We start from the raw sequence: 72,089 nt of genomic DNA on the forward strand, positions 1-72,089 counted from the left end.
CCTTTGCACAAACTATTTTTCTTTCGATATACGATCTTTTTTCAAATATGAACACAAATGACTAAGATTGGATGTAGGATGGAACCCATCTCATTTCAAATGATGGGATGGGATCCGTGTTCCCTAAATATTTAAATTTGTGAATTTTCTTTTAAATATGTGATTTTTTTTTACAAATATATGATTTTTTTAAATATGTAAATTTGTGGATAATGATGAAGAAATGTGTTTCGCTCAAGTACATTAGTATAATTAAAGATATGTATGAAGGAGTAGTAACCAATGTCCGCACTTGTGGAGGGGTGACAACCAATTTTCCTATAACGGTTGGGTTACATCAAGGATTTGCTTTAAGCCCTTTCCTATTTGTTATAGTGATGGATGAGCTTACGAGATCAATTCAAGAAAATGTGTCGTGGTCCATGTTCTTTGTTGATGATATTGTTTTGATTGATGAGTCTAGAGCTGGGGTTAATGCTAAGTTAGAATTATGGAGACAGACATTAGAAGCAAAAGGTTTTAAGTTGAGTAAGTCAGAATATATAGAATGTCGGCTTAGTAAGCAACAAAGTAGTGATGGGAGTGTAGTGAAGCTTGGTGAGCATGAGGTACCGGTGGATGATTGTTTCAAATATTTGTGATCTATCATTCAAAAGTATGGAGAAATTGATGTAGATGTAAATCACAGGATAAAGGTTGGGTGGATGAAATAGAAAAAATGCAACTGGAGTGTTGTGTGATCGTAAAATGCCATTGCGGTTGAAGGAAAAGTTTTATAGGACGACTATTAGGCCCGCTTTACTATATGGTACGGAATGTTGGGCTGCCAAGAGACATCATATTCAAAAAATGAGTGTAGCTGAGATGCGTATGCTGAGATGGATGTGTGAAAATACAATAAAAGATAAGATTCAGAACGAGGAAATACGTAAGAAGGTAGGCGTTGCACCCATTGAAAATAAGATGAGAGAGAATCGTTTACGGTGGTTTAGACATATTCGGCGAAGGCCTAATGATGCTTCAGTTAGAAGGATAGAGAAATGGGAAAATATATTAGTTAAAAGAGGTCGGGGTAGGCCTACGTAGACTTCGATGGAGATGATAGGAAAGGATATGAATGCTTTGAACCTCACTGAGGACATGGCATTGGATAGAAATGATTGGAGGAGAATGATTTTCTTTTTTGGTCCATATCGCCGACCGCAATTGTTTTGGGATGAAGGCATAGTTGTTGTTGTATGTAATTTTTTTTTAAATATATGATTTTTTTTAAATCTTTAGGCGATCGTAAAGCGTCGCTAATTTTTTTTTACCGTTAGCGGCACTTTTGCAAATACCATATAGAAGACCCTTTGCCTGACATATCCTGACATTTGTAAATACAGTACGATATTTAAAGACATGAGTTACAAAAGTACCCAAAATGTGTGAACTCAGTTTACTAAAATTTCTTAAAGGCACAAGCAGGAGACCATTTTCAAATGTGTGAGGACATTCACATGTGAAGGTTAGAGCATATACAAATATGAGAGTATTTAGTTAAAAAAGGTGTGCACATTTTGGTGACCTTCGCAACTCATGGTTTTAAATGTCACCAAAATGTATGTCTCCTTTTAATAAAATCACAAAAGGGACACATGCATGAGGACATGTCAAAAGCCTTTTTGAAAGGGAGTAAGACGATGGGATTTAAACCCACACCACTTCTAAAGAAGACCAATGACTTACCGGTTAAGGTAAGATCTCTCTTTGTGATTATAATATGAACAAAGTGGATATATATACACATATATATAATCTAATTTCTTTATATAATTGTATGAGTCAAGCTTAATTAGGTATTTTTTGTTGAACTACCTATTCAAGCTTGACTTGTTTAAGTGCACCGAGCCTGAACCCTTGTTCAAGCTCAGTTCATTTATTTTTTCGATCGAGTTCAAACTTTCAAGCTAAGCTTTAACAAGTTGAGCCCGAGATAGTTCAACTCGCTATGCATTCCTATTGAGCAAGGTGGGTTTTCCTTAGTTATTAAAAAAAAGTGCATTAATGGGATGAGATATGGTTCAAATTTAAGAAAAATAATCGTATTGTATGGCCAATTTGATACATTTTTCAAAATATCTTATAATTTTTTATATTCTTTCTATGTCTAAAATCGAAAATATTTGAATTTGAAAAGGTTTTTTTACCCTTCATACATGCAAACTTTCTATATATGCGAACTTCCTCCCGAATATGTGATTTCTTCCTAAATATATATAGAGTTATTCCTATACATGTGATTTTCTCCTAAATATATGAAGAGTTTCTCTTATATATGCTATTTTTTTCCTAAACATGCAATTTTGTCTTAAATACATTTTATTTTTTAAGCTAAACAATATATTCACATCTATTTTAATGCGATCTTAGTCATATATTTATGAAGTTTTATGGTTTGAGTTTAACAGGATGTTCACACTTATTTTTGTTTGGACTTTCTCATTTTTTGTGCATATTTGGGGCACAATTTCTCATTGTCATGTATATTTTTTTATGAACTTTCTTATCCTCGCATATATTTTATGTGGACTTCCTCATTCTCATGTATATTTTATGCGGACTTCTTCATCCTCACATATATTTTATGCAGACTTCATCATTCTTACCTATATTGAACAGTCTATCTTTCAAAAAATGTTTCTCCACAATCGCTCATCAACTCAAGGTGATCTTGGTGGTGTTGGAAAGCTAACGTCCCGATCTATCTTTTTTCTTTGACTATTTTCTAGATTTCTGATGCAGGTAACCAAAAAATATTATAGACTAGATAGAAAAGGCATAGCCATGTCTACTCATCTTTTGTTTTAGAAATGTTGTCGAGGTTGTATCTCAGTGCCCGCTCGTTCTTTTCCAGTGAATCAAGTTTCGTTGAAAAAGTATTTCTGTCTAGATTCTTTTTTATTTTTTTCAGAATTCTTCATTTTATTGGTCGAAACATCCTCTGGAGATATATTGTTTGATTGTTCCAATATATAGAGTATGTTTCTATTCCGATTTTGGAACTTAGAAATGGAAACCCTGGAAGGGTTTTCGATTCTAACAAAAAACATGAAGTTATATTCTTGTGTCTCAGATTTATAAGGACTGTAAGAACACAAGTTTTTAACGTCGGATCAAAGACATATATATGAGAAGAAAAAATGTTTTGCAAAAAAGTCAAATTTGATCAATAAGATAAAATAGTTCATTAGATTTGGGTTTATTAAGTTTTTTTGTTGGAAAATTTTCAAATATGCACTAAACTTTTTGGTCTAATTCAAAAAGTTTGAGAGTTTGCAATTTTCCATTAAAGTTTTCTTTATTATTCAATCAAAATTCTCCGATAATAAATTGGGTTGTCCTTTGCGTGTGCTTGAATTAGACCAAAAAGTTTGGGGTATTTTAGAAATTTCTTTTTTTTTTTTTCTTCATTTATATCCGAGTCCGATTTGGTGAGATCCAAATACGCCTGAATGGTATTGCCCACATTAAACCCGAATCCGAACCATTTGTATTCACATGTAAAAGTGGAAGCTCAGGCTTGTTGCCGAAGGAAGAAGAAAGCAACGCAGAGGGAAGGGGATCGGCCCTTTTGAGTCGCGAATCCGTCGTTCTCTTCCAAAATCATCAATCATGGTTCTCGAGGTGAGCGAAAAGATTCGATTTTTGGTTTGATCGACCATCTTCTTCTCGGATTCTCTTTTCATTTTCGTGTTTTCTTCTCTCTTCTTCTTCATCTTGTAATCGTGGATGATTAGATCTTGGAATTTTGATGGCCAGGCTACAATGATCTGCATAGACAATTCGGAATGGATGAGGAACGGTGATTATTCGCCTACTCGATTCCAGGCGCAAGCCGAAGCGGTTAATCTGATATGCGGGGCGAAGACACAGGTATCGATTTGACCTCTTCTCATCTTTCATTCATGTCTTATTCTTCCTATGTCTTTATCTTTGGATTTGGGTCCTTTTCCGGGGGTAGGTGGGTTCTTTCTTGTTATGGTTGGTTGCATCTGGGGAATTAGGGTTTTGAGTTGTGTGCTTTACGTAACGGGGTTGGGGTTTTATCGTTCTCGGTGGGTTGCTTCTAGGGTTTTGTTTGATCAGGTCGGGTTTTTATGCAGTCTAATCCGGAGAACACGGTTGGAGTGTTAACGATGGCTGGGAAAGGCGTCCGAGTTCTTGTCACGCCTACCAGTGATTTTGGGAAGATTTTGGCTTGTATGCATGGTAAGCTTGCATCCAGTACTATTTTATGTTTGTTGCTGCAGTTTTTAATCCAAACATTACGTTTTTCTTCTTTTCTACTTCTGCTTCCTCGCCCATTCTTTCGACTACGTCACAAGTTCGAAACCCACGGGTGGCGTCCCTTGCTGCAAGATTGAAGCTGGGTGTACTCCCCGGTGAGCGGGGGGACCTCAAGGGTTTTACCAACCGGAGGCCAGCCAATGTGCGGTCTGTGATGGGGGATTTCTCCCTTGGATTATCCAAAAAAGATAAAAATAAAACGAAAAGAGCTGGCAACTGGTGAAAAGAACAAGAAAGCGATTGCGGTAGCTATCTTCCTCTCCCAGTTTCTAGCAACTTCATAAGATTAAGTATGCAAACCTCCAAAAGGAATGTTGGATTGAACATCTGAGAAAATCCGTTCCTTCATATCTGACTAATAGACACCAACATGATATCATAATCTATGATGTAGGAATCTATTTGATGCTGGGTGGGCCAGGCAGCTGAAATTATTGTAACTAAATTCTTTTCTTGTTTTAAGCCAGGGAGAAATATATTCTATTCTAGGTGATTAGGAAACACGATGCAGAAAGAAATATGTCTTAGTTCTCTTCACTAATTTCAGATCTTCTAATCTAGTGTTTTTTACCCTCCTTTCCACACTAGTTGCCAGAAATTAGGTAGCGACCAAGGAAGTATGTTGGTGCAAGGACTGGTTCTTATGTAATGGTGTCAGTTGCTTCTAAGCCCTTCTGCATGGAATGCACTTTCTAAGTCAGTGCTCTATTGCATGTATGCAGTTTTCTAACGGGTATGGTTGTTGGTAGCCTGGTCCGGCTGATTCACATAGTCCCTCCTTTAACCAAAGATATTGATTTGCATACACCTTCATCTTCTATTTGCCTACACCAGAGGAAGAAAACTGAAAATTTCACTTGTACACTAGGATACAAATAGTAGTTTATGAGGAAATTTGGTTTCAGTTGTTGCTCATGTATTCTGCAGGAGCTCTGGTTTAGATGTGGTATTTGATTTATGATGTGTCCCAAAATTAGGTATGTCAGGACCTATGTCAAATAGACATGGCGAACCATTATTCATACTCGTGTCGACACGGCCTGGCACGGGTACCGGTCATGGCATGGGTACGTGCTGTGTCAGGTCGGGTCCAACCCTGATCCGACACAACACGACCCAAAAAAGAAATTGTCGTTTGCCCTGGGGTCAAACTCTACCCCCTCAGAGAGAGAGAGAGAGAGAGAGAGAGAGAGAGAGAGAGAGAGAGAGAGAGAGAGAGAGAGAGAGAGAGAGAGAGAGAGAGAGAGAGAGAGAGGCGTACATGCGCCTCTTCCTCCTTCTTCTGTTGAAGATGCCAGAGAGAGGGAGGGAGAGGCATTGGCCCCTTCCCTTCTTACACTACCTTTTTGCTTTTATATAAAACAATATTTCAAACTACCCCTTCTCTTTTAAAATATTTTCCTACACCCCCAATCTTTCCAATATATATATATATATATATATATATATATATATATATATATATATATAGCCGTATCCCCATACTCGCAAATTTTGAAATTACCCCCGCACCCATAGGTCCCATACCCATGTGACATAGGTCAGCACAGATATTTCTTCAACCTGCTATTTGCAACTTAAAATAGACAATTTTATTATTGTTAGGCCCCATTTTGTGAATGATTTCCTTTAAGGTCTTAACTCTAAATTTATTAATTTAACACTTTATGTGTACTTTTGTACTCTCAAACGGCCTTCCCAGAATGTGTGAGATGATCTAAGTTACTGATTGAATTAGTGCTCTACACATCATACCGTATCATGCAATACAGTACGATACATATCGTTACTATGAGGAATATCACTACGATACGCACTCGTGTGCATATAGGGGTGGCAATCGGGTCGGTGGGTCAGCATACCTCAACACGAGCCCGACCCATTTATTAAACGGGTCGGCTGTGGCAAACACGAACCCGACCCATTTATTAAACGGGTAACCCGACACGACACGGTTAACCCGTTTAATAAACGGGTTGGCGGGTCGGGTTTGGGTAAACGGGTTGGCGGGTCGGGTTCGGGTAAACTGGTTGGTGGGTCGGGTTTGGGTAAACGGGTTGACCCACCCGCCTAACCCGTTTATTAAACGGGTCAGCCGGGTTGGCGGGTTGGCATACCCCTAACACGAACCCGACCCGTTTAATAAACGGGTTAGGTGGGTCAATCCGTTTACGACACGAACCCGTTTAAGCCAAACCCGAACCCGGCTAAGAAGCGGGTTGGCGGGTCGTGTCAGATTTTGCCACCCCTATGTGCGTATCATATGAATCGTGCGATACAGGTCCGTATCATACCGTATCGTACGATACAAGGTCTATACACTTAAAAATGCCTGAATCATGATTTTTCAGTTTTGGGTTTTAAGGAACTCTTGAGGGCTGACTCCCTCATTTGTGTATAAATCATTAGAGAGGTATCTACTCACCCTAGGACTTGTGAGAGTGATTTGGGGGCTGATCCGTGTGCAAGGGAGAGGGTTTTTGCGCTTTGCTAAAGTAAAAGTGCATTTTCACCATTTTTCCATTCAAGGAAGTGGGTTAAGATAAAAAATCTTTATTATGAGTAAAATTACAAAGCTACCCTCTAAAAAATTTCTGCTTCGGGGGTAGGCGCTGTCTCCCACCAACTTATCTGCAGAAATTAAAGATTTATATTAAGGTAGAAGAGATAGTTGATATTTGGTGATGTCTTATGCAGCTCATAGAAACATAAATGCTTCATATGTGATTTTATTGTTGTATTTTGTATAATTCATCATTGTTTCATGTGTTACGTTTTTTTTTTAGAATTTTTGCTAGTTTTTCTGATTTTCATGTTTTTGAATTTTTTTATTAAAAATTATGATTTTTTACGATACAATACTATATTATTTGGGGCCCGATTGATACAGGTAACGATACAATACTTACAACCTTGGATTGAATGCTTTGCATTGACTCTTCTGGACATTCACTTTCATGAACATTCATGAGGCCTGTCCTTTTATACTTTCACTGCCTCTTTTCACGTTGATTTGGCTGAATATATTGGTTCAGAAAAGCAGCCAATACTTTGCTTTTCACTCATTTAGACACTTTAGCTTGTAACTTTTCCCAACAATGATGATAATTTCATCTTTGCAGGCCTAGAGGTTGGTGGAGAAATGAATATTACTTCTGGAATTCAGGTGGCTCAATTAGCACTTAAACATCGCCAGAACAAAAAGCAGCAGCAGCGGATCATAGTATTTGCTGGAAGGTGTGTGTCATTATCATCCTCATCTACACAACTTGGAAATTCTTGCCTGCTTATTTCATTTTCTAAATCTGCTGAATGTAGTCCAATTAAGAATGACAAGAAAGTCTTGGAGGCTATTGGAAAAAAGTTGAAAAAGAACAGTGTCGCTCTTGATATAGTCGATTTTGGTGACGAGGAAGATGGAAAGCCTGAAAAGCTGGAGGCCCTTCTTGCTGCAGTAAATAATAATGACAGCAGCCACATTGTTCACGTTCCTTCTGGTCCCAATGCTCTTTCTGATGTTCTCATTAGGTGATTTTGTTTGGATTTTATTCTTCATAAACTCCTTGAATTGTCCATAAATTCTACTTTCATGTTCAGTTAGTAGTTGAAATGACGTGTAGTACTTTGTTACAGCACTCCCATATTCACAGGGGATGGTGAGGGAGGAAGTGGATTTGCAGCAGCAGCTGCTGCCGCTGCCGCAGGAGGGGTATCTGGCTTTGATTTTGATGTGGATCCTAACCTAGATCCTGAATTGGCACTTGCTCTTCGTGTGTCAATGGAAGAGGAGAGGGCAAGACAAGAAGCTGCTGCTAAAAGAGCTGCAGAGGAAGCTGCTAGACAAGAAAAGGGTTCAGAGCAGGCATCAAGCTCTCAAGATGCAACCATGGCTGAAGCTGTCAGTAGTTCTGGCCCAGTTGCTGACAGCAAGGGGACTGAACTCACGGTTGGTCTCTGATGGATTTTGTATCTTTTTGCCTTGTTCACTTGTTCAAAAAACTGAGAATCATCCTGGTACATCATTATTTTGCTGACAGCCTAAATAAAAAGTTCAAAAAAGAAAAATTTAAGTGATGTTTTAGCTCAAATTTGTTGAGTCAGGCTCAGGCCAGAATTTGACCTGTAATTACACCACTATCCTGTCTGACTACCCTGCTTAGCTGGTCTAATTGGAAGGCCATGGGCCTGGATTTATGCTTGAACAAGGCTGGCCCCTATCAGCTTTGGCCTGTTTGGGTAACCAAAACTCTCAATAATGCCAAAACTTGTTGGATTCAGGCTGGGTCTTGTTGGCTGGCTAGTGGCTGCAGCTAGACAAGAGTTGAGACCAGTCAATCCACTCAGTGGATGCAGGTTTGACTGAGGCAGGGCTGCATAATGGTGCATTGTTTACCCCTTATGCTCTTCTGGTAACTCTGTTTTTCATTCATGTAAATGAAAGGTCTCTTAACTGACCATGTGATGAATATACTACTGGCTACCCCTTGTGCTAAGAGATGAATATACTAAATTTATCACATTCTTTACTGCACCTTTTGTAACTTGATACCTCTATTGACCCCCATACCCATGTTGTACGTGTTGTAGCCACAGTACTTGAGGTTTTATCTATTTTATGATCTAGTCAATGTGTAAATTCAATGTTTAACTGCATGCTGCTTTTTGATAATTAATTGTTAGTTAATTATACATTCTTGACATTTTTAGACTTCTAGCTTGTAGGTTGTCTACAACTTCATATATAGAGCATTTTCTGAAATGTAGTATAGTTGTTCATTTTTCTATCTCTAAGTGTCTGGGTGTGCTCGAGCATGCATGCATGTATACCCATTCATGCCCATTGCCCCTACATGTACCTATGTGACTTTAATGAAATAAGCGGAAGAAGCCAAGAATGCTAAAGCATTCACTATGTCCCACACGGACAAGTGCAACACGCACAAGAGAGGAAATCCACTAATGGATATACAAAGGGCCTTATAAAAAGGCAACACACATGAAAAATAATATCACTATTATTGAAGAGGAGCTCTCAAGAGCAATGCCACATACATGGGGGGTTCCCCCTATTTATAAGAAAAGGAGACCAAAGGGGCTCCCAATAGAGTCGTTGGGAGCCCCCAACGACTCCATTGTGGGGCCCCTTTTCGGTATCCAAAAAATACATATTAAAAAATAAAAATAAAAATAAAAAACAGTAAAATAAGAGAAACAAAATAAGTACCCCTATGGGGTACTTTGTGAAATGACCATAATACCCCTATCGGGTATTATGGTATTATTACATGTGTTTTAACACCCCCCCCCTCAAACTTTACGGGGGAATGACCGAAAGTTTGCCAAGAAGGAACAAGAAGCGAGGAGCAGGCAGGGCTTTGGTAAAGAAATCTGCAAGTTGATATTCTGAAGTGACATATGGCAGTGTAACTGTCCCACGAAGATATTCATCACGTACATAATGACAGTCCATCTCAATATGTTTAGTCCTTTCATGAAAGGTGTGGTTGCTGGCAATATAGATGGCACTTTTGTTGTCGCAACAAAGCTTCGAAGCACCGGTAATTTCGACTCCCATATCTTGAAGAAGACTTCGAAGCCACACAAGCTCCATTGTAGTGGTTGCCATAGCCTTGTATTCTGGTTCAGTAGAAGACAACGAGACTTTTTGTTGTTTCTTGCACCTCCAAGCAATTAGCAAATCTCCTAGAAAAACACAAAAGCCAGTAGTTGAGATTCGATCATTTGGGTTTCCTCCCCAGTCAGCATCAGTATAAGCCAGTAAGTCTAAGGAAGAGATTGAGGATAGGAATAGCCCTTTAGTCAAAGTATTTTTGATGTATCGAATGATCCGGAGCACAGCACTCATATGCACAGATATAGGAGCATGCTGAAATTGACTTGCAGAGTGCACAACATGAGCAATATCCAGCCTGGTGATAGTCAGATAGGTGAGGGAGCCTATGAGTTGCCTGTAGGGCGTAGGATCATCCAACAGAACTCCATCCTCCAGTCGTAGTTTAGCATTGATAACCTCGGGAGTCTCCACCTTTTTGTCATCTGAAATCCTAGATTTGGAACATATGTCTGCAGCAAGCTTCATCTGTGACAGTATATACCCTCGAGGAGAGTATGCGACTTCTATACCAAGAAAGTACCTGAGAAAACCCAGATCAGACATATCAAAATTATGTTTTAACATATTTTTAACATTAAGAATACCACTTTCATCATTGCCAGTGATGATCATATCATCAACATAAAGCAGAAGGATGATGATACTATTACCTGCACGTTTAACAAAGAGAGCAGTGTCAGTATAACATGAACGAAATCCCAATTTTAACATGATAGCACTAAATCTATCATACCAAGCCTTAGGGGCTTGTTTAAGACCATATAAAGCTTTTAATAACCGAAGAGTTTGACCTTGGTTAAGATTAATTCCCGGCGGAGGGTCCATATATACTTCTTCATTCAACTGACCATTAAGAAAGACATTTTTAACATCTAATTGAAATATAGGCCATTTCTTAGATGATGCTACTGCTATTAGAGTTCTAACACTTGTCATGCGAGCCACGGGGGCAAAAGTCTCCTCATAATCGATGCCATATTCTTGTGAATATCCCTTAGCAACTAATCTAGCTTTATAACGTTCTAGGGAACCATCACTTTTTGTTTTGACTTTGTAGACCCATCGACATCCTATAGCTTTTTTATTTGGAGGAAGATGAACTATTTCCCAAGTTTTAGCCTTATTTAAAGCATCTAGTTCAACTTTCATTGCTTCAACCCAATGATGAATATTTTTTGCTTGATTATAGTGGGAAGGTTCATAGTAAGAATGCAAGGCAATTAGACAAGCTCTATATTTAGGTGAGAGAGTTTCATATGAGACAAACCTATTTGGTGGAATGGATTCTCTAGAAGAACGCCTAAGAGAGGTTTCTTCTAGGGGTTCATTAAGCCGCAAGAATTTTTCTAAAGCACTAATAGGTTGTGCTTCCTCACGCCGAGTGTATACTTGGAGATTGTCACCATTAGTTGGTGATACATCATTATCATGAGTATTTTCTAAAGATTCCGGATGACTCAAAAGATCATCATTTGAGTCTTCTAAAAGATCATTGATAAACATATAATCAATTTCATTTGGTTTTTCCAAAATTTCAAATCCATTTTCATCTTCTAAAAACGTCACATCTTTGGAAACAAATAATTTATTGTTCTTATAGTCAAAGCATCTATAGCCCTTTTGATTTTCACCATATCCTAAAAATACGCATTCTATTGCTTTAGGTGACAATTTATCTCTTTTATGCAAAAGAACAAAGCATTTACACCCGAAAATACGAAGACGATTGTAGTCGGGTGTCATATTGAAAAGTTTTTCATAAGGAGAGATATTATTCAATTTTGAAGATGACATCCTATTGATTAAATAGGTGGAGGTCAACACGGCTTCGGCCCAAAAATTTTTAGGAATATTTTTAGAAATGAGTAAGGATCTAGTGGTTTCTAAAATATGTCTATGTTTTCTCTCTGCTAGACCGTTTTGTTGAGGAGTCCTTGGGCAAGATTTTTGATGACAAATGCCATGTTGTTTTAGATATGATTGAAAATCATTTGATAAGTACTCTCCACCCGAATCGGATCTAAGAATGGATATTTGACTTTGAAATTGATTTTGAACTTTTGCATGAAATTCTTTGAAGAAGTTAAAAACTTCCGATTTAGCATTAAGAAAATAAATCCATACGTATCTAGTATAATCATCAATAAACGTAACATAATACGAATAACCACCTTTGGATAAAACCGGAGATAGCCCCTATATATCGGAATGCACCAATTCAAAAGGTCTTGTTGTCACAAAAGTTCTAATAGGAAAAGGAGTAGACTTCATTTTTCCAAAAATGCAATCTTTGCAATTGATATCTTTTTCTTTACAAAACTTGTTTCCAAAAGGAAAAAGATACATTTTAGAGTAACTTGGATGTCCAAGTCTTTTATGCCAAGTTTCAATATTTTTGTCTTGGACATAAGTACAAAATGAGGTATTTGGAAGTGTTAAGTTATCCATAAAATAAAGGTCTCCCTTCCTATGGCCTTGCCCAATCCGCTTCCCGGACCGGAGATCCTGCACAAAGCACCCTTGGGATGAGAAAGATATTTCACATCCATGGTCGGCTATTTGAGAAACGGAAAAGAGGTTAAGATTTAATTTAGGAACTATTCTAACTTTTGGAACAAGAAAATTTTGAATATTTTTAGAATCAAGAGTTCCAATACCATTTATTTTGAGAAAAGTTCCATCGGCCGTAGAGACATAAGATAATTTTGAATTGGCGTGCACATTGGTTAATGCATTTTCATGAGGAGTCATGTGAAAAGAGGCTCCGGAATCTAAAATCCAAGAGTACGTACCAAGAGGTGATGATGAGGCAATGGCGGCACCGGAGGTGGAAGAAGTGACCTTTAGAATTTGTTGAAGAGCCAAGGAGATTTGTCCAAGAGTATCTTTGAGATCCCCGTTCTTGCCGTCATCTTCTTTGGTGGTGGATTCTTCAACGGAAGCCACCTTTGGCTTGAATGCCCCATTTAGCTTTGGGCAAACAGGTTTAATATGTCCCGGCTCATAACAATGGTGACATATAATCATTTTTCTTCCACCACTCCCTTGCTTACCAAAATGAGGTGGTTTGTATGTTTTAACATGATTGCCGGGTTTAGATACGGCAAGAACTTCCTCTACGCTTTTACCCATGCTATGCCTAGTCTCTTCTTGAGTAATCTCGGCAATAGCCTCTTCCAAGGGAGGAAACGTGGATCTATGGAGAAGTGAGGATCTCACTTGTTCAAATTCGGGACGAAGCCCAAATAAAAATTGAAACAATCTATCTTGTTCCATTTGTTTTTGTCTTAGAACCACATCCTCCATAGATACCCATTTAGGCTCTAAAAGAGCCAATTCATCCCACAAAGGATTTAGAGCACTATAGTAATCTTGTATGCTCATGTCACCTTGTTTTGTGATTCTTACTTTTTCTTGCAAGAAATAAACTCTTGCAAGATCCTTTTGGGTAAACATACCCTTCATAAAAAACCAAGCTTCATTTGCCCGGCGGAATTTTGCAATATTTGCACATACCTTGAGTTCGACATTATTCATAAACCATGCTAGGATTTTTGCATGGTTGCTCTCCCAATCTTCCATTTGATGATTATAATCTTCAATGGCCTTGAGACGAGCATCGCCTTCAAGTGCTTTCTCTTGATCTCCTTCCATCTTTGTGAGCTTAAGTTGGGGTTCCAGAACGGTTCCCATTACATAACCCCAAAGCTTCTTGCCTTTGAGATTATTCTCCATTGCGGATGCCCACATCATGTAATTTTTTCCATTGAGTTTGAATGATAGATCGATCTTGACTTCCATTGCTACACAATGAAGATGTGAGAGAGAAAGGAAGTAGAGAGAGACAAGATTTTACCTTTAGAAGATCGTATGACTTTGATACCATGTAATGAAATAAGCGGAAGAAGCCAATAATGCTAAAGCATTCACTATGTCACACACGGACAAGTGCAACAAGCACAAGAGAGGAAATCCACTAAGGGATATACAAAGGGCCTTATAAAAAGGCAACACACATGAAAAATAATATCACTATTATTGAAGAGGAGCTCTCAAGAGCAATGCCACATACATGGGGGGGGGGTTCCCCCTATTTATAAGAAAAGGAGACCAAAGGGGCTCCCAATAGAGTCGTTGGGAGCCCCCAACGGTCACATATGTGACCGTTGGGGGCCCCAACGACTCCATTGTGGGGCCCCTTTTCGGTATCCAAAAATACATATTAAAAAATAAAAAACAGTAAAATAAGAGAAACAAAATAAGTACCCCTATGGGGTACTTTGTGAAATGACCATAATACCCATATCGGGTATTATGGTATTATTACATGTGTTTTAACAGTGACATAGACCTTACCCTTCATCTTTTCACAATTGAGAAAAACGAACCCAATTGACTGTTTTCAGGTACTTGTATGAGAAAATAAAAAAATGGTCAGTATCAGACCTTATTGACTGTCTCCAAGTAAAATTTATTTTGTTATTTTATATAATATATCTTGTTGATATAACTGTTCTTTCTGTTTCAGATTTCGGTTGAGTATACAAATTTACACGTGTGCCATTTTCCCAACCTTTTCATGTTTGATTTTGGTTTACTTGGAAACTATTTTTTAACTGTTCTGTTTTAATACTGCTTTATGGGTGATGTGATAATCCATATTCTTCATAACCTAGTTATAGTTTGCTGATCTAGCAGGATGATGAGACTGCCTTGCTAGAACAAGCCCTTGCAATGTCAATGGATGATCCACGTTCAAGTCAGTCTGCTTCTGCTTCAGTAGGTGATACGATAATGTCAGATACAACTCCAGAAGACCCAGACATATCTCTTGGTGAGCTTGATTTTTTTATGTATACAAAACCGTGCATATGCACAGTCTATACCTAGTATATGAGATGTGATGCATGCATTGGTTGTTAAATGCTTTACTTCTGTGATTTTTTGTCTCCTGTAGCTTTTTATTATGGAAAAAAAAACTGTAGTATTTTCAATTGCGTCTAAGCAAAAAAAATACTTTGTGTTGCCTGTTTGATTGGGAATTTTATTCATGGCAGTTCAAGTAAACAGATGAATTTTGTATTTTTTTCCCAATTCTTAGGGCGTCAAACACTGAGCAAAAAAGTAGTTGTGGGAAATTTATTTTGGGAGAAAAAGGTGGAAGGTCCCCCTCCGGACTTTTTCTCACCACTTTTTTAGGATATTTACTCCTCAAAAAGGGAAAGAGTGGATAAAAAAAAGTAATGTGTTGATGTGGTGCATGGGACCCACCCAAAAATAGGGTAAAAAGGTCAGGGTGACTTTTTTACCCTGGCATACCGAGAGGCTCGGAAGGATGGCCTCATACAAATGTCACTACCATGAGAATGGGTTTCCGTTGAAATTAATGAACAGATCACTGTTCTTGTACTAAAAGAATTGGTAGAGGATGTTACCAGGACTGAGTGTCATGAGATTGAGGTTCTATCGAAAGAACTGAACATACAACTGCTCTTATACCAAAAAGAAGTGGGAACATATGCTTTCCCAGATACAGAATGATCTTCTTAATTAGAATTGTGTACAAGATAGCAGCTATGATTCATGTAGGCAGATTGAAAGGGTTTACATCTTTGTGTTATCTCACATTTAAAACAACTTTTATTCCATGGAGGTATATTCATGAATGTGGATTATAACCAATGAGGCAATTCATTCCATCAATTCCAGTAAGGGGCTTTTATTCTAAAAGAGGATTTCAAAAAAGCGTTTGATTCAATAGGCTAGGAGTTTCTAGATTTATGTTTGAAACTCATAGACTTTGGTAGAAGGTGGAAGGGACGGATTGAGGAGGTTGTTGTCTTATTGTCCTCTTTCCGTTTCTGTTAATAGGCAGATATGAAGGTTCTTTAGACTGTATGGGGGCCTTAGGTTGGGGATAGTTGTTGCCTTTGCTCTTTAATATTGTTAGAAGAACAAGTATACTCTTGCAGAAGATGGCAGATGTGGTATTCATTGAAGGGCTGATGTTACCTGGAACACCTGTTCTAGGCTCCTAGCACACATTATTTTCTATTCCCATACTTATCATTTGACATACTTTGAGGTCCACAATATGGAGATCGTATCTAAGTCTGAGGATTTTTGAAAGGTTCTCACGTATTAGGTTAATGAGAGAAAGTGACAATCTCTAGTCAATGTTTTAAAACTCGCCGAGTCAACTCGGTGACTCGGCTCGGCTCGTCCCTCCAGCAAGCCAACCCGGCAAGCTTAACTCGGGCTGCGAAGACTCGGCTGCTGACTCGGCCTGACTCAGGCGAGTTCTGGGATGTTTGAAATTTGATTTTTTGGGTATTTCAGAATAAAAAAAATTTGTAATATTTGGGTAGTTAAGGAAGTTGATTGGTGTCTCGAGGAGGATTCAGAATCAATGTGGAATAAGATAGCGGGTGGTATGAGAAAAGTAGCTAAGGAGGTATTGGGTGAGTCTAAAGGCGGTGCACCACTAGGTAAGGATACATCATGGTGGAACGAGGATGTCAAATTAGCTATTAAGGTTAAAAGAGAGTGTTATAGAAATCTAAGTAAGAGTCGTGATAATGAGAATTTGGAGAAGTATATGATAGCAAAGAAGGAAGCTAAAAAAGTTGTTCGAAACGCGAGGGCTAAGGTATATAAGGAGGTTTATGACAAGTTGGATACCAAAGAAGGCGAGAAGGATATTTATAGGCTTGCAAAGATGAGAGATAGGAAATCGAAGGATTTGGGTATGGTTAGATGTATCAAAGATGAAACACAAAGGGTTTTAGTCAAAGATGAGGAGATTAAGGAGAGATGGAAAGATTATTTTGATAAGCTATTTAATGATAGTCATGCTCAAGATCTTGGAGACTTCTCCATTCCTTTTCATGAGATAAATCGTGACTTCATGCGCAAGATTCAAAAGAAAGAAATTGCAGAGGCTTTGAAGAAAATGAAATCAAGAAGGGCAGTTGGCTCAGATGGTATACCTATCGAGGCTTGGAAATGCTTGGGAGAGAAAGGTTTAGAATGGTTGACAAATCTTTTTAACTTGATTTGGCGAACAAATAAGATGCCTAATGAGTGGAGGAAGAGTACTTTGGTGCCTTTATATAAGAATAAGGGTGATATACAAGATTGCACAAACTATCGTGGTATAAAACTCATGAGTCATACTATGAAACTTTGGGAGAGGGTGATTGAGTCTAGGTTGAGGAAGGTTGTCATGATATCGGAGAATCAATTTGGTTTTATGCCTGGAAGATCAACTATGGAAGCTATACATCTTCTTAGACAACTTATTGAAAGATATAGAGAGAGGAACAAAGATTTGCATATGGTTTTTATTGATTTAGAGAAGGCATACGATAGAGTACCTAGGGACGTTCTCTGGTGGACAATGATGAAGAAAGGTGTTTCTCTCAAGTACATTAGTATAATTAAAGATATGTATGAAGGAGTAGTAACCAATGTCCGCACTTGTGGAGGGGTGACAACCAATTTCCCGATAACGGTTGGGTTACATCAAGGATCTGCTTTAAGCCCTTTCCTATTTGCAATAGTGATGGATGAGCTTACGAGATCAATTCAAGAAAATGTACCGTGGTGTATGTTGTTTGCTGATGATATTGTTTTGATTGATGAGTCTAGAGCTGGGGTTAATGCTAAGTTAGAATTATGGAGACAGACATTGGAAGCTAGAGGTTTTAAGTTGAGTAAGAGTAAGACTGAATATATGGAATGTCAGTTTAGTAAGCAACGAAGTAGTGATGGGAGTGTAGTGAAGCTTGGTGAGCAAGATATACCGGTGAATGATTATTTCAAATATTTGGGATCCATCATTCAAAAGTATGGAGAAATTGATGGAGATGTAAATCATAGGATAAAGGTTGGGTGGATGAAATGGAAAAGTGCTACTGGAGTGCTGTGCGATCGTAGAATGCCATTGCGGTTGAAGGGAAAGTTTTATAGGATGACTATTAGACCCGCTTTACTATATGGTACAGAATGTTGGGCTGCCAAGAGACATCATATTCAAAAAATGAGTGTAGCTGAGATGCGGATGCTTAGATGGATGTGTGGAAATACAATAAAAGATAAGATTCGGAACGAAGAGATACGTAAGAAGGTAGGTGTTGCACCCATTGAAAATAAGATGCGAGAGAATCGTTTACGGTGGTTTGGACATATTCGGCGAAGGCCTAATGATGCTCCAGTTAGAAGGTTGGAGAAATGGGAAAATATATTAGTTAAAAGAGGTCGGGGTAGGCCTAGGAAGACTTGGATGGAGATGATAGGAAAGGATATGAATGCTTTGAACCTCACCGAGGACATGGCGTTGGATAGAAATGATTGGAGGAAAAGGATTCATGTGGAAGACCCAAAATGAATTTCTTTTTTGGTTCATATCGCTGACCCCAATTGTTTTGGGATGAAGGCGTAGTTGTTGTTGTTGTTGTATTGAGAAAATTACTGGCTTTCTAATACTCGCCCCAGAACCTATAATTCCTAGAATAGATAGACCTTTTAAGATAAATATGTCTCATTTTATTATCCATCAATCAATATTTCTTTGATTCTCCTAATTATGTATTTTGACCTTGCTATGATGACAACACAAATATGTTAACAGTTAATTCTTAACAACTCAAATGTAACGTGTTTAGACTTGCAAAGATTTCTAGAAATAAAAAAGAGTCAATAGAGAACATTTAAAGAAGCACAAAAGAAAGCATGTAGTTTTCTCCTCATTATGACAATGGCAAAAATATGTTCAAGAGTTACTTAACAAATCAAACAAGTAACCTGCTTACTCTTAAAAAGATTTCATTAAAAATCTATTGACACTACAGAATGACTAGTAATGGACTTTTTCAACTGCAATAGCTTACTTCAAAATTTCAAATGGCTAGCAAACCAAAATATCTCAAGGCCCCTCTTTTAACTGGCTCAATACAAACATCAGGGGTAAAAAAAAGGTGTTGCACTTAGTTGGAGGCCCTAGTGTACGAAGACAAATACTTCATGTCTTCAAAAATATGAATGTCCTCCACTTCTGCATTATTATAGACTAAATAAATTGTACCAAGTTAACAACGATCGCCATATATTTTGATTCTCAGCTGACAGATCACAAATTTCCTTAATGGTAAATAAAACAACCAACTGCATGCACGTACACACACAAAACTGCTTACTATTACCAATAAAACTTCATGCACACGCACACGCACACGCACACGCACACGCACACGCACACGCACACGCACACGCACACGCACACGCACACGCACACGCACACGCACACGCACACGCACACGCACACGCACACGCACACGCACACGCACACGCACACGCACACGCACACGTAATGGCTCATTATTACCAGTAAAACTTCAAATGAATCCCGTATCAAAGTATTTTCATAAGTTGCAATTTTATCTTCTTTGAACATCTCATTGAAGCCATGATAAGCAACTTTGAATATTTGTAGCGATCCTTCTACAAAGACATCATAACTAATAAATATTTGTTAGAAAAAAAAAATATATATATATATATATATGGTTTGAGACAAATTATATATTGTTTTTCTTTTAAAATCAAAAGTTAACAAAACCTGGTCCGAGTCACCGAGTTGACCCGCCGAGTCACGAGTCAATAAAGAACGAGTCGAGTCCCGAGTCACTTGGTTTTAAAACCTTGCCTCTAGTTTTCTGTCTTTCCTCCAAAAAGAAAACCTCTAATTTTCTGTCCAGAAGAGAGAGCATTTGTGAAGCATGAAAGAATCCTATTGTGGAGCTATTAAGGATCAAGTTACTGAGAGAATCCAGGTGTGGTCATTGAATTATGTTTCATTGGTTGGTATTCTATTAATAAAGCATGTGTTGGCTAAGATTCCGTTTTTGTGCCAATTTTTAGCAATTGTATGCTTACAGAAAAGGGGTTGATCAAACTGCTTCTTTGCAAATTTCGAAGGGGGCCCGGTACTGCACATGTGAGTGGGTGGGTTACCAGCTATGTCACAGGGATTCGGCTAGCAGGGTGCCGCATCCGCGTCATCGCGACTCGACGCGGGTGCGGTCAACCCGACCCTGGGTGCGTTGACCGCACCCAGGGTCATTTCAGTCCATTTTTTTTTTGATTTATTTTTTTTTAAAAAATTTGCCCTATGAAATGGGCTGCGGAATTTAAAAAAAAATCTTGGGGGGGGGCTGCCTCCCTATAACCCCCCGCCAGGGGCGGCCCCCCCTGGACGGGGGAACCCCGGACCCCCTTATATATTTACATTTTTGCCCCTGCCGCACCCCCGCACCCGCACCCGCACCCGCACCCATGTGACATAGGTTACCAGAAAGTTGGGCTTGATGATGAAGTTTCTTCTGCGAAAGTCATGGTGTATACTGTATCATGTAAAGGCTTGGCAGGCTGTGGCCAGTTTGTTGAAGAAGAAATAACATTAGTGGCCATGTAATTTGAAGTTCACCAGTTAATGGAGAGATAGTTTGGGGGTATGGAAGAATTGGGTCAAGTTCTTGTAGGATTTCAAATTTTCAATAGATGATACATTCAAAGTTTCGTAGGAGAGATTCAATTGCCTTTTGGATGTATCATTGGATTGAGTTTCTCTGCTTTGTGCATTTATTCCCTGCTGTTTTCCCCATTGTTGGGTTCAAGAAATATAGGGTAGCTGAGTGTGGGTTGGATGATGTGACATTAAGAAGGCAACAAACTAAAACAAAGACTAGGGAATGTTCCAGCCTCATGCTGCTGCTGTTAGAATGGAAGCCTAACAACATGAAGAATTGTTTAGTGTGAAGTTCCTTAAGTGTTTCTCTTATTTATTCTTTCCCTTTTTCCTTTCAGTGTTCAAGGAATGCTACATTGAAGGCATATAACCTCTTATTGAAGAATCAGGTGTATTGCGAGTAGGTGCATGATGTGTTTTGAAGCAGGAGTATTCTTATGTTCTGGGTATATTTTAAGTTTTTGGAGTCTATGCAATATGGCTGGATGCACATGAGCAAGCTGGTTTTAATGATTACTCTAGGCTTTTGTTTTTGTACTCTTGTGCAAATGAGGAAAGTAAGAGATGGGTTACCAGATGGTGGTGTTAGCATTGTTTAAAAGAAGCTGTAGGCATATTAACAATAAATTTTTTAATCTTTCAACTTCCCATAGAATCATCCAGGTTGATTCCCTTGTATATGAAGCACTGTCACCGATATCGGCGATATTTTGAAAATATTGTGAGAAATACCGATATTTTAAGGTAGCCGATATTAAAGGTAATATCTCACAATATTTTCAAAATATCGCCAGAAGACAAAATATTGCGATATTATCACAATAATATCATGATATTTTTGGGGAAAAATTTATTTTTTAAATTTAAAATTTTTAAGTTTGCATTTCCTATTTTTTTTGTTTCTTTTATATTTTAAAACCTTTAAAACATGTTTATTTATATTTTTGGAAGAAAAATAATGCAAAACTTATTATTTTCTTTGTTTTTTGTTGTTATTTATATTTTTTTTCAATTTTTTAAACTCCTGAGATTTATCAACTTTTGAAAATCTCTCCGAAAAATTACCTTTAATGATATAGGTGACTATGATATGAAGATAAAGTGTCCACTATTGAATTTTGGGATGGATAAAGTATTTGAGGGTTGGCATTCTAGAGCGTTCATTTATGTTATGCTCTGTTTTAGAGCTTTACATTGGAGGGCGTTCGAGGTGCATTGCGGATTCCATGACGCTCTCTATTGTTTGGAAGTGTTTGTTTTACTAAAACAATGCATTGAGGATGGATTTGGTAGAGGGCTGAGTAACAAACTGAACAACTCATTTGAGGGTTGGCATTCCAGAGTGTTCATTTATGTTAGGCTCTGTTTCAGAGCTTTCCTTCGGAGGGCACTGGAGTTGCATTGCAGAATCTTGATGCTCTCTATTGTTTGGAAGTGCTTGTTTTACCAAAACAATGCATTGAGGATGGATTTGCTCATGGATTGGTTCGGTTTTGACTCGCCCGTGAACTCATTCGTGTTTGGTTCTTGTAGCTGGTGAACTCGATGCAAACTCCATCCCCAATGTCATGCCTAAACACCCACCGAAAGAGGTGGCTTTTCACAACTCTCGAATCTAACACTCTTTTGATGCATCTTCGAGAGCTCTTCCTTTTTTCAGGCAAGAGAGAGAGAGAGAACTATCTTACAAACCCCTAAGCTTGGGGTGTTGTGTCCAGTAGCTCAAAGATTGCCACTTTGCTTCTCCTTTGAAACCCCAAGGAAACACTAGCCGGGCAAGAGGCTAGGGGCCAAAACACCTCCAGGATAACAACCATTTCCAAAAATCGTGAGAGTGCACTTAGGGTTGAATGAGAAAGGAAAAAAACCCTTCTAGAGCTATGTCACATGGGTGCGGGTGCGACGCGATTTTAAAATTTTTGGACACGGGGACTCGGCTATATATATATATATATATATTTAAAAAAAAAGTGCAAAGACACAACATAGTCACAGTCTGTGACTGTGCACAACACAGTCTGTGACTGTACACAACACAATCCACTGTGACTGTGCACAGTCACTGTGCTCAGCACAGTCACTGTGCACTGTGACACAACCTTTTTTTATATATTTTTTTTTAAATAAAAAATATAAAAAATTCATTTTTTAGTTTTTTCACCCTACAAATGAACATTTTTGGACTTGGTCAACATTGACTGAGTCCAAAACAAAGGCGGAGTCGGCCTCGACTCGTTGACCGAGTCCGACTCGGCGTTGACCGAGTTCGGGCCGTGTCCGAAGCCGCACCCGTGTCCGCACCTGTGTCGGGGCGTGTCGACTCGGGTGCGGCGCCTCCCTAGCCGAGTTCGTGTGACATAGTTCCAGAGTCTATGTCACAATGACATATCTTTTTGGTGGTGTCCCTGGTGACATGAGCTGACATGTGGACACGGACACTGACATATACTATCAACATTTTAACATTGATTAATGTTTTTAAGTATTACTTCCAATGTTGTAAGTATTGTACCGTATCGTATGTTATGTTACATAACTATGGCGTAACTTGTTACGATACATGCTCGTATCATGATACACGTGTGTATCATATCCGTATCGGCTGTAGCGTAGTGTATCATACGATACATGTTTGGCGCACTTTAAAAGTACCAAAACTTGAATTTTTTAATTTTGGGTTTTAAAGACCTCCCTAGGCCCGATTCTCTCATTTACGTAGAGGCCTTTAGAGGAGAATCAAGGTTGCCAGACTAGGAAGCGGAAGCGGGAAACAATACAGGTAGCGAAAGTGAGAAGTGATGCATTTTAAAATGTATAGGAAGCGGGAAGTGAGAAATAAAAAAAAATATAAGAATTGAATGGGAATAGAAATTGAACACAAATAAAAACTAAAATAAAAGTCACTATTCTTAAATTTTATGATTTTTTAGTTTAAGAATTAAATTTTTAACAAAATCTAAAAATGATGACAACCAATTTAGAGAAAGCACATGGAAGTGAGTGAGAAGCGTAAGAGAAAACACATAAAAAACATGAAAAGTAGAGTGAGAAAATATATAAGAAGAATAGATGAAGCATGTGGAAAGCATAGGAGAAGCGTGGGAGAATCGAGATTTTCATCAAGTTTGAAGCGGGGAGTATTGTGCTTTCAAAGTGAGTTTTCGAAAAACGGGCTTTTCACCTATCTAAGAAGCTTTTGGTAACTTTGAGGAGAACTCACGCACCCTAAGAGGTGTGAGAGTGATTTATGGGTCGATTCATGCGCAAGGGAGATGCCTTTTGCTGGTTTCTCACGTAAAAGGGAGTGGGCTAAGATAACAAATCCATATTTTTTGCTTTCCATTAATTTTTTTTGGGGGAAGATGGCATCAAATGATCCAGCATAGCAATAGGCCGATTGAAAATCGAGTGCAACTATTGTCATCATATTGTTTTGGTTGGTATCTCTCGGTTGAAACATCATTTAGCCATGACACATCACAATGTTTTTCTATGCATGTCATCAGATTTGTCGAATGCTAAGAAATGACAATGCCAACAATTACTCACATGTTTGAGAGAAAAAAATAATGTTTTAAATACCGTACTATATCGTACAATACAGTATGATACATATCATAACCATGGGGAAAAATGATACGATACACAGTGATATCACGATACAAGTGTGCATCGTATCCGTATTGGGTGTATCGTATAATACAACCCTGTAACATACCGTATTGTATGATACACCTTCAATGCACTTTAAAAAGGGCCGAATCATATTTTTTATTATTTAGGTTTTAAAGTCCTCTTGAGGGCCGACTTCCTCATTTGTGTAGAGGCCATTAGAGGGGTATCCACGCACCTTAGAAGTAGTGAGAGCGATTTGTGGGTCGATCCATGTGCAAGGGAGAGGGATTTTGCGGTTTAATGATGATTGAGATTATATTTTAAAAAAACTTGGTTATTTAACACTTGAGTGTTCATAAACTTGGTTATTTTGTTTATGTAATATGAAAGTATGAGTCTTGTGGCATGTTCTTAATTGCAAGATATTTAATATTTTGCATTTTTCTTGTGAGATATGCATGTAATGTTATTATTATCTATATAAGTTGATGTTTGATGATGTCTTATGCAACTCATAGAGATATAAATGGTTCATATGTAATTTTATGTTTGTATTTTGTGTAATTCATCATTGTTTCATGTGTTATTATTTTTTTTATTTTTCTTGATTTTTTTAATTTTTTTGATAATTTTTATTAAAAAAATATGATTTTTTATGATACACTATGCTAAAATAGATATCTAACTTTGGTTTCGACCGATATGGGTAATGATATGCTACTTACAAGTTACAACCTTAATTATTTCAATAAAAAATCTATTTTTTATATTAAAATATAAAAATAAAAATTTTGTGTCGTCGTGTCCTATTTTCCGAAAAAATTATATTTTTGAGTCGAACTTGTGTTGCATGCATAGTGACAAATATCACGAGATTTATGAAAATCTCACGATAATATCGCGAGAAATTGCCTGAAAGTTTAAAACGGCAATTTCTCGCGAGATTTTTAAAATATCGCAAGTTTTTTAAAAAAAAACATACATACCGCGATTTAAACACGATATTTACATTTTAAACGGCTATTTATCGTGAAAAAATCATGTATTTTTATTTTTAAATATTTTTTATTAATATTTTCTTATAAAAAATAAATTATATATATTTTTAATTTATTTTTTAATTTATTTTTTTATTGATGAGATTTTGCCGAAAAAAATGCGAGATTTACGGATTTTTTCAATTTCTAGCGAGTTTTTGAAAAACGAGAAATTGCCGATAAAAACGTTTGTCACTATGGTTGCATGTCCTCATGTCCAAGTGTCTTTGTGATGTGCTCTAGGGTGTGCGAGCAAGTTGGGAGGTTTGACCTGGTTATGGATCAAATCCAATTAAGATTGTTGGACTTTAATATGGGTGAGATATGGAACAGACATTGTCAGGTATACACAAATTTGATCGAAGCCAAACATGCAAATTTGCTCATGTCCAAATCAAAGTTGGGTCTTAATTTGACCCATGTTTCTCTTTTCACAAAAAAAATCAATAAATTTACCCACTTTCAGCTGACCCGGTTCCAAAGAGGTCTAACCCTATTTAGACTCTCAATGGCCAATTTTTACTCAAAAACTGAACTTATTTGGGAGTTAGCATCTTGAAATCTCAAAACCACCTCAAAGCCAAGGAGATCTCCCAAACAAATTGTATGTTTGTCAACTCCATGTTTTGGCAATACATGGAAAAACTATTTCCATCCCAATCCAAGGCTCCAAAACAGACATATTGATCTTAATGGTTTAGTTGTGTGTGTGTGAGAGAGTCTATATAATTATGATTTCAACAAGCAAAGTACTATTCAATAAATGGACTTGTATACCATGCCTATAATCTTTTTTTTCTTAGGAAAGCGTGTGTGACATTATTTTCCTTTTAATCTTTTTCCTCTTCCTAGTAGTGTTGAAATTTCATCGACTAAAATTGTTTACTGAGTAGGACTTTTTCTCTCTGTAGCCCTGCAAATGTCTATGCAGGACACTGCAAAAGATGCTTCTACACAATCTGAGATGAGCAAGGTACTAGGGGACCAGAATTTCCTGTCATCTATCATTGACTCGGTAAGCATTCGACCTCACAGGTTTCAATTTTGTATGTGAAGGACCGTCTCTCTTTCTTACCATAATAGATTGTTCATGCAGCTTCCTGGGGTCAATCATGATGATTCTTCAATAAAGGATTTACTGGCATCCCTTCAGGGACAATCAGAGGTGAGTTCATGGGACGTGTTAAGACTGGGACCCCATGTTCTATTGAGAACTATCATTGGTATCCGCTGTTCTTATGGCTTTGGTTATAGATGTTGCACCAAACTTATGTTATTTACTTTCGTGGTACCTTAGAAATTTGGAAGACTTCTTGTGGCAAGGAAGACAACATTATTTCTTAAGGGTGTGCTTGCCTGCCGCAGACTCACTCTCCGCGGCATGGATGCCGCGGAGAGTTCGCCCGTGGAAAGCAACGAGAAACATTTCTGCTGAAAGGTGTCCAGCATTGATTTTGGGCTCCCTTTCCTCGCAGAAAGGGAAACCACCGTTTAAATTGCTGCGGCGGTCCCCACGGAAACACATTGAAGCTTGTGTGTTTCCGCTTAAAGCTGAACGTACCCCAAAACAAAGTTGACCTCTATTCACTTTTTAATCTGCACATCGTAAATGAGGTTTTGATGCTGTTTGTTCATTTGCAAGTTCCCTCTACATGATAAGATCATAGAATGATGGTAATTTAGGGATGTGTTTATTCGCCACCTAAATTTCACAATCAACTGGATGTTTGAAATTCCAATAGGAAATTTAAAAATTTAGGAAATCTATGGATTATTTTGATTGCAATGGAATGTACTATTGGGCATTTGATGCTCCTTGAATGCTGTTATTTGTTAAATTTGTAGTGCTCTTACTAGTAGCGTAAAGCAAAGAATCCAGGATTCGGTAGATGTTTGTTGCATCCAAGTTTACCAAAATGTGCATTTAGTACTCATGTCTTACAATATGCCATGGATTTTTTCTAACATTTCATGCTTCTTCATGACTTCTTGCTTGTACAGCTGCACAGTTATGCTTAACTTTGGTATAAGTGATGCAGGCCCACAGTTTTTCTGTTTGACTGTTTTCACTTGTCAGGATAATGATAGATATTACTAGATTAAAAAGCTACGGTTTCTGCAGCCTTTCCACTAGTTTCATTTCTTTAGAAATGCTCAGACTGATTCCAACAAATTTCAAAATGAAGTTGTTTCATTCATCTGCCATTTACCTAGGGTTGTCAACAGATTAGATCGGAGCTGTCTTCCACCTTAATCCACTCGTGTAAATAATAATTGGGTCCTGATCTGGTTCAGATAATTATCGGGTTAGACATGAAAGAACCCATATCGACCAAGTATTCTTTTCAAAATCTCATGTGTTTTCACCTTTTCATTAGGTTGGATTGGTGTTGGGTCATATTAGGCTTGTCGGTGAAGAGAGTGTGTGTGGTGCATGTTTTTGTGTATGTGTATGTGTGTTGAGAAGGGGGTGGGCTGATGGTGGGGCGAGGACACAGATACATGAAAGTACTACAGATCAGGGTTACCGGAAGCGCCATACCATATGGGGAAGCGCGAAACGTGTGGGGAAGTACAAAAAAAAATGGGAGGGGAAGCTCGCTTCTCCTTATTTTTTCATTTTTTTGTGTTTTTTTTAATATTTTTCTTACTTTTTTCTCTTTTTCACTTCTCCCCTCGCTTCCTAGGTCACTTCCGGTTCACTTCCTAGGTCGCTTCCAAAATGATTCTTGATTCGCTTCTAACTTGTCCCGTGATTCTCGCTTCCTAAAATTTTGGAAGTATCTCACTTCCCGCTTCTGCTTCCTGAATCGCTTCGTGCTCCCGCTTCCCCGACTGGCAACTCTGCTATAGATCCGGTTTGTTTAGTCTCATTTTATCTATCTCTAATGGAGTCAAACAGTGTCTTGGGGACAACTTTTTGAGCTTTGCCCCGCCTTGCCTAGGATGGAAATTTTTGCCTGGGGTATCAGTGTATAAGATTATCATGCTGAACAACTTGAAAAAGAATGGTGTCCATATAGCTAGTTTCTGCTACCTCTGCCAGTTGGAGGATTTTGCAGAACGTTTGCCGTAGTACTGTACCTTCTTTCAGAAACTCTTTAATCTAGCCTGGACAGCTCAAAATGTTGATATTATCCCAGTCAATTGTATTAGAACGTTATTACTAGGGAAACAGTCTTGAGGCTTAGTGGTAAATGGAGCAAAATTGGAGATGGTGGCTTCTTCAACATGGTGGTTTGTTTAGTTAAAAAGGAATAGCAGATTATTCAATGAGAGCATCATGATTGTGCATTGTGCTATTATTAAGGATATATTAGCTTGTGACCTAATGCTTTGCCCAAACTCAGATCTGTCATGGATCAACCTTGATAGGATTACATCATTACCACTGATTTAATTGCTCTCGTGTATCCTGCTTTACTTAGCTTTGATGGTGTCTCATCACCATAATCTTAAAAAGCTGATTTTATTTCCTCTCAAAAAAAGAACAGAACTTTTTTTTAAAAGTTTTCTTATTAAAGCGAACTATGCTAAGGTAATAAAACTTGGATTTCAGTTTATGCTGCTTTTAGAAATGAGTCGCTGCCCTTTTCCAACCCTTACTGTTCAATCAGAGAGCAAACAACTAATGCTCTGAAACATATAATTTGTGCCAAGGCACCAAGCTTTTTCGTAGGGCAGTTGTGGCTTGGCATTGGTGCCAGTGGCCCTGAACTGCTGGTCCTTTCGGGCTGGACTTGGGGCTATGTCACATGGATATGGCTGCAGATACGAGGGTATGGCCATCTTTATGAAGTTTTCAATACAACTAGTACATAAAAAGACACGATACAGGGGCCAAAATGTAGGATCCATGACATAGATCTGGTGTTTTGGGTATGGCTTAAGGCCTAGTTGGGTTAAGGTGTACATAACTGCACGATACACAGGCCAAAATGCAGTATCCATGACATAGGTTTGGTGCTTTGGGTATGGCTCAACGCTTAGTTGGGTTAGGTGGCCACGATTTTCAGGTTATTAGAAAAGCTAGGTTTCAACTGACTTTGTGGCTCAACCTGGTGTCTTTGCGCTCTTTATTTGTTCATGTTGACCTCCTCAGCCTGAGTCTTCTGTTCAAAATCCTATTGAAGTGTCCTGTAGGAACTGGTCACTGCTGACATGGCATTTGTTCAATATGCTATGGTGCCAAATCTATTATTTTGCATCTTCCGTCCTTGAACATGCAGTGCTTGATACATCACTGGTCTTATTGAGGAATGTCCGGTATTTCCCTCTGTTGTTATCATTCATGCAGTTGGATGTGTCTCTGGTCTTGTGACCTTGCTTGATATTTTTCATGGACTCCGCAGACGTGGTGTTGTCTGGTTCAACTTGTTTATTTATGATTTTGTAGTATATGCTGAAAATTTGCTGACAATATTTATTGTAATGTCTTCTTTTTTCCCTGTTTTACTTGGTTGTATTCTGAATTTATGTTTTGATCTGTATATGTACTTGCTAGGAGAAAAAGAAGGATGAAGAGAATCCAAAAGATGCTGACAATTGATTCTCTTCAGCTGATGCTTATGTCTTCTTGTGGAGGTGCAGGTGATTATTTTCATTAGTTATCTAAGATAGGTTCCCACTCAACCCTCTGTGTGTGTGAGAGAGATAATTTTTCTCTGAATACTGCATCCTCCAATTGATAGAACTATGGTGGTTTTTCTACTCTGCAATGTGTTCTCGGTCACTGTTGCTTGGAGGGGTTATTCCTGTATTTGCTTTTTAGGCCAATTTTTCTCTTTATATTAGCTATATTTTAATAGTAAGGATGTTTAAATCGTTTTCCTTCTAGTAGATTTCTATAGTTAGCTTATGTGATAAATGAAAGTAATACTTGATGCCTTAGCTATTTTACTGGATTCTCCTGACTTGCTTCACTTTCTCTCTCTTCTTCTTACTGTTATGTTTTCTCTAAATTTCAATGTGGTACTGATGTAACGATGGTCCTGTTCATCATGCTGTTTCAGCCACAAAGTTTAGACTGCTCAGGTACTGCATGATATTGTGGTTAGGGGTCATGATTCCCACCTTCCGAGCTGCAATCTTTAGTTGGACATTGTGACAATGTTATTGTTTGGGATTTTCATGAAATATTTTGTAAATATTTTTGTGACTGATTTGATGAAACCATACTGGGTGAAATATTTCAAACAATCTTCTGCAATTGGCAAAGTTTTGATCGGTATTATCATGCTTCAACTTCTTTGTGGTGGATGTGAAGGCGGCACACTGAGATGATTAGTGAGAGTTTATGAGGTTTAGAGTTGGATGGAAGAAGGTATGTTGGAAAGGAGGGAAATTAACTCTTGCTAGTGTTACCCTGTTGTCTTTTGTACAATAGACTTCTTTATGTTGGAGATAATTGAGTAGATTGCTAGAAAGATGGTCTGGAGGCTCTGGACCAACCGTAGACTTGCATGCTAAGTCTATGCTTCTTCCCTTCAATTAACTGAATAAATTTTGTCTCTCCAGACATTCCACTTTCGTGATAGTGTGGGTTTTATGATCTCGTGTGAGCTCCCTTTCATATAGAAACCATGTATCGCAATCTGGAACTCTAGTGTCTTGGTGATTCTCTCCACAATTCTATTCTTATTACCATGTCTTCCTCAATTCTATATTGACTAGAATGTAGTGCCAAAATTCCAATCTCTGGTTATTGAGTGGTTCTACATCACCTATGCTAATCTTTTTTTTTTAGAGAGAACACCTATGCTAATCTTACTGACAATGTCATCAATTCTGCATTTGATTGGAAATTAGTGCGGAAACCCCAATACCATTCATGTTGCTACCATTAATATAATATAATATAATATATTATATGTTTTTCCATATATATGTACAAATTGTATTTTTTTAGATGTATAACTATTTTTCTTCAGATATATCAACATATATTCTGTTTTTTCAGCTGTCTAAAAGGCCTAGTTGAAACCCCCTCCCCCCAAAAAAAGATCAAGGAAATGCAGAATTTACAGTAATATATATTTAAGACTTCAAGTTTGGTTTTATATTTTACACGGTTAGTATGTCAAGTTACTGAACTCTAATGTTCTGATATGCGTATCCTACATCCTCTGAAGTTTGTTTGCTTCATCTTTGTATTTACTAACGACTTCATTTAAAGATGTGCTTTGCAAGCCATTACGTTTGTGGGTCATTTCTTTTTTCTGCATTTTATCATATTTTATGCTGACTTATCATCTCCTTTGGCCTTTTTTTTGCGAATTCTGGCAGAGCTTTTGTTGCAAGGTAGAAGGTCCCCGGCTTCAGAATTGAGACTTTTTCATGTTTCAAATGTGTTAGTCTTTAGCTCTTTCAATCATACAATATTGACCTTATTAAACACTGTCTAAATGTGTGCGTACGGGGACTTGTTTTAACTCTTGTTTGAATTCTCTTGGTGGTAGAATTGAACACTTCTTGTTTGAGGTGTATCTGTCATCAACTTGTTGATCATGGTCACAAATGCCGTTCTTGGAACTAGTTTGGCAACGGAAATTCTTATGAGAATCTAAACGCTGTTGAGCATTAATCTGGCTAACTTGACATATTTCTTTATGAAGAGTGCGGGCATCGTTAGTGATATGTGAATAGCTAAAATTCCCTGAAAAATTATAAGGGGTAAAAATGCTTTAATTTCTGAAGGGCAGGCAAACAAAATTGCAAAAGAAGAGATCGATCACAAATTCAACAAATGAAGTGTTTTTGGGATCCTCATCCATGATTGCATGGTGTTTTAACTCACTTGTCTGGTGGACTCGGAGCTGTCCTGGAGTTTTAAAACAATTCGTTGTGTTTTTTTAACTTTTTTTCTTAGCATACATGTTTTTGGGCTGGCGGTTTCAAATGAGTATTTCCCCCCAAAATTTATCGAAGAGAACATGTTTAAATGGAGTTTTGCTAATTATTGGATTTAACAAGTGGCAACCAGATGGTCAATTAATCCAATTTGTTCGATCCTGGTTGAGCTCTGTTCCTTTGCGTAAGGTTCAGGCTAAACCATCGTTATGTGAAGTATACAAAGAGGTCTGTCCGTGCGATCATTCAAACAACCAAAATACAGTTTTATGTGAGAGAAAACCACGTTATAACCCGACTATGTTGATGGATATCATAAAGGAATTCTTCATTTTAGGAGGAAGAGATTGGTATCAGTCTTTCCTGTTGTTGTGCTCTGTGACTTCATTCCAATCCAAAGGCTCATAGTTTGCTTCATTGGATTAATTTGAGAATCTGTTGGCTTCCATCTGCTTTGAACGGATCTCGGATGGAGAACATGACGAAAACAAAAAGATGTGCCACAATGAAGCCTTCTCCACAAATCATTCAGACCATTATCTCATATCTCATGTGAAGTAATGGACATCAGACATGCTGCCAATCAATTGATGGCAACATAGTCTCTAGGGGTATGGAGACAGCTGGGCCTTAGCAACCTGCCAACCCATAGTGGGGTTCCATCCCACTTTGGGAAACCATGTTTTTATTTTTTATTTTTAGCAGATCAAGTGATTTGGCATCCTCACCGTCCACAATGTACACAAGGACCATGAAGTCTTTGTGGGATGAACCAATGGACGTAAGGATATCAAATCACTTTATTAAAGTGATTGACAGTTCACCTGATCTGTTCTCATTTTTTTTTGGGTATACTCCCACCAAAGATGCCATCACTCGTGACATCAAAAAAGAATTGCCCGGATACAAAGAACACACGATATGAGAATATGATAATATGATGCAGTGAATCACACTCTTAAATTAATACCATAACCAGCAAACTCATGATCTATAGAAACAAATAGTCGGTGAAAACGCATCTAGTTTTTTTTTTTTTACTTCCTTTCTGCAATGAATATTTATAGAGCATAAAAACAAATCTTAATCTTATTATAGATTTAAGATGGATTTGAAAATAAACTAATATCCGAAATACAGTCCAGTATTAAGATCTAAACCAAATAATTACAGAAAAGCCCCAAACAATCAAAATAGAGATACAAACGAATCATGTGCAGCTTGGATTGTATTCCTTCCCAACATCAGACTAGTATGTCCACAGGGGCTCCACTCATCTCATAAGAGCAACTTGTAAACATAGCCGAGTTGATCGAGTTGGAAAGTCACGGGAGGCACTGGTTGCCGCACGGTTGAAACTGGCTATCTTCCCTCGTGACGAAGATCTTGCCAATCTTTAGCCTGCCAATGTACGGTCCATGACTTAGTTTTTTTTTTCTTGACCTAAAAGAAAAATAAGTAGTAGAAGAATCATCATATCATTACTTGTATGTATCTGCATTGTTACCTCTCCTGTGGTAGTTGCCTAATCGTAGTGAGGGTCTCTTACAACGACCTTTTCTGCCATTATGACCTTGCCCTTCATGTGTAACAGTGATAACTCATAAAAAATATCAGGTTGAGAATGGTTTGTGTGTCTCCATCTTCTTTTGGGATTCATGGTGCAATGTGGTTTTATGACCCACTTATAGGTTGCTGACATTGCCAACTGTATGATAACTCATAAAAAATATCAGGTTGAGAATGGTTTGTGTGTCCATCTTCTTTTGACATTCATGGTGCAATGTGGTTTTATGACCCATTTATAGGTTGCTGACATTGCCAACTGTAGGCATCCACTCCCTAGTGTCTAGGCTCACTATGGACCTGAATCGCTACTGAACGGTACAAAGAGGCCCATATCCTTAAGGTGGCAGAAATACAAGGATTGCATAGATGTTGTATACCCTGCAAAGCCCATAAAAGTTGCAAGGGTTGCATCCTCCATGATACTTTCCATTGTGTTGCAGTGCTTAGGCGTCCACCGTGCTCAGCGAGCCAAGCTATGTGCAGCTGGTGTAGTTTAAGCGAGCCAAGTATGAACAATGGGTGTTCTGGTCTCAGCTCATTTAGGCTGGTTTACGTAGTTTGCATGAGGCTTTCATATTTCATTTTTGACTCGTAAAAAAAAAAAGAATATGAGTTCACTCGTTTTGTTTAAGCTTGCACGAGCTCAAGTTCAGCTTGGCTTACACCGCAAGGCATAGAGGGGGAGGTCATAAGTGTCTATACTGTAAAATCGATTTTTGACATAATGAAAATGACATATATGGTAGAATCGGAACCATAGAATACAACCCTAATCGAAATGAATACATTTGTCTCATACACTATGGGGATGGTGAGAAGAGCCCAACCAAAAACTTGGTTGTAAACAAAGCCAGGCCTGAACATCATGTCTTTGGTTCATTTTCCATCCTTACAGGCAAGTAATACTAATTCGATTCGTAAGGTACAATAACCATACAATGAATTTGATGTAAATCCAAGATGAGATTTACAAAGTAAAGCTACCAACTATAAATGGATTTTTATGGACCCTATTTTTCTGCTCCGCTCCTGCATCGATCAGAATCACATTATGATGCACATGCTAGAGCTGCATGTACTTAGTTGCAGCATTAGTTTCGAAAAGCTATTGGTATAGACTATGAACTTATGCATTCTCAATACGAGTGGGATGAAAATAGAGGATTAAATTAAATGCCACAAGGAGTGATGGACAAATGATGTATATAACCAACAGTTTTGCATGCACTCTTCTATATGGCTTTTCTGGTGGGGAAAAGGGATAAGTGATTGGCATGTCAACCTTCAAACCTTGGAATCATCCTACAAAGGATTTTGCATTTGTAAACTCTTATTTGGTTTTGATTCCAATCTATCCCAATTTACCTACCGCCCCACCTCAATGATATGCTTCCATGCCCCCTACTTTATTAGTGAACAACTTTATTTGGTCCCTATTAACTAGTGAAACTGTGGTCCCTGGAAAGATATAAGAGATTTTTAGGAAGAATTTTCATTTTCTATCAATGTTGAGCTAAGTATGCAAGCAGAAACGTTTTGGTGGATAAATTAAAAAATGAGTAAGATTGTGGTGCTCCATTTGAAGTATCATCATCCATAGCCAGCTTTGTTAGATTTATGGCTGTCGATAAGGTCAGGTATTGGTGGCCCTGCCTCTTGAGTCTTTTCATTATAAAGTCCAATGTGTAGATTGACTTATGGAGGTCTTTTTTTTTTTTTGCTCAGCTAAGGGGAAACAGCTCCATTACTGACCACACCTTGGTAGGCCTTTGAATGATAAAAAACCCTTGAGGTCCCCCTACCCACCGGGCTTTGTGGTGAAGTATGCCTCCTATGGTTTCAAACACGTGACATGCTGTCAACTTAGTGACATTCACAAGTCGACCCTACCAAATGAGCAAAGCCTTTGTGGGATGTGGCAGTTATTTTTTTTTATCATATCTTAAGTAATATTGTATAACTGGTGGGGTCAGCCCAACTCCTGCTTGCCTAATAAAAAAAAAGTATTAGGGTTTTTAATCTTCTATTTTTTTTAAGGAATAGGTGACAAATAGAGATTCTTCTACATGTTTTTTATGAGCATGAGAAAGAAAAAGATCTGAAACTTCTACTACTATCAAGAGAGCATAAAGGGAGTATTCTTGTATGCAATGAGCCCTCAAGTTTGAGAGAACGAAAAGAAAGCATTACAACCCGTGTTTCATATAGTTCATTTTTTTGGGTTCTCATAGTTTTTTATTTTCCTTTAAAAAAAAGTGTGAAATTTCACATAGAATCAATGTGGTGTTCTTTTTGTTGGTGATTTCTGTAAAACAAACATAGAGAGCGTACCTGTATTCGCCATCGAGCGTATGCAGGGTATTCGACATTCTCCTTAGGTGGTCGACGCCCACCATGAACCCAGGCCTAAAGTCGACGGTAAGCAGGACCCTGAACCCACGGTGATGAATTAGGCAAGGCTGAGGCTGAATGGCAATGTCTTTCATTATACGTTGCCCAACCTTCTCTTTATATAGTGGGGCAGAGAGAGGGGATACAATGAATGTGGACATCCACATTCACATAACCTCCTCTTTCAATGGCATTAACAACCCTCCACTATGCAGCCCACTACTCCACCATGCTTTTATGTCATATCGGGTCACCCAAAGGGTTGGACCTAATCCACATGTCCAACATTCTCCCACTTGACCCATTGACATTAAAAGTGCACTAAATCAAGGTTTATACTGTTATCTCGATTTAATTCTTCAAGCGAGTTTACATGTTACCCTTTATCACAAGGATGAATCAAATGAGTCATGGAGATGCACACTCCTTTATGAAATGTCATATTCCCATGTACTACACTACAATTCACCTTCAGTGCTTAAACATGTTTGAAATTACTTTTATGAATAAGTTGGTCTCTCACCTATTCTATTGGTCCTTTAATATTGTTATTCTGCTATTCTCTCTAACCCATATGAGAGATCCTTTATGCAAAATCAACAATATACAATGTCATAGAGAATCAAATTCATATATACAAATGTGATCACTTAATGTATTGTCATACATCATAAGAAATAAAAAAGACCCATTCCTTTTACATGTTGGGAATACAATCTCGGTGCTAGCCCTTTAGTAAAGAGACCCGCAGTCATTTTCTTTGTCTCAATTGTATCAATACATACAAGATGATTCTCAGTCTTTTCCTTAACAATAAAATATTTTAACTCCATGTGTCGACACAATGTTGAGCTCTTGTTGTTATTTGAAAAGAACACAACTGCTTCATTATCACAAAAGATCTTTAGTGGTCTCTCAATAGAGTCCACAATATCAAGACCTATAATGAAGTTTTTTATCCAAATGGTCTGTGACAAAGTCTCGTATAGAGCAATAAATTCCGCCTCCATGGTATGAGCAGTAGTGGTAGACTGCTTTCCACTTCTTCATGAGACAACACTACCTGATAGTAGGAAAATGTATCCAGTAGTGGATTTTCTACTGTCAATACACCCACCTAAGTCCGCATCAGAGTATCCAACGACCTCTAGGTGGTCAGCTTTCTTGTAGGTCAACATATAGTCTTGTGTTTATTGTAAATAGCGCATGACCTTCTTCACTGCCTTCCAGTGCGCAATGCCTGAATTTGACTGATATCTACCAAGCATTCCCACAATAAATGCTATATCATGTCGAGTACAGGTCTGTGCGTATTGCAAACTTTCAAATGCTGAAGCATATGAAACAACATTCATCTCAGCCTTCACAATATCATCCTGAGGATAGTTCTTTAAACTCAATTTATCCCCTTTCACTATAGGTGCCGAACCATGAGAACAATTCTCCATCCCATATCTTTTAAAAACCTTAATGATATAGGATTTTTAAGAGAGGCCAAGGACATCCTTAGTTCTGTTGCGACAAATCTCAATTCCAAGGACATAAGTGGCCTCACCCATGTCCTTCATATCAAAATGAGAGGAAAGAAAATATTTTGTTTCATGTAATATGCTCAAATCATTAGTTGCAAGAAGAATATCGTCAACATATAAAACCAAAATTATGAACTTACTCCCACTAGTCTTAACGTAAATACACTGATCAACAATGTTTTCAGTGAATCCAAAGTTCATAATTACCTGATTAAAATTCTTATGCCACTGACGGGAGGCCTGTTTAAGTCCATAAATTGACTTATTCAATTTTCAAACTAAGTTATTCGAGTCATCTATACTGAAACCAGGAGGTTATTGCATGTATACCTCCTCATCCAGATCCTTATTCAGGAAGGCAGTTTTCACATCTATCTGATGTAGCTCTAAATCAAAATGAGCTACGAGAGCTATGATTATCCTCAATGATTCATTAGTTGAGACAAGAGAAAAAATCTCATTATAATCAATGCCCTCTATTTGTGTGAAACCTTTTGCAATAAGCTTAGCCTTGTACTTCTCCACATGACCTTTAGAGTCTATTTTGGTCTTATAGACCCATTTACAACCAACAAGTCTAACTTCATCAGGTCGAGATACAAGATCCCATACTTGGTTCTTTGCCATAGAGTCAAGCTCTTCTTTCATGGCATTGATCCAATGTGTTGATCTTTCACTTTCAATGGCTTCTGCAAATGTGAAAGGATCTTCATCAATGTCTATAAAATTATTCGACTCTTGTAAATACACCACATAGTCTGGATGGATAGCAGATTTTCTGATTCTGGTGGACCTCTATATAGGTGCTACAGATGGTTCAAAATAAGCCTTTGTATCATATTGTTGTTGAATATCCTCATCAACAACCAGATCTAGTTGAGATTGATGTTCATTGACCAGACTTTCTCTTACATTACCCGAAGAGACAATAATAAAAAAAATTGGGTCTTTATTCTTAGCAGGTGTGAAACCTGAATCTTGCATTTCCTCAAAATTAGTATTTTGAGACACATCTATCCCAACAGAACCATTTTTAAGAAATCTTGCTTTATCTGTTTCTACTATCTGTGGTGTATGAGATGGACAATAAAACCTTAAGTCTTTTGACCTTTCTGGATAACCAATAAAGAAACCACTAGTTGTCCTAGGATCAAAAGCTTTTATATATGGGTCATACAATTTAGCTTCTGTTGGACATCCTCATATGCACATATATGATAAAGAAGATTTTCTACCCGTCCATAACTCGTAAAGAGTCATTTGAACAACCTTCGTAAGAACATTATTCAGAATATGCACTATTGTCCTAAGAGCTTCACCCCACAAGGTCAAAGGAAGGTTTGAGTGATTTAACATCGTTCTAACCATTTCTTTAAGCGTACGGTTTCTCTTTTCAACTACACCATTCTAGTAAGCACTACCATACATGGTATACTGAGGTACAATGCCTTCGCTTTTAGAAACCGCGCTAATTGACCTTTCTTTTGTCCCATCTCAGTGAAACGACCATAATATTTGCCACATCTATCAGACCTGACAACCTTAATAACTTCATCGGTTTGTTTCTCTACTTCTTTCTTGAAGTCCTTAAAAACCCTGAAAGACCCCAGATTTTTCAAATAATAAGTAGAGATACATATACCATGAGTAATCATCTATAAAGGTGATAAAATATTTTTTACCCGTATAACACGATAAAAAAGGGCCACACACATCCATATGCACTATTTCTAACTTTTTATTATTGCGTTTGACATCTTTTTTATACGTGTTAGACTGCTTAGCCTTTATGCAGTCAACAATCAGATCTGACAACCTTAATAACTTCATTGGTTTGTTTCTCTACTTCTTTCTTGAAGTCCTTAAAAACCTGAAAGACCTCTGATTTTTTAGATAATAAGTAGAGATACATATACCGTGAGTAATCGTCTATAAAGGTGAAAAATTTTTTTCACCTGTATAACACGGTGAAAAAGGACCACACATATCTATATGCATTATTTCTAACTTTTCATTGCTGTCTTTGACATCTTTTTTATACGTGTTAGACTGCTTAGCCTTTATGCAGTCAACACATGACTCTATATTCATAAAATCAAGGGATTCAAGGATTCCCTCTTTAACAAGTCTTTGGACTCTCTCTTTCGAGATATGTCATAACCTCTGATGCCAAAGCAAATAGGATTGATCATCCTTTAGGTCACGTTTATTGCCAATCATTGTGTTCTCAATGGAGTGAGATTCTCAAATTTGGAATTTGGTTCTTAATCGATACAAACCATCACACATATATGCAGAACCTATATTTATTAAAATTTTCATAATAATAAGTTTGGAATTTTTAAATTTAAATACAAAGCCAAACTTATCAAATTTTGAAATTCAAATCAAATTCCAACTATAGGATAAAACATAAAATGTATCGACCAAATCCAATATGAATCCTGACTCCAACGCAATTTTGCAGGTCCCAACATTCTTGACATGCGAACACATCCTATTTCCAAAAAAAATGCTTCTCTCATACTTTGTTGGTTCCCTCTTGTTCAGAAATGCTTGCAATAAGTTGGTGATGTGTACTGTGGCACCAGAATCAATCCATCAACTATGCAATGAAACATGAATTAAATTGCACTCATGAGAAATGAATGACTTATTACCTTTATTTTAGAGCCACTTCTTGTACTTCAAACAGTTCACCTTCTTATGCCTCTTCTTTTTGCAGAAGAAACACTTTATAGAAGAGCCTTCTAACTAGAATTTAACTTTCATCTGAGAGTTTAAATTCTCCCCAATGGCTTTCTTCTGATTTTTCTTTTTGAAGAAGCTTTTATTTGGCGTCGACCTCTGTTTATTCTTATGAGAGGCCATATGTGCACTTGACACTCTCTCAGCCTTCAATCTCTCCTCTTCTTCAACACACTTGGCCAAGAGGTCATTAAAAGACCACTCATTATTATGTGTGCTGTAAAAGATTTTGAAGGGTCCATACTCAGTAGGTAATGAGGTTAATATCAGATGGACCAAGAAGGAGTCAGAGATGGCAAACTTTATGTCATTCAACTAAGTCGCAATATTTCTCATTTCCAAAATGTGTTGTCGGATGTGACTGTCACCAGCATATTTCATAGACACCAATTTGAATATGATCGTACTGGCTCTTGCCTTATTAGAAGTGACAAATTGAGCCTCAATGGCTCCCAGAAGTTCCTTCACTGTCCTACAGTGAGGAATGGTGCCTCGAATATTCTTGGCCACCTGAGATTACAAAAGCAACAAGCTAAGTCTGTTTGAGTGCTCTCACTTCTCAGAGACAGTCTTCTGATCGACTGTACTCTGCTCTGTAAGAGTGGGAGGTTCATCAATTCTAAGAGCCAGATCCAAATCCATATAGCCCAATATGAATAACATGATTTCTTTTCAATCTGAAAAGTTAGATCCGTCTAAAAGAGGGATATTACTAGAACAGTCTATAAGGAAAGAACCTGATAAAATAAGGAACAAAAACAGAAAGACATCACTATTATTGCTCAGACGAGACTCATGTTGAAAAGGTAAAAGTGAGATCCTTTATTTTCACATTTTTTAAGACAAGCATAGTTGAGCCATTATCGTTCACTTTGGTAGAAACGACAATACTCATAGTTGCTTCGTCTCTTTAATTCTCAAGAAATTGACTTTAATTGGTGAAACTAGTAGATCGTGTATCCAGAGGTAATTCAACACTATACCTTTGGGTACGAACATGCTTCATGGGCTGAAATACATAGCTACTATCACACCCTGTGTAAATTTGGAACACAACGACCTACCTTTGGGTATAATCGATGTTTCATAAATTTACATAAAATCATAATAACGAATCTTAATACGGTCCAAAGAATCCTTAATCAACACGACTCAGATCACTTTGGTGATTACATGAATTGGTCAATCAAGATCTTTTATCGAAAACCTATTCGTATTATGGAGCACGCCCATGCACATATTTTAATACATGTATATTCATGACATAATATAAGTTCATGCTTCAACTAACATACATAAACTAACTATCATGAATTTAGTTACAATTCATGCTTAAAACCATCATGCACAACTTAACCAACACAAAACACATGAATTAACACACATAAGTCATGCATTATTTTAAAATAAATATTTTATAAAGTATAAAAAATAACAAAAGCATGCTCATATGGGTAAAACTCAGAGTCCTCAAGTAGGAACCGGTTTGAAAATACTCTAAACTGGTCCTAAACCGATCATCTAAGGGTCCGAACCGGTTCTGAACCTTATGAACCAGTACCAAATATGAACAAAAGTTCATAAAACCCTATAACTGTATGCCAAAATACCTGTACCTCCTTATATTTATGAAAACAAGGTTTTAGCATCTCGAAACTGGTAAAAAACTGAAAGGAACTGATCAAAAATAGCTCTGAACCGGTCCCAAAAAGGGCTGAATCAGTACATGATCCGATTCAGGCCAAATAGTGCCTGGATCTTGCAGAAGTATGGATCTAGTCCGGTCCAAATAGGGTCCGGGTCTAACCTGGTCCAAAATGGACCCAGATCTGACCTAGTCCGAACTGGACCCGGGTCTGAACCGACCCAAAATAGACTCGGGTCGGACCCGATCCTAAACAGACCCGGGTCTGACCCGATCCGAAAAGGGACTTGGGTCTGACCTGGTGGACCCGGGTCTGACCCGGTCCAAAGTGGACCCAGTCCAAACAAGGACCCGGGTCCGGTTTGGATCAGACCCAGACCCGATCCACCCCTAATAACATAAAAACAAAAGCAGAAACCGAGGGTTCCTGTTTTCATTTTACTGAGAAACCGAAGGGTTTCTCCCCTTTGTCGCCCCACAACGACCCACGTCATCGTACGGCGACCGACGCCGGTCATCTCCGACGACGACGTTCACCTCCGACGACGATGTTCCTCCGACAACGGCATCCTCGACAACACCCCGACCACAGGTAAGGGGCTTCATTTTATTTATTTATTAATGTCTATCACTGGAGCTGCCAGTAAAATGACGATGCCGTCGGGCAACCAGTGGCGCCGGCAAGGCCGCCATCATTCACGGCGTTCTCGTCTTCCCGGTGAGAAACCACCGGTTGAAACCTCAGCCCAACAACCGAAGGAGCAGAGAAAGGGAGGTTTTAAAACCCCTTTCGCCATCTGTCGGTGACATCTATGGGTGAAGGCACACCAGCGAGGGTAAACCCTTCTGCAACCCAACGACCACAGGAGATGTGGGGGTTTACCTTTGCCGGTGAGGATTGGCCTATAACCGACGAATCACATCGCCCAACGGCGATGATCGGCCAGTTACCTGCAACCCAACGTCCACAACTGTCCACCGGTGACGTCCCAACGACGATGATGATTTGTCGCCTCAGGATAACCATTGCCGTGTACGGGTGATTGTCGCCCTACGGCGACTTCACCGACGAAGAACCCCATCGCCCAATGACAGAGGTTTTTCGTGAAGTAGGATGCCAGAAAACACTGTCGCCCCATGACAGCAGTCGCCAACGACTATTTTTTTTAATACATATGAGCCAGACAGGCTCAATTTGTTACAATCGCTTGGCAGCGACAACAATCGCAATATGTCGAAAGGCCCTACAGGCACCCACACACAGCTGAATGCATGGATCAGTGGGCCCATAACCCAATGTTGGTGATTTCTGTAAAATAAACATAGAAAGCGTACATGTATTCGCCATCGAGCGCGTGCAGGGTATTTTGCATTTTCCTTACCTGGTCGACGCCCACGATGAGCCCAGGCCTAAAGTCAATGGTAAGCAAGACCCTGAACCCACGGTGATGAATTAGGCAAGGCTGAGGCTGAATGCCAATGTCTCTCATCATACGTTGCCCAACCTCCTCTTTATATAGTGGGGCAGAGAGAGGGGATACAGTGAATGTGGACACGTAACCTCCTCTTTCAATGGCATTAACAGCCCTCCACTACGCAACCCACTACTCCACCATGCTTTTAATGTTATACCGGGTCACCCAAGGGGTTGGACCCGATCCACATGTCCAACACCTTTATCTTGATTTTTTCCTACTTCTATTGCATTGTTTGAATTATATGCTTATGATGATAGAGGTGATTGAGGTTTATGAGCATGTGCTCACAAACTTTGTTTGTTGAATTTTCTAGGAGATTCACATAAAAGGGAAGCTTTCTACAACTTTTGGTTTCTCCACCAAGACCCCATTCAAATGGGTCAACACGTCAGGCCTTGATAGTTGTGCTTCATGCAACCATTGACTCAATTGCTGTGAAGACCAAGTCAAATATAATTGGATCCAAACCTAGACTTGGATGGGGCATTAATATGGTTGGGTTGAAGAGAGAGTCTTTATTGGTAGATTCCGGTTTATGTTTTGTCCACTATGGATCTGGTCAGATCCAGTAAACCAGTTTAAGGGCTTTAATTGGATACGAATACAAAACTATTGGACAGACCCAGTTCCAAACCTTTTATAGTGCATAGCTACGCTTGCAGTCCTAGCCTGCTGTGAAATTCACAAAGTGATTTGGCAAAAACAGGCGGTTTCAGTTTAGGCTATGTTTGGGAGCCTTGAATAGGCGCTTGTGTAGTGGTTTCTGTGGTGCTCCCATACTCTCTTGCTGCTTGAGAGCAGTGGCATTGCTGAGACAATGCTTTGGGACTGGTTGTCGGGCCAAACACCACATCTCAACACTGGCAACTCCATCTCTCAACATCACACATTGGCAAAATAATGAAAGGCAAGCTGGGGTTAGGTCGGTATACCCCCACCAGTTATTATTCAATGTACCACCGGGGTTTTGAACCTGCAACATTCCACCACAGGGAGACGTGTACTGACAGCTCCTACCGACCACACGGAGCCCCGGTTGATGGCAAAATGATATTTTGGCAACACACTGAAACCGTATTTTCATCCCATTGTAAGGCTATAGCCCTTAAAGATCAAACTTTCAGTACTTGAGGGATACTGACTGAGTATTTTTTTTAAATGTCCTACATCTTGTGCTCATCCATAACAGAGCTGGGGGAATTAGGGCCCTCAACCTTTTTACATACAGTTTTTAAGCAAACCCAGACAGGCAAATTGGCAACACACTCATGAAATCGTATTTTCATCCCATTGTAAGGCTATAGCCCTTAAAGATCAAACTTTCAGTACACTTGAGGGATACTGACTGAGCATTTTTTTTAAATGTCCTACATCTTGTGCTCATCCAATAACAGAGCTGGGGGAATTAGGGCCCTCTCCCTTTTACATACAGTTTTTAAGCCAACCCAGACAGGCCTTGCCTGGTCAAACTACCAGGCAGTTATTCAACCACTGGTATACCAGAAGGGTTTGAACTTGCAATGTCCCATCACATGGTGACTTGCACAAACTGTTCCTACCAGATGGTCGGAGCTCCTGTTGGTTCCAAGCGCGCATTTGATTGCTCTGAGAAGGAAGGAACCTTATAGACATCTTTTTCCAAAAAGCACGCAGCTCACAGACCTTTTTTCACTTTTTTTTGCAAACATGGGATTTTTCTTTTTCTTTGAAAAGGAGAAAACTTTTCCGGGTAAAAGTGTTGTATGTCCAGAGTTGCAACTTTTTCTTAGAAAAAAGTCTCAAATTGGTGGGAACACATCAGAAAAAAGAAAAGAAAGCGAGAGAAAAGAAAAAAGAAAACTCTGCATTCATAGGTAACCTGATAGTACTTGCCCTTAATTTCGGACATGGAAATTCTTGATTCACCATTCGACAGTGTACTCCCAAAATTTCTAGCTACAAAGACAACAAATCAAAATCTTAGAGCACGTTTGATAATAGAAAAAAAGAAAAACAAATTTTGTCGATGAAAACTTTTTATATAAAAACTTTTCTTGATGAATTTTTTTCTCTTATTTGTGTGTCATGACAAAATCGGTTTGTAAAAGATGTTAGTGTGTTTTGATTAGGTTGAGAGCTGCCCTTAAAAGCTAAAACTAAACATTTTTTTTATAAGAAAAAGTTTTTCATCGCCAAGATAAAAAAAGTTTTCCTCTCAAAATCAAGGTAAAATAGAAAAAAAATTTGTTCAACAAATTTTTATTGATGAAAATGAATAAAAAGATTTCCACTATTTTCTTTTGGTCATACAATTTTTAGTAGCATTTTCTGCTTGCAAACGTGTCATTAAGCAACTTTATTGGCTGAATCAATCACATTTTTAAACCAAAAGAATAAAATTACAGTACTACTGCATGTGGAAGCATGATTAGCCTCTCACATGGCATCCAAATCTTTTGATAGGTTTTCTGTTGACTTGGTTATCTTCCACTTATGCTTGCATGCAATTGCGTGGGGGATGCACGTGCAGTGTGCATTCAGATAGGACATCAACTGAAATGAAAAGATTTCTGTCTAAGAAAAGCAGAAACAGGGTAAGTTGTTCAATTAACTTATCAAGTAATCAACTACTAGCATCTTTTATTATTACTATTTTTAGTATCTCGTTCTGCTATAATTGGTATTCTATAATATTCTATTTCCACATTTACTTTTAAGGAAACGGAGGAAGAAACCAAGACGACGTGTGATCCGAGCGTCGATTTTCAGGAGAAGCGCATCATAATTTGTGCAATATAACGTGTGCATGTGCTGTTCATTCCAAAAAAGAAGAAAACAAAAAAAACTCAATGCATGCAGTGACACGCTCACTTTGTATCACCACATACCTATTTTCATTGATACTCTCTCTCTCTCTCTCTCTCTCTCTCTCTCTCTCTCTCTCTTTATATATATATATATATGACACTTATGCAGCTATAATTATATATGTTGTTGGCCATTGATTTTTAAAGCCTTACAAAATTATAGCTGCACAAGTGTTATATATATATATAATTCATGAAAACAAATTTTAAAAATTTGTTGTAGTGATGCTTTTTTTTATACAATAATATTAAATATTTATATAAGCTTACGAAAATTTGTGCTTTTCTAAACAATGCTTCGGTGGTAGCAAATACAATGTCACGATTCATGGTACGATGGGTGCCAAAAGAAACAAATTCTAAATTTCTTCGTGGTTGGCGCTTTGTTTTACTAAACATCAATAAATATTTATATATAATTATGAGAATTGTACTTTTCTAATAGTAGCCAATTTTTTTTCAAAGAAAAGAAAGTACGTGTTATAGATTGTGAATATCTTTAACTGTGTTATCCAAGACAAAGCCCTGGTAGGGGCAACAAGAATTTGGCCTTTTTATGAACCACTATAACCGCTGGTCTTTAACAATAACTCACAGACATATTCTGCCCAAGGTCATCTTAAAGCTTTTAAGCTGAAGAACATTGAGAGTTTGATACCCGGTCCACCCCCAGGTTCTTTGGTAGGCCAGGGGTGGCCAAGTAGCTTTAACCATTTAGGAGTAGACAACGAGCATAGATTGATCGCTTACTATCCTAAGTCCATCACTAACTGGGTCATCCAGGTCTCTTATTTCCAACATTTACCACAATTGAGTTGACATCATTGGGTTTAGATCTAGAACCCGTGAATTTCAGATCCTGTCTGCATAGAAATGACTCTGTCCACCTGCGCCAGGCAGCCCCGGACAGGTCCTATATATTGGATATTAGACTCGGGCTCACAGCCCTGCTCCTTCATGCATGGTCAAACTCCATTTATTGAGGATCTTAGACTTGGCCCCTAGCCATTATTGTTGATCAAAACAGTGGTTAAGTCTATTCTTTTATCACTCCCATTGGCATTGTATAAGACTGGGAATGATTTGAAGCTCACTCATGAAGGCACCGAGTCCGGTTCAATAAATAGACAGAATATGAGGGGCCTCTTGGGAAAGATTTTTTCTTATATATACCTCTCAATCAAGCTTCTAAGACACCAACCAAAAGGTATAGAAACAAGAAGATAACCCTGTGGTTCTTCTATCATGGCGATGGCTATCAGAATGGTATTATTAATTAGTGACCTCATCCTCATTAAGTTTTCTATTTTTGAGTTATATTTCCCATCAATTAAGCGTGCCCATTTGTTCCTTTCTAACAAAAATAGTTCACTCTGCTTTGTTTATGATTCACAAGAGTTCCATTGGGATGCCAATCTCTGAAGAGTGCAAGAATATGTTCATGGAGCTGAAGAAGAAGAAGGTTCACAGGTACATTGTCTTCAAGATCGACGAACGTTCGGAGCTCGTGATGGTCGATCATGTCGGAGGGTCGGCGGCAAGTTACGAAGAGCTTGCTGCCTCTCTTCCCTATGACGATTGCCGATATGCTGTCTTTGATTTCGACTTTGTCACTGTTGACAATTACAGGATGAGCAAGATCTTCTTCATTGCCTGGTAACTTTCTTCACGCTGGACCATGGACAGTACCTGGAGAACTCACGCCCAGTCAATTTGGCACTCAGTTTGCTATTCTGTTTACTCGGATCCAGTTGTACCTCTACTGGGCAAACTGGGTGCACTCAAGTCTGACTTGGTCAAGTCTCCACTTGATTCGTGTGTCATCGTAAGTCCCTATAGACCCAGTCACAATCAAGTCCGTGCTTAGTTTGACTCAGACTTGACAACCAACCTTTCCAAGGACTCAGGTAGATAGATTGCTCGTGTTGGGAGACTCATAGATTTGTTGAAAATTTTAAAAACCATGCCCAATTGGTTCATGATCAACCAGCAGGGTGAGAATTTACCAGTGTTCAAGGGCCTGGACAGCTATGTCACAAAGATAGGGGTATGACCCGACACTTGAGTTCCGCACGCGAGTTCAAATTTTATTTTATTTTTGAAAAACAAGACACGAGAACACAGTTTAAAAAAAATCGTGTAATCAGTAAGAAACTAACTTTTTGGTATTTTAATATATAAAATATATTTATATTAAAATAAAAAGTACTAAAAAATGTTAAATAATAGCCGTATGTGTCGTATTCTTTCCAAAATATCGTAGTATAAATATATTTTATGAGTCTCAAACCTAAGAACTGATTCTTATAAAAACAAGCCTATAGATCACATCTGTACGGTCAAAGTTTTGAAAAAAATATAAAAAATCTAATAAAATGTCCATTCGGTTTTAGGATGTTTTTCCATTGGAGAGGTTTTCAAAATCCATGACACCATCACTTATTTACATGTCACATCTTAGCTTTTCTAATATTATATTTAACCTCATGAGTAGGGTTGAAATTGGGTCGGACTCAGGAAAGGACTTTTGCAAATTTTGGCTGTTCAGGATCCGATCTGACTCCCCAGTGTTTTGTGATCCGATATCCGAACAGTTTGCATCCCTACTCTTGAGTTTATTTGTTATGATCAGTCTCGTTCTATGATTGCTCAGTTGGCACTTGGAAACCCTATTCTAAGACAATTTTTAAAATTCCCTTGTCATTAGAGATTAAAAAAAAAATCTCTCATCAGTGGAAAAACATGAAGCGGGATAATATATATCAGTGCTGTCAGTATTGGACGGTTTGTAGCATGGATATCCACATTATCCAAGGAAAAGTTAGACCATTATATATATACATGGGAGATTGATCAGTCGGTTTGTTATTGTTGCTGTCGTCTAATGCCATGTCAAATTAAGCAGGTTACATCATTCATTTGATAGTTCCTTTTGTAAATATTGATTTGATCACTTCACTTTTAAGTAATTCAGCCAAGTCTTTTCTTGGTGTTTTCCAGGTCTCCAAGCGCCTCAAAAATTAGAGCAAAGATGTTATATGCAACTTCCAAGGTTGGTCTGAGAAGGGTTCTGGATGGTGTTCATTATGAGGTTCAAGCAACTGATCCAACTGAGATGGGGATTGAGGTCATTAGAGATAGAGCAAAGTAGGTTTTTTCACTTCATCTGTTGTCCTCATATGTACTGCAGCTAGTTAATTGTCCAAATACAGTTTTAACTGTAATGTTAACTCACCACTTACTGCAAAGATCTGCTGAAGATAACCAGAAGGCCAAATGTATCAAGACATGGAGTAGATATCCTTAACTTTTGATCCTTGTTCTGAATAAAAAGCCAACATGGTCAATTTATCACCACCAGTGCCTTCATTCAATTAAATCATTCACCCATCGGCATTGATCCAAACACATGGAGATACTATCCCCATGTGAACATGATGGCCCTTGGGTGCTTTTCTCTATCCCTTGTCCTTTTCTTTTTGTTTCTGTCTAAATTTTGACATTTTCTTGTGTGTGAATGTCTGTAAATGCAAACAGCTGTTTTTGACAGCATGTGTGAGGCCACCCCTTAAAATAAATGCTAGCATGTACTTCACCCTTTGTTTGGGTGAAGCAAGTGCCTACTTCTTGCGTTGGAAGGCTCTGCACATTAGGGCTAGGTGGTCCGTTTAAGATATTCAAGTTGAAGTCACAAGTTCAATACTTAAAGATATGCTTTTTTTTGTGGCTTATGGCCAAAGCAGCAGGCTTTGGCCAGTTTATTTTCCTATTTAGAATGAGAAAACAAGGTGGCCTATGCAAAGAATTACTTCCTAAGTAATTTGGTATTGGAAGGTAATAATTTCAAAGATATCAACTTCTCTCAAAATGAAAATAAGCCTCTTTTAAAAGGATCACAACGCAATAAGTTTCCAATAAAGGTGTTACGGAATGAAATAGAGAGAAAAAAATCAACTAAAAAAGTGGAGAAAATTAGTTTGATGCAAGAATCATACCTAGAGCACCTTGAGTGTTATCCTTGTCTAGGGCTGATAAACTAGCCGAGCTGAGCCCGTTCGGGCTTGGCTCATTAAGGGTATACTCCTGCTTGAACTGGGATCATGAGCCGAGCTGATCACGAGCGGGCTCATTTTCTAAAAGAAATATTGTTAAGTGTTTTTAAAACTTGATAATGTATAATATATATATATATATAATACATGTAATATATGAATAATATATGTATAAAGTATATTTTTTTAAATATATAATATGTGAAATAAGTCTAGCAGATTTGAGCTTGCCATGTTCATACTCAGCTCATTACCTAAACGAGCTGGCTCGTAGCTCAGCTCTCCAAGCTTGACATGTTAGTGCTTGGCTTATTTACCTAAACGATTTGGCTCATAGCTCGGCTCGCCAAGCTCAATTCAAGAGCCAAGCCCAACAAAGAGCTGCTCGTCTCGTTTTCCAACCCTATCGTTGGCTCATAACAGTGCACATCTCTCTAATAAAAAGATTCCCATTTCGTTAAGGTGTTATGATGTCAAATTTTGTGCCTTAATCAGCGAAGTGCTCGCATGAGTTAAGAATGCTTGAGAAAAGATGACATAACTATGCCATCGCACGAATGCATGCTATTTGAGACCCCGCCCTGGAAGGCTCGATCTAATCCACCTCAAATAGGCATGATACTCATAAGCACCATAGTGCCAGAATGGTTGATCCGCCTAGAGCAGGTGAAGTAATTATAAGCGCTATTGTGCCAAGGTAGACTTTGCCTAAACTAGGTGTACTCGTAAGCGGTGGTGTGATAGAGTGGTTGTTGTGCCTTTTTATGCTGGTGCTAATAAAGGCTAATAATACCCGAGCAGTCAATCAAAGATGATTGCATCACATGCATGATCCATTGTTTTAAGAATGTTTCTTGTAAGTGCTGTTGTGCCAGAGTTGGTTATCCACCTCAATGAGCGAAATGCTCGTGACGGCCAAAGGTGTTGAAAGAAATGTCCATATACATATAAACAAACTTAATGAGGGTCAGTGCCCACACGAGATATGGTATGTAACCTAATTCAGTATTTTCATGTTTAATAGGTGTCACCACTGAAAAAGTGAGAAAAAAAGAGCCATCCACTGTTTTTCACTTGCATTGTGGACGCAAATGATTGAAAATATTTAATAGGGTGCAATGGGTATCAATGGTAAGTGAGATTAAATGGTGGTTTAACATTAAAACAAAGTCATTTATATCCATTCTGACTGTAGGAACACTTCTTCAAAATTAATTGGAAATGTGATACAAGAGGATTATTTGATTGCTGGCTATTTGCTGCAAGAGCGGATCGAGGGCAAACCAGGACCAAGGGATCAATTTGGATCCTGTTTTTTGTTTAGGTTGTTTTGTACAAGTTTTTATTTAGAATTGGATCTGTTTTACGTAATGAATCTATCTCAGATCCGATTTAAAATTATGGTTTCTTTGTTCCCTGTAAATACTCATTATAGGGATTATTATGAGAGGTTGATTGATTGAGTCTGGTTATTTTCTTTTAATTTATGAGCTTATTTATTGTTTATTTTTTTATTACTCTTGCCTTCCATAGCGTAGCTTCGTAGTAGTGTAATTTAGCTATTTTCTACAATCTCTGGTTCCGAGGTTGCATTTCAATTAGAGGAAATCATCTCTGAACCTTATAATCTACTATAATATAAACTTTAGACACTTGGTTTGCAACGCTTGACAGTGGAACAACAATAAAAGTGGTTTCTATGAAATTAGGAAGTTAGTCTTGCAGCTGGCATTAAGACTCATCAGAAGAGAGAGACTATCTTTTTTTTTTAGTTTTGAACATACCGTTACAGTCAAGAGGTGTCACTTTGATAATGGACCTGTGTACTCTGCAGTGTAAAGCTCCATGAGTATCCCACCAGGGATAGTTCTCATTTGGCTTTGACCTTACTGCAAAAAGGATGTGCACCCTGGGTATTGAACTCTCAACCTTCTTAGACTTGAAAGCCTCAAGCCAACCCACCTAGCCAGGTGTGTGGAGCCCTTGTGGGTGAAGAGAGAGACTATCTTAATCCCACTTATTTACAAATTACAAACACTAAGAATAATGTCAACAAAAGATGGATTAGGATTACCCTGTTCATGTTCTACACTGACTTACCTATTGGTGGTGATTTTCAATATCATCTGATCTCAACGCACAATGTTTGACTCTCATCAGGTGTCCGGGTGCCTTTAACTGGTGGGCTTCATGAGGGATTGAGTGTCCTGACCCCACCCAGGTATACCTCACAGAGGAGTGGGCCCATTAAGTGACTCTGTTCTTGGTGTAGGTTCCTCATCATACCAATGAGGGCTCCGCTTGTCTGGTAGGAGCAGCTAGTATTGTCTTGGGATTGCAGGTTCGAAACCCAATGGTATAGTTGTATAACTGGTAGGTGTCTACCTAACCTTAGGAATGGCAGTAGACTGGGGGGAAACGGAGCCCCACCCCGTTTGGACCGAAGATGAAGAACATGAAACTGGGATGGAAGATAAAACCAAAACCCATGCAGCCCGCTCCCTGCCTTGCCCCGTCCACAATCCTTCTTTAGGGATGACAATGGATCGAGGGGAAACGGGGCACCATCACGCCTCGTCCTGTTTGGACTGCAAGGATGGAGGGCAGGATTTTGAGACGGGGCAGGGGTGGAGACCTTGCCCCCCGCCCCGGTCCACTGCCATCCCTACCTAACCCCAGCTTGCCTTAAAAAAAAAAAAAGTTGGACCAACCAGTGCATCTCGTGGTTACTAGCCAACGAGTCCAATCACATCCACAAGCAACCAATGTCAAGAGGACACGAATGTGTACGCAAACTTGATATAGGTACGAGATGAGTGCCAATTTTTTGAAAACTAGGACATGATGACAGTTTTTTTTTCATTAATAAAAGTATTCGTTACTCAAAATATTATTAAAAATAATAAAATAATATAATATAATGTAGAACGTGTCGTTCCATGTCGCACCCACATGTTGTGTCGTGTCAGCTAGATGCGTCCCAGAGACATAGCTAGCAAGTTAGGCCATCTATTTAAAAAAAAAATCACAACTATCTAAAACAATTTAGCATAAAGTGTCTGATATTAGGTCCAGAATAAACTGAGCCAGACACAAGTGGGTTGGAATTGGATCAGTGTGGGTTCATGTTTACATAACACTTGTATATGAAAGGTAGTCACCCAGACCTCGGTCCATTTTAACTAATACTGGCTTTTTCGAGAGATCGACCCACTTTGAAGTTGGATCCAGATATTCACCCCTCTTCTTGGAAATGGGTCCTGGATCACGATAGTATCATGATTCGATTGTGATTTTTTCATGCAAATTTTCAAAACTTTTATTGATCTCATGTTTTTATGAGAACACCTCAACAAATAAGAATTTTAAAATATACACAAAGAAAAAAATTAAAAATGAATCTTTTTAAATGTTCAGCTAACAAAAATGTGTTTAAAACGACTATTTTCCAAAACATCGGGATATTTGCCACTGTGAGCTGCACTAGGTCATACCAATGTCCTAGATACTATGTAAACTGGGTACAGGTACTGAGAGTACCATGCAGAAATTCCAAAAAATATGGGTACGGAAATACACTACAAGAAAACAGGTCATTACGGACCAAAAAAATGACGATAAATTATCATCGTCAATAATAATTCAATCCTGATGATATTTTGTCGTAGTAAAAATATATGTTGCCGACAATATTTTATCGTCGCTCTTATTATGTCGGTAATGTGAATAGGAAGACATAGAAGATGGTAAAAAAAAGATAATGCCAATGACATCAATTTTAAATTATAACGATAATTAATTGTCACCAAATATTGTTTATAATTACAATGATAATTTATTGTCACCAATAATCATACGATCAAAATCAATTTTAATCAATAGTCAATGATAATCATGCTAAAATCATATAGCCCACAATATTTATCGATAGTTTTAAACTAACATAACCGATAATAATTTATCATCGGTATAAGTAACATAGCTGATGATTTTTATCGCTGGCGATGTTCATTTTTTTTTTAAACTAACATAGCCGACGATAAATTATCGCCAGTATAAGAAACATAGCCGATAATTTTTATTGTTAGCTATATCCAATTTTTATTTTTTTAAAAATTTTGAAACTAACATAGTCGACGATAAAAATTATCAGCTAAGTTCCTTATCCTGACGATAAATTATCGTAGCTATAAGAAAAAAATAGCTAACGATATTTAACCTCCGTTATATTCATTTTTAAAAATTTTTAAATTAAATTAGCGGATGATAAATTATTGTCGGTATAAAAAAATAGTCGACAATTTTTATCATTGGCTATATTAGTTTTTAAAAAAATGGGCATAGCCAATGATAAAAATCATCGATTTTTTTTTCAAACGAAATTAGCCAAAGATAAATTATCATCGGAAAGACCACTTCTTTTTTTTGTTAACTCGCAGGATCAAGAGAAACAAGCGTGATTTCCCCCCTCTCTTTCTTCTACCAGGCTTAAACCCTAACTCTCTCTCTCTCTCTCTCTCTCTCTCTCTCTCTCTCTCTCCTACTATAAACTATCCTTTAAGGGTTTTTCTTTTTTTCTTTTTTGCATTAAGAAGGAAGAAAGAAGGAAAGGAGGGTGAAGTCATCCGTCCAACGAATCTCTGGCGAGTGAGGATGCGAGTTTCGACATTCTACCGGTGGCTGGTAAAAAAATACCCGATGGTGGTGGTGAAGATCAATAGCATCGAGATCCCCATTGACACCAGCAAGCCCAACTGTAATGACTCGATCTGAGGCCTCTCGAGCCCAGGTTCATGGAGATCAGTTCTCAGAGGGAAAATACTAAAAAATCATGCTATAAAAAAAATTTCACTTAATAATTGAAGGTTCATACATCCAATTACAATATCATAACTATCCAAAAACAAAAGTAGAATAAAAAGTAAAGGTGAACCATACTTCTGATGTGGCAGAGTCGCAGTCTGAAATTAGGTTCTGTGAGTGGCAGTTGTCCCTTAACCTACAGTTGTAACCAAAAGAAGGGGGTGAGTCTACGATTCAGTAAGATTTCATTTACAAATAGACACGACCATTATAACTGTAGTGAGTTGTAAGCTCTTAGTCTTAATTTAGTTTGCTACTTATGCACACATGTTATTTATGAGTTTTATCTTATTTTTATCATATATCTATTATCATTCTCAAACATATCTTCTACTCAAATCGGTTATTCTAAACATAGCTTTCTCAGGCATAGCAACCCACGTAGAAAACTTTGAGTTTATGATATTAGCCAGACATATAAACCACTCACAACAACATAGTCCAAACCGGCCCAGACTATGGACATAGGTGTTGCAGCTGCTCGCCGGTTAAAAGCCGAGAGCGAAGGAGCTCAATTGGTAGATAGCTGAAGAGACAGAGTAGCTATACCAGCCTCCAAGGTGTCTCAAGGAACTATATCTGCCCCAAAGGTATCTCAAAGAACTATACATGCTTTCAAGGTTTTGTTGTTCATGCTACATTCAACATCCTACATGTGTCTAGTGGGCAACATTTTAACCCGTAAGGGTCACCTAAGAACATCTAAGGTGTTCCCAAGTTGCTCAAGAGGTACACACCTCAACATTACTCTAAATCATGCCTCCTAGTAAAGTTCTTCATCATATTCTATGTGGTCATTCTATACATAACTTTCTTTCAATATTCACATCATGAAATTAGTGCGCTATACAACCATCAATGTATATCTACTAATTACTTTTTAACACATGTCATATATCTGAACTGTTAAGGATGACAACCCACCACAGATTAGTTCACGACACTTACAATGCTCCTCATTAGGCATAAGCGTGGCATTCCTCAAGGTAATACCTACCCTAAGACTCTGAAACTCTACTCTCAATTTTCACGTAACAAATCAATCTCATACATGCAATCATGTCATGCCACATTTATTTTATAACTCAGAAAATATGCATGATCAGGTTTAAGCATCACACTTGAATTTTATAGATTCTTAAGCATGCAAAACAGTGTCTATTCACAATAAACAAAACATACATACTTGAAGCACTTGAAATCATATGGAAGAATTTCTAAACTAACTAGCATATATTTTAATCAACTAAAGAGAAATTTGAAAATGTTCACTTACCTGGAACACTTAAATTTTAATTCTTAGTCTCACGCAGCCTTTGATCTCAAATCAATAAATACCTTGTATCATTATCAAATTTACTAAAATATCCTTAAACTTAACTGTCAAACTCTGACTCTATTCTTTCAGAGTTTGTCCTCATATTCGCTACTAATGAATTCTACTCAAGCAGTAGAATTCAAGGACTCAAAAATCATCCGAATCCGACTTGAGGGTACCAAATTATGCCTTATCTATTATGTAGGCATACCAAGCACAAAATGGTCTTTTTGCTCTTTTGACCAATCATAACAACCTCTATGTCATCTTGATGCTATGTCACTTTAAGATTCACATTCAAATTTTGATTTGGACCCTGGATCTGATATGCCTGATCCAAACCTGTTTGTGATGGTTTGGCATAAGCATAGCGTCTATGCTAGGCATTCTTGGATTTGGACCAACTTCACTACGTCCACTTACTTTTGGATCCATTTGGGTATTCATGATCCAATTTGCATTTTGCATCCAACTTTGATCTAGTGCGTATTGAAAAAATTATGGTCTTTACTATCTTGATTTTTTCACTACACTCGCCCACTCATGCACACCCATATATATATATATATATATATATATATATATATATATATATATATATATATATATATATATATATATATATATCAAAATCTAATTTCGATTTGACCAACATCGAGGCATGACTTGGTCTGGACCTAGTCGGTCTACTTTTAATACCATTCGGGCTCAGTCTGTCCAAACCGAGTTATCAAGAAAACATACCCCAACTCGGTCTGTCCAGACCGAGTCGGTCTGCTATGGCCAAATAGACCTGAACTGGTCCTAACAGACCAAGTCAGTCTGTCACGATATACAGACTCGACTCAGTCCGTGAAGACCGAGTCGGTCTGTCAATGCACTCAGACCTTGGCTCAGTTTGCGCTGACCTGGCTTGGTCCGGTCATGCCCAAACCGAGCAGTATGGTTGACTCAGTGTGCAGAAAATACAGACTGAGTCTGCTCTACACACTTTCTGCAACAGTTTCGACAACACCATTTTTGCCTAACTGTTGCAGTTTCTGCAGATGGGTCGGTGCCACTCGTGATTGTCGATCACCTGTGGCTGTCGTCCTCTTATTTATTTATTTATTTTGGTGCCTTTAGCGATGAGGGCAACTGTCAAACCTCCTACCTCCTCACGACAGGCAGTCCTCCTCTCCTTGTTTTCATCACCAATGGGTGGCAATAGTAGAGAGAAAACCCCTTTGTTGCTCCCTTTCTTCAACTACAAGGCAGAAACATGGTTCTCCATGTCCTTGTTTTGTTGCAACTCGCTGACAACCATGAGATTGTCGGCGACCTCTATATTAAAACAATGAGACAAAGAGGGGGCTTACCTGTCAGCGACCGACGGTGGGTTATCTCCTGCTTCTCCCTTCTCGCTCCCTCTCTGCTTCTCTGGTGTTTAAGTCGGGAAGGGGGAGGAGGCCCACTCTGTTAGAAAAACCGCAAGCAAGAAACAATTGAAGGAAACAATAAACATGAACGATCAAACCAAACACAATAAAGACACAAAGATTTACGTGGAAAAACCTCCCCTCAAACTAGAGAGAGTAAAAAACCACGGCTGCCCAGAGAGAAATCTTATTGTTCTTTTCTGACTGTTACAAGAGAGAAAGAAAAGAAAATATTTATGCAAGGCAAGGGCGACAACCCTAAACATAAACAAATCGGGTCTGATTCATAAGAAACCAGGTCTCAAACATAAGCCCCAAAAAAATTCTGAATCAACCTCCACAACTCATTAATCTCCCACTTGGAGACTGATACAAAAAGACCTCCATCTACCCTGTCTTTCCAATCTCTTCTCTGAATCTCTGGAACGACAACCCTCCCTCATGCTCAATGAATAAGTCCAACTGAGGCAATGCACAACCTCAGTTTCTCAGTGGTCACACCTTTTGTCAACATGTCTGCTGAATTCTTGGCACCAATGATCTTCTCTAATGACAACGTCCCATCATTTATCATCTCTCGAATGTCATGATACCTCAATTGAATGTGTTTTGTTCTTTAATAAAATACTGGATTCGTTGCAAGGCATGAAGCACTCTGACTGTCACTGAAGAGAACACTTTTGTCCTGTTCCTTGCCAATCTCCTTTAGAAAATTCTTCAACCACACTGTCTCCTTTTCGACCTCGAAAATAACAATATATCCAGCTTCTGTGGTTGAGAGGGCAACACATTTCTGAAGTCTTAACATCCAACTGATCGCTGTGTTACCAAGTGTAAACATATATCCGTAAGTGCTCTTCCATCCGTCCACGTCTCCACCAAGGTCTGCATCTACAAAATCCTGCAAGTTGGCACTTCTCTCACTGAAACAATGTGACATACCTAATGTCTTCTTCAGATATCTCAATAGCTACTTCACAGCTTTCCAATGCTCTGGTTTAGGATCCGTCATAAAATGGCTCACAACTCTCACTGCATGAGTAATGTCCAGTCTGGTGCACACTATGGCGTACATGAGACTGCCAACGGTTGAGGCATATGGGACCTTAGCCATTTTCTCTTGTTTCTCATCTGTCTTTGGAGAGTGCTCCTTTGAGAGTTTGAAGTGACTTTCTAGCGGGGTACTTCTAGGCTTTGCATCTTAAACTCTAAACCTTTTCAATGTATTTTTCCTGTGATAGGTTTAGAGTTCCCTTCTCTCTATCTTGAGTGATCCACATACCAAGAATCAGATTTGCTGGGCTCAAGTTCATCTCAAACTCTTTTGACAATTGCCGCTTAAGTATGTTGATTTTCTACATGCTCGAACCTGCAACAAGCATGTCATTTACATACAAAAGCAAAATAATGTAAGACTCACCAAAGTTTTTGTAGTAACAATAATGATCCAACTCGGATCTGGTGAACCCACAATTACACATGAAGATGTCAAATTTCTTATACCATTGCCTAGGGGCTTGTTTTAGGCCATATAAACTCTTCTTTAGTTTGTAAACCAAATCTTTTTTCTTTGGAGCCTTGAACCCTTCAGACTGCACCATATAGATTTTCTCCTCCAAGTCCCCAAGGAGAAAAGCAGTGTTCACATCCACCTGCTCTAAGTACAAGTTTTTTGCAGTCACAATACCAAGAATTGTCCTGATGGCAGTCAACTTTACCACGGAGAAGAATATCTTAGTGTAGTCACTCCCCTCATTTTGTAAGAATCTCTTGACTACCAATCTTGCCTTGTACCTCTTGTTGCCATCGGGCTCATCTTTCACTCTATATACCCATTTGTTTAGTAATGCTTTCTTCTCCTTCGGTAATTTGGTTAGCACCCAAGTCTCATTCTTTTGCAAAGACTTGATTTAATCTTACATTGCTAACTCCCACTTAACCAAATCTTTCACCTGCATTGGCTCAGAAAAATGTTCTGGCTCTCTAGAGTCAGTCAACAATAAATAGTGTAAAGATAGGGAATACCGAGTGAAAGGTTTAGGTACTCTAACAGATCTCCTCAACTTAGGTACAAGAGTAACTGGCTCTGTGTTACAGTCTACCTCGACTGTCTCAGAATTCTCAATAAGGGTATTTGTTGATATTTCCTCCAAATCAATCTCTCTCATCATTTCTTCCTGTTTCCATGTACCCTCTGGTTCTACATCGGGCCTATCCTTGTAGAATATATTATCATTGAATGTTACATCATTAGTTCTTATTACTTTTCGGTTTTGTTAATCCTAGAAATGATAACCAAAGTAATTTGAACTATATCCAATAAAATAACATTTTAAGGCCTTAGCATCTAGCTTATCCCTTTTCTCAGAGTCAATGTGTACATAGGAAATACAACCAATAATTCTTAAATGATAGAAATTTATCTTCTTTCTCGTCCATTCTTCTTCCGACAACTTTAGATCAAGTGGGACTGAGGAACCTCAGTTGATAAGATAAGTTGCAGTGTTAATTGCATCAGCCCAAAATGCCTTGAGCAAACCCGAGTGGAGTCTCATGCTTCTTACACACTCATTGAGAGTTTGATTCATCCTCTCAGCGACTCCATTTTGTTGTAGCCGATTCGAAACAGTCTGAGTCATTTTAATTCTGTTTTCTGCACAAAATGCTTTGAACTCTGCACTGTCATAATCGCCCCCATTGTCAGACCATAAGCCCTTAACTTTCAACCCTGTCTCATTTTCCACTTCTTAAAAATGACAAACACATCAAATTTATTTCAAAAAATAAACCCATACCTTTGTGGTGGAGTCATCAATGAAAGACACATAGTATCGTGAGCCTCCAAGGGAACAGACAGGGGTTGCCCCCCAAACATCAAGTGTGCACCAACTCCAGTTTTTCTACCTTCGGTTCTCTTCCGATCTTGAAGAAACTGACTCATTTTTGTTTGCCTAGCACACAATCCTCACAAAAATCAGCATGTATAAACTTCAGATTTGGCAGTAACCCCTTTGATGCTAGCACTTTCATCCCTTTCTCGCTCATGTGGCCAAGTCTATAGTGTCATAACTTAGCATCTGCTTCCAAACTCAAGGATGCAACAATGTCCCTATTGTTATCAGTCATGTAAATGGTCCCCAATTTTCTTCCCTGTGCAACAACTAGGATTCCTTTCACAATTTTCCAAGAGCCATTACCAAATTCCGTTCTATATCTGGCACTATTCAACTGACTTATTGAGATCAGATTTCTCTTTAAACTGGGTATATAACAAACGTTATGAAATGTTCATTTGGACCCACAAGCAGTCCTAATATGCACATCACCCCTCTCCATAATATCTAATTGTTCATCATCAGCTAAATAAACCTTACCGAGTTTTTTGGCTATAAAGTTGTGCATAAGCTCTTTGCATGGAGTGGAGTGAAAAGAGGTGCCTGAGTCTAGAATCCATGACTCGATCGGACTGTCCACACTCAAGATTAGAGTGTCCTTAAATGTTGTTTCTTCAACCATTGCATTTACGGACTGATCATTCTCCTGGTTCTGGTTTTCTTTCTTTCTTGGGGCTTTGCAATCTCATTTTAGGTGACCTTTCTTGTCGTAGTTCCAGCACACAAGATCACCTTCAGGTCTCGACTTACTCCTTCCTTTCGATCTCGACTTTCCACAGTTTGAATTTTGACCCCGTTGAAAGGGCCTCCCTCTGCCTTCGGTACTCAAGGCAGCACCTGAGGATTCTCTTAACTCCTTTATGCGAATATCCTCACTAAGAATTAGGTCTCGAATTTCCAGAAGTTTCAATTTCTTTTGCCCAAAAGAACTGCTAACCGCGGTTACAGTCGCACCCCAACTCTCGGATAAGGAGGAGAGTAAGATAAGGGCTTTTACCTCATCATCAAAAATCAATACTCACAGAACTCAACTGACTCATGATGGTGTCGAACTTGTTAATGTCATCGGTCATAGAAGCCCTTTTGGCCATCTTCAGATTGAATAACTGGCGCATCAAGTACACATTATTAGAGGCGGATGGCTTCTCGTACATGTTTGACAGTGCCGCCATCAAATCTGTCGTCGTCTTGTCATTTGCAATGTTAAACGCAACATTGTGAGACAGGGTGAGATGAATCACACCTAGGGCTTGCTGATCCAACAATAGCCATTCTTCTTCCACCATCATCTCCAGTTTCTTTCCTGATAGAGGCTGATACATTTTCTTTTAATACAACAGATCCTCGACCTGCATCTTCTAGAAATCGAAATCCTTGCCATCGAAATGATCGATCTTTATCTTCCCTTCTTCCATTCTTGCTTCGACAAATTTCTTTCTGCTTTAGTGAGATCGCAGTACGGTAGATATTCACATACTCACAAACCACTTCGACTCAAGGCCACAGAATGACATAAATTCACGTTCTACTGCCGAGGAGTGTTTCTCACAATAAAAAAAACTTGAACCTCACTCCGATACCAGTTGTTAGGAAAACCGCAAGCAAGAAACAACTGAAGCAAACAATAAACAAGAATGATCAAACCAAACATAGCAAAGACACAAAGATTTACGTGGAAAAACCTCCCCTCAAACTAGAGAGAGTAAAAAAATCACGGTTGTCCAGAGAGAAATCTTATTGCTCTTTTCCGACTGTTACAAGAGAGAAAGAAAAGAAAGTATTTATATAAGGCAAGGGCAAAAACCCTAAACCTAAACAAATCGGGTTTGATCCATAAGAAATCAGGCCTCAAACATAAGCAAAAAACAATTTTCTTTCGGGGGCCCCTGCCCCCCATGACCCCCCGCTCGGGACCCGCGTCGGGGGGAGCCCCCGGACCCCCTTTCCTGCAAGGGTAAAAACTCTGAATCAGGCTCCACAACTCATCACACCCACCATCGGGGTCGGTTAACCCCCCCCCCCCCCTCTATTAATTGGGGGAACCCCCTCTTCCTCTCCCACGATCTAATTCGTGGGAGAGGAAGGGGCTGCGGTTCCCCCTCCTCCCGTAACCCCCCCCCCCCCCCCCCCCCCCCCACGATGGGGGGTGCGTTACACCAACCCTAACAAATTGGACTTTGACAACCTCTACCTCGACATGAACAGGATCATCCACCATTGCTTCCACCCCGAGGACAGGGTAGGTGCCCTCCGCTTGTTTCTCAACGTTTCAATCTTTAGGGTTTACTTCTCACAACCTCTGATTGATCCATTTAGGCAGCACCGGAAGAGTACCTAAGACCAGAGTTTAAGAAGAACGAGAGGTTACTTCCTCCTAAAGAGATCACAAGTTTGTGATTCTAACGTGATTACTCCTTGGACTGAATTTATGGCTGTTTTATTAACGGCTTTACAATACTACATTCAATTACGTTTGAATTATAATCTTGGATGGAGAAATATGAAGATGACATTATTGTTCTTCATGTCCTTAACCAACTAACTCGTTATACTTGTGTCTTCTTGAAGGTAATCCTTTAGGATGCAAATGTTCTGGGTGAAGGAGAGCACAAAATTATGTCATATGAAAATGTTCTGGTTCTATAGGTTCTTTTTTTCTCTGCTGACTTTAGTTTGTAGCAGTCAAATGTATCACGTGTTGACCAGCTGAATCTCTGTTATATGTTTTGCTAATTAGGGTTTAATCAATTTTCTCATGGCTGTGTATAAAAAGGAGTTCAGGGCAATGGGTGGATATCTGACCGATGCCAGCAAGGTACTGAGGGTTTTCTTTCTCTAGTATACTCTTTGGTGTCATCATATCGAATATTTAATGTATCTGCCTTCTTTGCTGCTAATCCCTAATCTTTGTGTATGATTATTCTCTGTAGCCAAATTTGAAGAGAGTTGAGCATTTTATTCAGGCAGTGGGATCATATGAAGCTCATTTTTTTCAGAAAAAGGGTCCGACTTCATCAGGGCTGTGTTTATTTTTTGCTGCTACATATTGGTCAGGCTCGTTATTGGGAACTTATTTTTGAAGCCTTGGTAACTATGTTTCTTGTAGTTTGTAGTATGTGTCTTTTCTCTCTATTTTACTCCCACCATATCTACATCATCAACTTTCTGGTCCATAATGTATATACTTTTGGGAAAGCTTGGCACTTTCAACTTTTTGTTGGAAGGACCAACTGATCACTGGTGAAGGTTTTTGAAAAATCCTGATGATAAGAGTGATGTCCCTACTGAGTATTCCATAACAGATGAATATAATGAAAATGCAGGGTTAAGGGTGGCTGAACCAAAAAAACTGTGCCTAAGTTGTTGAACTGAAAGTGAGCAAACTCTCCCTTCCTATGGTGCAACCATATTAACCTATGTAGTTCAAATGAAGATGAGCATATCATAATGCTGCAACAACATACTTGCCCGATGTGTTCTTGCAAATTCAATTTGGAGACTATGAAATTCAATTTGTTAACAAGGTCTCATTCAAGCTCAGTTTGATGCATTGGAATGTACGAGAGAAGCTAACAATTGTATGTTAGAATTCAAGCAGTCAACATGAGGATCAGGTAAGCCACCACCTTCAATACTTTATCTGGAAATCTTGAAGTTATAAAACTCGTTAAGACAATTTTTATGTTCTTCATTTTAACTCTCTCTCTCTCTCTCTCTCTCTCTCTCTCACACACGTATTCTTCTGTATTTAAGTTAACTATATTTCGTATGACTTAATATGAAGACTTCATATTTTGAATCTCATAGAGGTGAATCCACTTATCTATCTCATAGAGGTGAATCCACTTTATATAAATCCCAATATTTTGAATAAAATAACCCATTGAAACCGAAGTCATTCCTCAGGCACTCTTCTCTCCTCTCTCTCTCTCTCTCTCTCTCTCTCTCTCTCTCTCTACATGACTGAATCTACTTTAAAAATGATGAAAAATGGTGGTTGCCCCTTTCACTCTCGTGTTTCATTAGTGGGTGTTTATCAATCGAAGTTTTTTTTTTCATTTTGTGACTTGAATTTTGATATTTTTGTCAGTATAAAGGTAACTTGTGAACTCAAATGTGACTTGAATTTTGATATTTTTGTTCTCTTCCTTCTCTGAGCAACACCAATTCTGTTGTCCTTATAAAAAAATGGGTTCACTATGCAATCCCATTTGAATAAAGTAAGAGACAAGAACGAATTTTCTTAGTTATTGATGAATTATGTTTTTTTGTGTGTTAATATAGATGTTCTATTAGTTCTATTTGGTTGTCTTTTGTAAGGTCAATTAGTATGAGTTGATTTGCATGTGTGTTGCTCCACTTGTGACCTATTGCTTGACATTTGTTTTTCTTGCACGCTGAACTTGGAAAGCATAGCATATCTCAACCTGATAAAGGAAAAGTTGCCTTTTTGTTGGAGTGTAGCCCCACAGCAGCCCCAATGTTTGAGGTAGTTGGGGATATTCATATTTATTTTACTTTAATTTTTTCATACTGCATCTTTCCTGAAATTTGAAAACCTTTCGAGTCATGTATCAACCTAGCTATAGAGTTTTGGTATGTGGGAGTAAGTTTCTCTTCTTTTTAGATAAATTACCTTGCTAGAAGATGAGAACTCTATCTAGTGAGGTTATATGTTGCACACCACCTCATTATCACAGAAACAGATGAACTGTGGTCCAATCATATTTGGTCCATATTTGAGAATTTATCAAGAAGCTTTGCTTGTGTTTCTGTAAAGAAGAATTAGGAATAATAGAGGTATCTTGATATTGAATTTGATAAATATTGTAATGTAAAAAGTTGGCTTCAAAGTTGTTGGGTCCTATATATTGATGGACTTGTGGTCAGTTCGGATGGGGACCTATTAGATGCATTAGGTGCAGCTGTGAAGGTAATCTTTCATTGTAGTATTTCGAAACACATCCACACACGCACACACATACCACATTTCAGTTTTGTCTTTTAGACTACCTATTGCATACTTCCTTGAAAAAGTAAATTCAATACTTAATGCGTGAAGATGTGACACACAGAAACTATGCATCTTATTTTACTTAGTAATAGTTGAATATTGGTATAGGTGTGTTCTCCCTCTTTGAAGTACTCTATTGGGAATAGATCTGTAAAATTACATGAACTAGCCATTGGTCACACTTACATATGTTTGAATGCACATGCATTGGGGAACATCTTATTCAGTTCAATTGTTTTTTGTCATTCCGATGGCTATTTCATTTCATTCATTGAAGGTTGTCTCAATTTTATACCTTAGTTCTGTTGTGGTCTGACAATCAAACTGGTTCCATCGGTTTGACTGGAGAGTAGTGCTAAAGGTAAATGAGGAAAATTAAGAAAACAAAACATGTGCAATGGCTGCCACGTGGCAATAACCCATTATGGAGGCTTGTTTTAACTGCCATCAAAGGGGGCAGTCTCATCTACTGTTGTTTTTTATAGGGATGAACTTGACTGGTCAAACTGGGGACCAACGTGACCTCTTGTTGCCTATGGCTTGATGAAAATGATGCATCCTATACAACCTTGCTACTGTTTCATGACTCTTAGGATTCAAATAATTGTCGTTATCATAATGTAGCTAATATAGCCTTGTGGAATGCCTTTCTAAGCAATGTAGGAAATCGTCTAATTTTTATTTTTGAATTTTGAAACTAATATAACCTACGATTTTTATCGTCGACTATATCTATTTTTTTAATTTTGAAACTAACATAGCCAATGATAATTTATTATTAGTATAAGAAACATAGACGACCAATTTTTTATTGACGACTTTATCCATTTTTTTTTTATTTTGAAACTAATATAGCCGACATATAAAAATCGCCAGCTATATGTCTTATGCCGACAATAACTTATCATCAGTTTTAAGAACATAGTCGCCAATATTTTATCGTCAGCTATGTCAACATATGTGAATTTTCAAAATTAATACGACGATAATTATCATCAATTTTAATCTATCACCGATGATATTTATTGTCAGCTTTAATTAATATTGCCAATGATATTTATCATTGTATTTAATTAATATTGCCAATGATATTTATTGTCACTTAAAGGATGATATTACATACGATCTCTTAGAGCCAACCATTTTATAGCAATGATAATTATCGCCGGGATTAAAGACAACAATATATAATTATTGTTGAAAATAGTAATATAAATGACCTTAAAAAGCCGATGCCAAGTGCGATGATATTTATCATTGTTGATATTATTGTCGACCAAAAATTAGCTATTGCTGATGATAATTTGAATTGACATGGCAATATACATACACACACACATATATATATATATATATATATATATATATATATATATATATATATATATATATATATATATATATATATATATATATATTAAATTACATATAAATATAAAATAAAATAAATACAATCTAAATATATATGTTATCATCTAAAATATATATTATATACTAAAAATATAAAGTTATAAACATAAAATATAATTATAAATTGAATACATGTACATAGGGTAAAATAGCGTATCCGTGTGTCGACACAGGGATACGAGTATCGTCTACAATAGCCCATATATCGTAGAGAAAACCTCAACGAGGAGATCTTGCATTAGATCGATTTTTTTGAGGAAAATCTTGAGAAAATATTAGTATATATAAAATATAATAAATCACATAAAAATATAAAAAGGTTTTATTGTATTAATATCAATGTAAAAGCGATATTTAGAAAATAACTTGCATCTTGAAAATATTACATTTTAAGGGAATGTGTCGGGCTTTTTATTTATGGCATACGTTCACATTTGCAATCACTAAGGATTTATGTAACGGTTCGGATTTGGATTGGATGTGGCCAATACCATATTCGACTAATCGGAGCTTGGCTATCTGGATTCAGATTTGAATGGTGAAAAGCTCATGCCAAATCCATTTTTTTACATGTAAATGGATTCGGATATCTATCAAATTCAAATATGGATTCCATAGCAAAAAATCAAAACCATACCCGCATCCCATTATAATCAGATATGGTTTTGGGTTGACAAATGCAACTAAAGGGAATCGAATTCTGTTGGACATCTGATAAAATCCAATCCCCAAGAGGCGATAACCATATAGAATCGGCTCCACTATATATATATATATATGTGTGTGTGTGTGTGTGTGTGTGTGTGGTGGGGGGGTGGGGGGGGGGGGTGATGGTTATGTGAGTAGGACATGCATGCAGTGGATAGGCCCTTGAAGTGGACCATGTGATGTCAATGATCAAACCCCATCAACTTGTTTAATCTTGTGAGGTCCATGATGTGGAATTACTCGTGGACAACATCCTGCATCCACTCTGCCTGCCAGACTTGGCCATGTTTCATGTCACAGGGACACGGGTACGACCAGCTCGTGTCATGAGTCTGACACGTGAATTCAAAATATTTTAGAAAATAAGATAGGAGGACAAGTTTTTATTTTTAATCAATAAAAATATTTTTAATAATTTAATATATAAAAATATTTTCATTAAAAGATTATTAAAAATAATAAAATAATGTCCATACTCCATAAATGTCCAGATCGTATTGGCATATCCGACCATGTCTGTCCCGTCTCACTGAGGTACAGCCTGTCAGCTGTGGGATCCAACAAAAGATGAAGGCAGATCAGGTGCAGCGGCACACTAAAGTGTGCAATGTGTTTGCGCCTGATCAGGTGCCCTGGGTATAGCAATGCGTTTTTTCAATCAAATCTCGTTGTTACGCTTAAGCATAATTCATTTGATAGGAATTGTATCTTAGATCATGTTATATAGACATAATAATAGCTTTTTTCAGATCATGAACTCTTGGTAAAATATGGACGATTGATCTTTGAAGACCTTAAAAAACTTATATCCATGTAGAAGTCATGATCTAAAACTTGATTTTTACTAAACATTGCAAACTTGGTTGCACGAAAAAAAAACAAGAATTTTATTGAAAACAGAAAGGCAAAGTCACACATCTGAGTATTGAGATTTTCTCCTTGAGTGAAAACCTTGAGATATACTTAAAATTTTATTTTCTTCAGAAAATATTCAATATTATGAGCATATATATAATTTTAAAATATAAGAAACAAATAATATAAAGACAAATGTAAGATATATCGCCTATGTTTGTGACTGCGGTTTAGTTTATAATTGTGTGCTAATGGGCTGTTTGATGTATGGGATTTGGTAAATTTAAGTTTAAGAGGCTCATTTTCAAATATTTAAGATAACATTTTACTTTTGAAGAAATTGCTGAAATGTGCCTGGGTTGCTTTTTATATCACCTAACTGCAATTAACTCTTTCAAATAACACTTTTAACTTTTTTTTTCTTTAAATTATTAAATGCCACTTTTATACTTCCTTATTTCATAGCTATAATGAAGGGAAGGTAAGAAATTTTAAATGGTAAAAGAGTAAAACACAAGTAGGGGTGTCAACAGGTTCGGTTTTCCGACCCGACCCGAACCAAAGCCTATAGGGTCCGGGTATAGTTTGTGAAATTTTACCAAACTCAGACCCGACCCGAGTTTCGATTAAGACCCACAATTTTTCAATGTAAAAATGATAAAAAATATGGTTTTACCGGGTATGGACCGGGTCTGATTCATGTAATAGAAGTGCATATGATAATAGTGTTGTTGATGATGATGTTGCAGTTGTGTAATGATGGAGGTCCATCAAATGGAAACAATATTGATCAATTGTGATGAAGAATGTCATCTCCATGATGATGCTAATGCTAATGATGATACATGTTGATGGGGGGACGCCAACAAATGGGATGATGATGCCAGTGCTTGTGGGGATAATTATTATCTTCAATGAAGATAAATAAGGTAATGGATGATGGAAGCCCACAGAGTGATGGCAGAGCATGATCAACATCACATGGTTCAAGCATGGCTAAGGTTGTGGTGCTATGCCCGCCCAACATGATGTTGCCTGGTGATGTTGATGGCGCCGTATGATCAACGACATATTATGATGGTGATGATGATGGTGGCCGTAGGACCACGAGTCCACGACAATGATCGTGATTTATGATGGTTTAGTTTTACCTTTAACGGTGTTTGGATATCTAGTTTCCTACAGTTAAAATTCGCCCATAAAAACTCATGTATAGCCCATAAAAAGGATTTTATTTATAGGAAATGAAATCCTATAAACTGGGCACAATGATAAACACCACATGCTATTTGATTTTTGGTGTATTTTTTTTAATTCTGACTGTTTTTTTTGTAGGAATCACTTTTTGAAGCAATTGATTATGATACATAGATAGGTTTTTATAAGGTTTTAAAAATCAACTATATATAATTTTTATAAAATTTTGAGGCTTCAAACATCATTTTTCTATCCAAAATGCATGATCCAGGTGTTGATTTCTAATAAAGTTGAACACATCTATGAAGTTGAAATTTCAAAAAAAAATACTGAAATTTCAATGGCATGTTTCGTTTAGCACCGTTCCCATATATGGAAATGAGAACCTCGTAAATAAGAAACCCACAAAACCAACTCAATGAATCTGAACCATTCGATCATGATATGATTGGACGGTCCAAAAGCACTTCAGATGTATTAAGAAACTACACTTTGGGTAATGTTTATTTTATAAAAAATATGATTTTTTAAGTCTTAAATTTTCAAAAGAAATTTATACCATTGATTTTTTAAACTTTATAAAAACTTACCTACATATCTAATCGGATGATTTAAGAATCAATTCCTCTAAAATCAAGCATGTAGAATGGTCATTTAAGAAAAACATGAAAATACCCTTACAAAGCTTGGTTAGCTAAAAAAGTGGTTACCAGCTACCATCTTATATATATATATATATATATATATAGCATGGGAATCTACCCTACTCTTTTCATGCTTGACACGTACCAGATGGGGTTTTTAAAAAAAATGTAGTGTTTTTTCAAAATTTTAACCTTACAGATGTGTTCTACGTGCTTGTTTTCACAAGAATCGGGTCTTGGATCATTTGATTTTGATGCATGGATAGGTTTTTATAAGGTTCTAAAATCAACGGTTTTCAATTTTTTAAAAGTTTTAAGGTTCTAAAAAACATTTTTTGCCCAAAATGCATGATCCAAATCGATCATGCACAGAACACATCATTAAAGTCAGATTTTCAAAAAAAATCCCATCGGGTACGGGCCGGGTATATTACCATTGCTCTCTCTCTCTGTCTATATATATATATATATATATATATATATATCAAATTAAAATTTATTAAAATATTCAAATGCTTTTGAAAAGCCTCTTCGACTTTATTTTCTATCCAATCTACCCGTAAAAGTAGGTATACACTTTACACCAAGTATCGCTAGACGGCGTGCTGGCACGTGGCACTTGTATAATAGTCATCTAAAAAAAATTAAAAAAATCAATATTATGGAAAAAAGTTTTGACAGATGCAGCTATAACGCAATGCAGTTGATACAACCCTATGGACATTTGTGGGGAACTGGATTCCTTTGAGGTTGTGTTTGGATTCGTAGAATTTGGTGGAATTCAAATCCAGATCCACTTAGTTCCTCTTTGTGGCTGGAAGGTGACCAAAGGACCTATTAGAACTGGATTGCAACTCCACTAAATTCCCTGAATCCAAACACATTGTAAGGGCCGTTGGTTGGGTCGCATGCGACAGTATGTGAGGACTACTACGCATCATCCATCAAACACCCAAAAAAAACTGTCCTGCCAAAATGGGTTAGAACAGACCATTACGTTCCACTCTAACCAGACAAAACTCCTGTCCTTAACACACTCGTCCAGGATGAGATGGTCCTGGAGTAGTGTCTCCAACCATCAAGCATAGGGTGTTTGAACAAATGCGGTCCCGTCCCGACGTGCTTGGTAGAGTCATGAAAATAAAATCCTAAACTTGAATCCCTATAATTTCAGAAGTTTACTGTTACTAATTAAATTGCATGTAAAAAACAACGGGGTTCCGAGTGGTTGGTAGGAGCTGCCAGTGCATGCCTAATGGTGGCGGGACGTTGCAGGTTCAAAACCCCAGTGGTACGTTGAATTATAACTGGTGGGGGTCTGCCTAAACCCAGCTTGCCTTTCAGAAAAAAAAAATTTGCATGTAAAACTCTCTGAGTCTGGTTGAATACCAGACAAAATCTCGAGAGGGTGGTGTATGTTCCCCCTGGAACACGGGGCCGCGTGTTCAGGGGTCCGAATGAGTGCCACGTGGCACTCATTCGGCTGGTTATGTATGGAGGAAGATCTTGGGTTT

General features: G+C 38.0%; 2 protein-coding genes across 5 annotated transcripts; both read left to right on the forward strand.

The window, feature by feature from the left end:
• Positions 1-3,557: 3,557 nt before the first annotated feature.
• LOC149832799 (26S proteasome non-ATPase regulatory subunit 4 homolog) lies at positions 3,558-31,727 on the forward strand. 4 transcript variants are annotated; one of them, XR_016433371.1, is made up of 11 exons: positions 3,558-3,666; positions 3,802-3,915; positions 4,146-4,251; positions 7,452-7,566; positions 7,648-7,857; positions 7,963-8,275; positions 14,663-14,798; positions 26,056-26,159; positions 26,241-26,309; positions 29,649-29,764; positions 31,430-31,727. XR_016433371.1 is itself a non-coding variant. In XM_090014720.1 (11 exons), exons 1-10 carry the CDS (start codon positions 3,655-3,657, stop codon positions 29,691-29,693), a joined length of 1,224 nt encoding a protein of 407 aa, XP_089870846.1. In that variant the 5' UTR covers positions 3,558-3,654; the 3' UTR covers positions 29,694-29,734; positions 31,430-31,727. The 4 variants fall into 4 exon arrangements, 3 of the variants coding, with proteins under 3 accessions (XP_089870846.1, XP_089870847.1, XP_089870848.1); XM_090014720.1 differs by having other exon boundaries at positions 29,649-29,734; XM_090014721.1 differs by having other exon boundaries at positions 29,649-29,736; positions 31,426-31,575.
• Positions 31,728-47,412: 15,685 nt separating this feature from the next.
• On the forward strand, positions 47,413-49,745 carry LOC149832800 (actin-depolymerizing factor 5-like). Its single transcript, XM_090012596.1, has 3 exons — positions 47,413-47,468; positions 47,599-47,858; positions 49,203-49,745. Exons 1-3 carry the CDS (start codon positions 47,448-47,450, stop codon positions 49,351-49,353), a joined length of 432 nt encoding a protein of 143 aa, XP_089868722.1. The 5' UTR covers positions 47,413-47,447; the 3' UTR covers positions 49,354-49,745.
• Positions 49,746-72,089: the final 22,344 nt, after the last annotated feature.

The sequence above is a fragment of the Nuphar pumila genome, chromosome 7, assembly GCF_984573655.1.
Source record: "Nuphar pumila chromosome 7, dmNupPumi1.hap1.1, whole genome shotgun sequence".
In the NCBI taxonomy this organism is placed as follows: domain Eukaryota; kingdom Viridiplantae; phylum Streptophyta; class Magnoliopsida; order Nymphaeales; family Nymphaeaceae; genus Nuphar; species Nuphar pumila.

Excerpts from the sequence above, each read along its gene's own strand:
- LOC149832799 (XM_090014720.1), top strand. Across the intron at positions 4,252-7,451 it reads GATTTTGGCTTGTATGCATG|GCCTAGAGGTTGGTGGAGAA; the intron begins GTAAGCTTGCAT and ends TCATCTTTGCAG. Across the intron at positions 7,567-7,647 it reads ATCATAGTATTTGCTGGAAG|TCCAATTAAGAATGACAAGA; the intron begins GTGTGTGTCATT and ends TGCTGAATGTAG.
- LOC149832800 (XM_090012596.1), top strand. The coding sequence starts at position 47,448 with ATGGCGATGGCTATCAGAATG. Across the intron at positions 47,469-47,598 it reads TGGCGATGGCTATCAGAATG|AGTTCCATTGGGATGCCAAT; the intron begins GTATTATTAATT and ends ATGATTCACAAG. Across the intron at positions 47,859-49,202 it reads AAGATCTTCTTCATTGCCTG|GTCTCCAAGCGCCTCAAAAA; the intron begins GTAACTTTCTTC and ends GGTGTTTTCCAG.